The sequence below is a fragment of the Heteronotia binoei genome, chromosome 15, assembly GCF_032191835.1.
Source record: "Heteronotia binoei isolate CCM8104 ecotype False Entrance Well chromosome 15, APGP_CSIRO_Hbin_v1, whole genome shotgun sequence".
Lineage (NCBI taxonomy): Eukaryota > Metazoa > Chordata > Lepidosauria > Squamata > Gekkonidae > Heteronotia > Heteronotia binoei.
This window is the reverse complement of record NC_083237.1, coordinates 47,179,448-47,251,536: the sequence shown is the minus strand read 5'-3', so window position 1 is coordinate 47,251,536 and position 72,089 is coordinate 47,179,448. Positions and strand designations below refer to the sequence as shown.

Below are 72,089 nucleotides of genomic sequence, written 5' to 3'. Positions count from 1 at the left end.
AAAATACATAATTCAAATTACATTAAATATATCTGGCAGCAATAAAATTGTTTGGCGCTGGTTCTGCCAGTTTAGATAGTTCCGTGATCGTATTATAGATGGCGGTTCTTTATTCTTAGCAACTCAGCAGTCGATATCAGCATAGGCTTGTCTGAAAAGGGCGGTCTTGCAGGCCCTGCGGAACTGGTCAAGGTTCCGCAGGGCCCGCACTTCCTCCGGAAGTTGGTTCCACGTTTTTGCATTAGGAGCAAGAGCCAGAATGAGAAATTATTCTTAGTTAACTTCAGGTTACTAAATCCTATCAGGCAGGTTACTCACAATCCCAAAACCAAGATTTGCAGTGGCTGCTCCTGAAGACATGGAAACAGAAGGTCCAGTGGCTCCTCTCTCTGGGTTTGACATTTTTCACAGCAATCAGGCAGGACAGAGTTAAAGATTCTTCCTTCCTCACTGGAGAGAAAAGGCGCTGAATGTGCGCGCGTGGTTGCAGCACGGCTCTTCCAAGGTCTCTGACGTAATCCACAGAAATAGGGTTAAAAAGCTCCAAAAATTCTCTTTCTAGCACGTCTGTGACTGTTAGACAAAAGTAGCAGCATTTTCAGATCTAGACAATCTGAATTCAAAGCTCATTTAAGTCAGAATGCTCTCAGTAATGGCAAGAGAAGAAAAAAGCGTCGTTTTTAAAACTGAAGGTTGTCTGCACAGCATAGCAGCCTTTTGCCTATTGCTTTCTAAATGCTCTCAAAGGCGATCCAGATTTTAAAAATCATTTAGAGTTCAAAAAACAGTCCATGCTATAAGCTACCAGCTTGATGGCAAGAACCAAGAACCATCTGCTCTGCTATCAATTTTGTTAGCAAAAACCATGCCATCTGCTACCAATTTTGTTAGGGAATTCTGTTTGAAATTCTGTTTCTTTATCTCAAACAATGCGATGGATCACTGGATCAAATAATCATTGAGAGGCATTTAACATGAGGGCAAAAACATATTTATTACTACAGGAAAAGGGTACTGGGAGGTGAAAATAACAAACACTAAAAAACTACATCCTTCAGCTGGTTCAGAGGTCACAGTCATTTCTGGCAGTCCTGAAAATTTGAAACATGGACAATGCTGTGTGGCTGCACCAGAAAACTGGCCACAGTTTGGTAGCCAAGGCAGATGAAAACCTCTATGCCAACTTTGTCTGCTGCTAAAGGCTATTTGTGGGACCTCACCAGAAAAGGACACATTCAAAATGGTTTTACAAAAATCGAATAAAAAAGGGCTTCTGTCTGTATAGACTTAGCATAGGATTGCGCTGTCAGCTCATGTGCTGCGATCGGTTTTTCCCCCTGCACAAGTGCAGCAGCCGATTCATGGATTACGGAATATACAGGGTGGGACCCCCAGTCCCAACCAATAGCTCCTCTAAACTGTGGAGTCTTGTGAGCAAAAATTCTACTTTGTGAGCCACTGGCATTCAAGTTGTGAGCTACTGCAGAAATTAGTTTGCTCTGGGGCCATTTTTTTCCTGAGCTAAGATAAAAATATGTGTGCTGGAGGCTAAAAAACTGTGAGCTAGGTCATTTTAACTTAACTTTGAGGGAGCACTGGTCCCAACCTGCATATTCCATAAATGCTGCATGCATATGTACAGGTAAAACATACAAACATATGAAGCTGCCTTATACTGAATCAGACCCTGAGCCCATCAAAATCAGTATTGTCTGCTCAGACTGGCAGTGGCTCTCCAGGGTCTCAAGTAGAGGTATTTCACGCCTATTTGCCGGACCCATTTTTTTTAGTTGGAGATGCCAGGGATTGAAACTGGGACCTTCTGCTTACCAAACAGATGCTCTGCCACTGAGCCACCGTCCCTCCCCTAAAAACGTGTCTCAGCCCTCTGCAGCAGCTAAACGTAAATTGGGGCTCTCCTCAATGTTTGCATGCAAGGTTCTCTGATTAGAGTTGGCACCGTGGCTGCATGGAAAAGGGGCTTTCAACATTTCCCCTGCCTTGTTTTCTCCAACATGAAATAGTCCCATGGGGGAGCTATGCAGCCCGTGGGGAGATGCAATTATACCCTGCATTCCAATGAATAACAAAGCAGGGGGGATGGGGAATAAAAAGAAATGTTGAAATTATTTGTAGCACTCACTGACTGGAATCATTTCAAGCACGGTGTAAGGTGGAACCGCTCTGATGTTATCTCACCGTTTCAGGTTCCAATCCAGCAATCTTGGAGGGCTGCTGCGTGAACAGAAGCAACAGAGCCAAACATGCAAGCTGTTATCAGGGCACCCCCAAGGGATGAGGAAGCTGGGGGGGGGGGGTATACTTGGTGCTAAATGACATGAGAAAGTCCAAATTGCACATCAAAAGGAAACAAACTTTTGCAGAAGTGCGTGATTCGGGAACAGGAATGTCCTTGTTCCAAAGAAGCAAGTTAGCACGTATTTGCTGCATGGATTGAAGGCTCATGGTGCAGCAAACCTGCTGAAGCACATCTTTATTTGGATTTGGGGAATCCTCCAGAATTACAAACCTGAAGCAACTCTTTCTTTGGACCTGGGGATCCCCTGGAATTACAGCTCATACAGAAATCAGTTCCCCTGGAGACAGGGCCAGATTAACAATTAGGCTAAGTAGGCATGGGCATATGCCCCCCCCCCATGCCTTTAGGGGCCCCAGACCAGCTTTCCTCCCCAGTTTCCTCCCTTTTTGCAGCCCTTCCAGCCTGCATGCACAGCCAGCAACTGAGCTGCTCTTTGCCCGACTTGCCTGGTGTGACTGATGCTGGTGTCATCACCAAATCTGCCTCTCCCGCAGCTTTGTCAAAGGGGCTTTTGAGAAGGTGCCTGCAGGCTGCAGCAGGGGCCGCAAAAGGCAGGGCGTCCGCTCCAACTCTGAGATACTTTGGAGGGGGCCCCCGGGATTTTGACTGCCTAGGGGCCTCCACAGGGGTCAATCCGGCCCTGCCTGGAGAAAATGGATGCTTTGAGGGGACCCCACTCCACTGAGGTCCCTGGCTCCCCCAGACTCCACCCTCAAATCTCCAGAAGTGTCTCAACCCCCCTCTTTCCTTTGCTGGTGGCTGAGTGGAGGGAAATGGGCAACCCTACCCCCCAGCCCTTTATTCTTCCTGAATTTCTCCACCCTGAGATTGTAGCATCTTCACCCATAAACCATACCAGTTATTAGGACCCTCTGGAGCAGTGGTCCCCAGCCTTTTTGGCACCAGGGACTGGTTTTGTGGAGGACAATTTTTCCACGGACCTGGGGCGGGTGGGCAATGGTTTCAGGATGATACAATTGTGTACTTTATTTTGGTGTATTATGTATGGACTCTTATCTGGGAGAACCGGGTTTGATTCCCCACTCCTCCACTTACAGCTGCTGGAATGGCCTTGGGTCAGCCATAGCTCTGATAGGAGTTGTCCTTGAAAGGGAAGCATCTGGGGAGAGTTCTCTCAGCCCCACCCACCTCACAGGGTGTCTGTTGTGGGGGAGGAAGATGAAGGAGATTGTGAGCCACTCTGAGATTCGAAGTGGAGGGCAGGATATAAATCCAATGTCTTATTATTATTATTATTATTATTATTACATTGCAAAATATAATGAAATAATTATACAACTCACAGCCCGGTTGCTAACAGGCCATGGGCCAGTACCGCTCCATGGACCGAGGGTTGGGGACCCCTGCTCTGGAGGATTGGAGAAATGACAAACAAGAGGTGGGGGGACACAAAAGGCAAACTGAACATCTTTTGGATACAAAGCAGTTTGTTGAGACAGCTTGCTGGGAGGGAATGTTGAGATGAAAGGGCTGAGATAAACGGTGATGGACTGCAATTCATTATTAATCCCGTCATTATTAGTTGCAACTGTTTCAGCACCAGAACAATCACCCCCCCCACACACACACACACCTTATCGGGGAGATGCCAATTGTCCTATTCAAATGATCTCTTCCACAAGCCCAAATTGTGTTGCCTGTAATGCACAAACAGGGGTTGAAAAAAGGAACTCTTTGATTTTGGCAACAAGAAGAAATACATCTCTGATGGATTGTACCTTTGGACAGGTAGCAACGAAAGGTTGCCTCCGGCCAGCACGTTGATTGGTAGGGTTGCCAGCCCTACTATTACAGTTGATCTCCAGCTGGCAGAGATCAGCTCCCCTGGAGAAAATGGCTGCTTTGGAAAGTGGACTCTGTGCCATTATTCCCTGCTGAGGCCCCTCCCCTCCCCAAACTCTGCCCTCTCCAGGCTCCACCCCCCAAATCTTCAGGTATTTTCCAAGTCAGAGTTGGCAACCCAATCTATTAACAGAATAGTGGCGAGATTCTGTCCTGGGAGACTCAACCAGCAACAGTCACATTTCTGCACAATTCAGTAACGATTTCTAGAGATTCAACCTCAATGAGTCTTTTTGTTATCAGCTGATGGGGTAAAACCTGCTGTGCCAGGGTGGGGTCTGGAGGGTGAGGAACAGTCATGTGCCACTGTTGCGCACCCCTGGACATCAAGATCTGGCACTGTGAGCCACTTGGGTGTCTTCACTCAGCAAAACAGGATCTACACATTTAGATAAATCTCGCTCTGTCCTTGCCCCTTAAAAGCAGGGGTGTGTGGTTTGAGTGGGAATGCACAGGAGCACAGTTCTGGCTGGCTTGGTGCCAGGGGGTGTGGCCCAGGACTCTCTTTCTAGCAGAATCTCCTCTGCATATTAGGCCACGACCCCTGATGCAGCCAATTCTCTGAGAGCTTAAGGGCTCTTTGACCAACCAAGTTTTATTCAGAACATAAGCTTTCGTGTGCTCTCTAAGCACACTTCATCAGGCGAGGGGATCAGGGGACAATACCTGATCCCCTCGTCTGATGAAGTGTGCTTAGAGAGCACACGAAAGCGTACATTCTGAATAAAACTTGGTTGGTCTTAAAGGTGCAGCTTGACTCTTGCTTTGTTCAACTGCTTCAGACCAACACGGCTGCCCACTTGGATCTATCTACAGGGCTTACTGTTAGCTCCAGGAGGATTGGCTACAGCAGGGGGCATGGCCTAATATGCAGAGGAGCTCCTGATAGAAAAAGAGCCCTGATGTGGCCTAATATGCAAATGAATGGTGGGTTTGTATAAAAATCTCTGTGTGAAACTAACAGCCATTTCATCCATAGCCATATCATCCAGTGATAATGTCCATTTCCAAACCATGAGAAACTTCACCTGATGATTTCTCCATAGCAATTTTTTAATTAAAAGGCACTAAGCAAGCCAGGCCTCTCCATCTGTTAGTGACCCTCCTAAACCTAGGGCTGCCAATCTCCAGGTGAAGCCTGGAGACCTCCCAGAATTAAACTGATCTCCAGATGACAGAGGTTAGTCCCCCTGGAGAAAGCAGCTGCTTCAGAAGGGTGGACTTTATAAGAAGAAGATTATGATGATATTGAATTTATAACCCCTCAGAGTCTCAGAGCAGCTCACAATCTCCTTTACCTTCCGCCACCCACACCAGACACCCTGTGAAGTAGGTGGGGCTGAGAGAGCTCTCACAGAAGCTACACTTTCAAGGACAGCTCTGCGAGAGCTATGGCTGACCCAAGGCCATTCCAGCAGCTGCAAGTGGAGGAGTGGGGAATCAAACCTGACTCTCCCAGAAAAGAGTCCACGCACTTAACCACTACACCAAACTAGGATTATACCCCACTGAGGTCCCTACCTCCTCAAACGTCACCATTCCTAGGCTCCCCTCCCAACCCTACCCACAATGGCTGTTCCTTGATCCTGCAACTGTTTCATTCCTGCCCTTTCTCCATATCTTTTACATCTGCTCCTCTCTGCGCTCTTGTTCTTCCACCTCCCTGCCCTGTGCCCACATATAAAACCTAGAACCTTTGCAGGCCAAATACATTTGCTGCAGGTGCCAATGACTGAAACCGTAAGGTGCACAGAAAGGAATGGCTAGCCCTAGGTTCCATGTGCACAAAACATCTTGTTTTCCTTTTATACACCCATTCTTAACAAGTGAACCTGCTGGAGGGCTCCTCTGTGCCCGTAGCTTTCTTCCCATCCCCACCCACCTTCCCTTCTCAGCCATGTAGGCAGAAATCAGGAAATGAAGAATTCCAAAGACAATTGAATTCAAAGGAGGAATTCAAGCGAGCTGCCGAAGGACCTACTTTCCATCAACAGCAGTTGAAGAGGAGAACCGGCCTCTTCAGATAACAGCTGGGAGATTATATGATTGAGTATTCCTTCATCCAAATCCTGAATGCCCATTGTATAGAAAATGAGATGTTCAGGAAAAGCTTCAAGCCTGGCTTTTTTTTTCATGACCATGGTGGAAGAGAATACAAATATGCGTTGCTTCCTCATGCATTCTGACATAAGGCTGCCAATCTCTAGGTGGGATTTGGAGATCTTCTGGAATTACAACTAGGGTAATGTCTGTAGGGTTGCCAGCTCTAGGTGGGGCAACTGTACTGGGACAGGTAGCAACAAAAGGGTGCCTCTAGCCAGCACTTTGATTGGTAGGGTTGCCAACCTCCAGATGGAACCTGGAGATCTCCTGCTATTACAGTTGATCTCTAGCTGGCAAAGATCAACTCCCCTAGAGAAAATCGCTGCTTTGGAGGGAGGACTCTATTGCTTTGTACCATGCTGAAGCCCCTCCCCTCCCCAAACCCTGCCCACTCATGGATCCACCCCCAAAGTCCCCAGGGATTTTCAAACACAGACCCGGCAACCCTAAATCAGACAACCGAGATCCATTCCCTGGAGAAAATGGCTGCTTTGGAGGGTGGACTCTATGGCATTTGACCCCACTGAGTTGCCTCTCTTCTCCAAACCCTCCCCTCCCCAGGCTCCATCCCTAAATTTCCAGAAACTTCCCAAACTGGAGTTGGCAACTCAGTAATTCACTGACTACATGTACTGAAAGCCCTAAGTACTGAGTTTTCTGCCCCTCTGCCACCCTGGCTCTGAGAGAGCCACATGTGCCTGCTGATTCCCTGCTGGGAACTGAAATCTGGGGCTGAAATCGATTTAGGAGGACCATGGTGTTTGAGGAGAATGGGCTTCAGCTTCCTGTCATGCTGTTTCCCCGACCTGAAACGTCCCTGGAGGGGGGAACCTATTTGTTTCGTTGTAGTAGGGCTGTCAGCTCTTAAACTGCCCCTTCTTCTAGCTGTCTCTTTAATGTGACTTTTGCTCTGCAGAGAATTGTCTAGTAAAGAGACTTAATTTCACACCATGAAAAGCTTCAGCTGTCCCTTTTTGCTCACTTAACCTTTATTAACGAGATAGGATATTTTTTTTCGCCCTGTCCAGTTGGCAACTTTTCATTGGGAGCTCCTTATGTACTCGAAGAGGGTTGCCAGGTCAAGGTTGGGAAATATCTGGAGATTTTGAGGGCGGAACTTGAGAAGGGTGAGGTTTGGGCCAGAAGGGATTTCCCAACATGGAGCTGGCAACCCTAGAAGAAGAAGAAGAAGAAGAAGAAGAAGAAGAAGAAGAAGAAGAAGAAGAAGAAGAAGAAGACTGTAGATTTATACTCCACCCTTCTCTCTGAATCAGAGTCTCAGAGCGGCTTACAATCTCCTATATCTTCTCCTCCCACAACAGACACCCTATGAGTTGGGTGGGGCTGAGAAGGCTCTTACAGCAGCTGCCCTTTCAAGGACAACTCTGGCAAGAGCTATGGCTGACCCAAGGCCATTCCAGCAGGTGCAAGTGGAGGGATGAGGAATCAAACCTGGTTCTCCCAGATAAGAGTCTGCATACTTAACCACTACACCAGACTGGCTCTCTTGTGATGTGAGAGGCCTCAGGCTGAGACCCTGGAAAGCTACTACCAGTCAGAGCAGACAATAGTGGACTTGATGGACCAAGGCAGTATAAGACAGGTCCATGAGTTCTTCCTTATGTGTTTTTGTTTCCATAATGTCAGAGCTTTTTTTTTTTTTTAGCAGGAATGCACAGGAACACAGATCTGGCTGGCTTGGCATCAGGGGGTGTGATCTAATATGCAAATGATTCCTACTGGGCTTTTTCTACCAAAAAAGCCCTGTGCGAAACAATGGTGATGCAGGGGTGGTGACATCCTAATATGCAAATGTTCCTTTTTTTCTTCAAAAAAAAAGCCATGTGTGAAACAATGGTGATGTCAGGGATGTGGCCTAATATGCAGATAGTTCCTGTATAAGTTATACCTATAAAAGTCTCAAGTGTCCGATCAATCTAATAGTCTATTTTTACTTACTTTTTCCCTAAATTTTGTTGCGCTGTTTTAATTAGCACCAACCTTTGTCTTTTAACTAGCCATTCCTCGAATTGGAAAGATATTTTAACAAATTGTATTTATTTATGCTTGCATTTGCTGCTTTGCTGACTCTCTTTCTCCCCCCACCCTGCTGTACTCTGAGGAAACAACAGCATAACTAAATGGAACTTGGAAATCTGAACTTCTTTTTCCAACCTTGGGAAGGAAAAAAAAAAAGTATCTCATGAGGAGTCTAGAGAAAGTTGTTTGGAAAAATAATATTGTTTCAGTGGTTAGACCATGCGATTTTTGAGCAAAAGCTTCTTTGTCCATCTGAGGGAACAGTGTGGGGGTGTAATCACAAAGAAAGCAAGAAGATTGCAAGGGAATGTCTTTACACTTGGGAGCAAGGACAGAGTAGGCTGAGAGACAATGTACTGTATTTATCCAAAGGGAAGACAACCCTGAATGTAAGACAATCATCCTTTAAAAAACCCAAAAACTTATACAAAAAAAAGTTTTCAGTAGTGTGCTTTATTTTCCTACTCGACGGCGTATACATTTGTACTTTATTTCCCTCCCTACGTGCGCTTTATTTTCCTCCTTGACTGTCCGTACAGATAAGTGCTTTTTTCCCCTGCACCCATGTAGGAAAAGATGTTATGCGTGAAGCAGGGATGACGCAACATATATCCCTGTCTGCTCAGCACACTTGCTGTACAGCCTAAAGGGGAAACCACTTAGGTAGCGTGCTTCCAAAATGGGTATTAGAATTACAGCGGCAAAAGGGAGTCGGCATGAGAAGCAAGGCAGAGATTTCATTGATGAGTGGGCATGAAACACTGGCAGCCGCCAGCAAAACTGGCAGAGGGAGAAGGAAAAGGGGGTCTCCTTCCTGTGCTCTGTGCCTCTGTGATGCGTAAATACAAGTTACCAGGAAGAGGAGGACAGGAATGTCTTTCTGAGCAAGGCTAAAAGCAGAGCCAGGTTAACAATTAGGCCAAGTAGGCACTGGCCTATGGGCCCCCACACCTTTAGGGGCCTCGAGCCAGCTTCCCCCCGGTTTCCCCCCTGCTCGCAGCCCTCCCAGCCTGCACGTGCAGCCAGCAACGGAGCTGCTCTTTGCCCAATTTGCTTGGTGTGGCTGCTGCTGGCATTGTCGCTAGGTTTGTCTCTCTCTGCCTCTCCCCTGCAGCTTAGTAAAAGGGGCTTTTAAGAAGGTGCCTGAAGGCTGCAGTGGGGGCCCGTGGGTGGTGGGGCGGGTGCTCATACTCTGAGATAATGTGTGAGGGCCCCCCCAAGTAAGGTTACCAATCCCCAGGCGGGGGCAGTTTGGTGGCCCTCCCCCCACGTCAGGGTCATCAGAAAGTGGGGGGAGGGGAGGGAAATGTCTGCTGGGTACTCATTATTCCCTATGGAGATTAATTCCCATAGGAAATAATGAAGAATTGATCCGTGGGTAACTGGGGCTCTGGGGAGGGGGCTTTTTTTGAGGTCGAGGCACCACATTTGCAGCATAGCATCCAATGCCTCTCCTCAAAAGACCCTCCAAGTTTCAAAAAGATTGGACCTAGGGGTCCAATCCTATGAGGCCCAAAAAAAGGTGCCCCTATCCTTCATTATTTCTAGTGGAGGGAAGGCATTTTAAAGGTGTGCGGTCCCTTTAAATGTGATGGCCAGAACTCCCTTTGGGGTTCAATTATGCTCGTCACAACCTTTCTCCTGGTTCCACCCCCATGTCTCCTGGCTCCACCCCCAAATTCCCAGATGTTTCTTGAATTGGACTTGCCGTATCCCAATTGGGAAACTTCTGGAGAGTTGGGGATGGAGCCTTTAGAGGACAGGGACCTCAGTGGGGTACAATGCCAAAGAGACCACCCTTCAAAGTAACCATTTTCTCCAAGGGAAGTTCAGACTATCTCTGTAGTATGGCGATGATGAGCTGTAATTCTGGGGGATCCTCACATTCCACCTGGAGGCTGGCATCCCTTCCTCCACCTTCTTCCTTTCAGTTGACCCACACAACATTCAAGTGTCTCAAAATCTATTTTATTCCAGACTTACATTTGGTTTTTTGGTCATCATGTCACAGCTGACTTATGGCAACCCCATAGAGTTTTCAAGGCAAGAGCTAGTTTGCCTCTGCATAGCAACCCGAGACTTTCTTGGTGGCCTTCCACCCAGGTACTTAGCAGGGCTGGCCCAACTTAGCTTCTGAGATCTGAGGAGATCAGGGTAGCCCTAGGGTTGCCAATCCCCAGTTGGGGGCAGGGAATCCCCTGGTTGAGAGGCCCTCCTCCCGCTTTAGGGTCATTGGAATGTGTGTGTGGTGGGGGGAGGGAAATGTCTGCTGGACATGCCATTATACTCTATGGAGACTGATTCCCAAAGGGTATAATGGAAAATTAATCCGTGGGTATTTGGTGCTGGGGGGCTGGGTTGTTTAGGTAGAGGCACCAAATTTTCAGCATTGGATCCAGTGCCTCTCCTCAAAATACTCCCCAAGTTTTAAAAAGATTGGACCAGGAGATCCATTTCTATTAGCCCCAAAAGAAGGTGCCCCTATCGTTCATTATTTTTTTTCCAATTTCAATTTCATACCTTTATTGGCATTTAAAAAAACGCTGGCCCTTCATTGGAAGGAAGGCATTTCAATGGCATGTGGTCCTTTTACATGTTATTGCCAGAACTCCCTTCAGAATTCAGTCTTGCTTGTCACACTCTTGCTCCTGGTTCTACCCCCAAAATCTCCTAGCTCCACCCCCAAAGTCCCCAGATGTTTCTTGAGTCAGACCTGGCAACCCTAGATAGCCCAGGCCACCCAATTGGCCATGTTTAAATTTGAGCACCGCCTTCAAAACCAGAGGGGTTTTTTTTTTTTTAAAAAAGTTTCCTTTCCCTTCTGATCAGTCACAAAACAGAACTGCATGCATCCACTCTGTGCAGACAATAAAATGACCACAATTTGTGATAGGAAACACCACATTCTGTAAGTTTGTTTCACTGTATAAATCAACCCAGTCTTCTTATATGTGCTTATTTTGCTCAACGTCGGGAAAGAACCAGACTCATATCCCACCTTCTGACCAAAGGGCTACCAATAGCTCCCAACAGTCCCCAAATTACCTTTGCCTCCCCCAACACCAGCCAGATCTAATCCAATTTCCAACCTGAATTCTGCCTTTTGCCTGAGCCTAGCACTGTCCAAGGTGGCTGCTCTTATGTTTGAGCAGTAGCCTGAGAGGAGCTCACCTGTAATGTATATTATATCACAAATATTTGATTTTGTGTGGTTGTATGCACGTGCAGGAAAAGATGAGAAATTACTAGGGTAGCCAATTACCAGCTGAGAAATATCTGGAGATTTGGGGGGGGGGGGGGTGGAGCCTAGGGAAGGTGAGGTTTGGAGAAGGTTTGGTGGGATATAATGCCATACAGTCCACCCTCCAAAGCAGCCATTTTCTCCCGCAGAGCTGATTTCTGTTGCCTGGAGACCAGTTCTAATTCCAGAAGATATCTAGGTGCCACCTAGAGATCGACGAGCCTATAAATTACTGGGCTCTTTCCCACCTAGTCCCAGCTGAAAAATCCTTATAATTTACTACTGAATGTGAGAATGAAGGATGTTCTATGCTGGGGGAGAGGTACTAGGGCTGTAGTTTTTGAAGGCATTGTTAGGTCTTCACCTTTATGTACTTTGTGTCCTGAACTTTTGTCTATCAGGAAAACCATTGCTGGTCAGATGTAGGCTGAGAAAGGTGGTCTTTACCTGGAAAGAAGTCTTGGCCATGAAAGATTCCTAATGAGGCATTTGGTTTTTCAAACACATCCCATTTCACATTTGCTTTCTGGAAACCTCTATAATCTCCATGAGCAGAACAAGAAATGATGCAAAATATAGAGGGGGTGGCAGGATCTGTAGAGCAATCCTGTTGTGTGTTAATAATAGGCTAGAGGAAAGAACAGTTCCAAATGGCTTGCTTACGCATTGCTGTTCTCAGGGAAAACGAATAACCGGGATGGGAGGGGGCAGGAGAATGCCGGCACTCAGGAAATATATGGCTTGATAGATACATTCTATATGGGTAGATGATTCTCATACAGTAGCATTGCCAGCCTCCAAGTGATGGGTGGAGATCTCTCGCTATTAGAACTGATCTCCAGGCAACATAGATCAGTTCACCTGGAGAAAATGACTGCTTTGAGAGGTGGGGTCTATGGCATTATACCCAATTGAAGTCCCTCCCCTCCCCAAACCATGCCCTCCTCAGGCTCCAGCCCCCCCCCCCCCCCAAAGTGCACAATAAATTTCAGTTCTGCCCTTTAGAGCCTTGACTTAGATTTTATTGCAAGGTCTATTGCAGGGGTGGCCAAACTGGGGCTCAGGAGCCAGATGTGACTCTTTCACACATATTGTGTGGCTCTCAAAGCCCCTTTATCCCATCAACTGGCGAGGAGAAGGTATTTCTCTGTTTAAATCACTTCTCCAAGCCAAGCCAGCTGGTGACTTGGAGAATGCATTTAAAATTAAAGTTGCTTTCTTTCCACCTTCCCTTCCCCCCTTTTCTATTTGCCTGCCTGCAGGCCTTCTTTCCTGTCTTGTGGCTCTTAAGCATCTGATGTTCATGTCTTGTGGCTCCTGAGCAGCTGACGTTTATTATATGTGGCTCTTACGTTAAGCAAGTTTGGCCACCCCTGGTCTATTGTATAGTTCTTGATTTTTAGATTCCAGGTTCAAATTTTAAATATGGCTATCTATGATGTTATTTTATGTATTGAGTATTTTATTCTCTTTCTACTATGTAATTTTATCTAGATTTTTGTCAAATTTTCTATTTCTATTTTAATTGGAGGGTAACTTGAATGCCTGTGTACCTGATACTGTTCTTGTCAGTTGGATCTGGTCACTGAACATAATAAAACTGAACTGAACTGAATGCTGTCCCCAGGCTGACTATCCAGAATCTCCAGGTATTTCCCAATGCTGAGTTGCCAACTAAACCCGATGGGCATATTTACCAGCATCACAGCCATGCAGGGTAAGTTAGGCCAAGAAAGTGATGTGTCCAACTGTATAGGGCCAACTTCAGGAATTTGAACCCAGAATTCCTATAGCATGATTCCAGCCTTTGGGTGAAGCCTGAGAATCTCCCAGAATTCCATCTTACCTCCAGACTATGGAGATCATTTCCCCTGGAGAAAATGGATGCTTGGAGGGTGGACTCTATGGCACTTTACTTCACTGAGGTCCCTGTCATCCCCAGGCTCCACTCCTCGAGTCTCTAGGAGTTTGCCAACCTGGAGAAATTCTACCCCTCCATCTGCACCAGTGGCCAGTGGGGACCTGGTAACCCAATGTGGTACAGTTGTTAGTTTATCAGACTAGGTTCTGGGAGACCCAGATTCAGTTCCTGACTCTCCTGTGGAAGATGTCTAGGTGATCTTGGACTAGTCACACACACTTTCAGCTTAATCAACCTGAAAGGGCTGTTGTAGAGTTCCCAGATTCCCACCAGGGGCAGGGATTCCCCCAATGGGGCCTCCAACCCGCCGCCATTGAACTGGCCAGTAGGGGAGCGCCGCCTCCGAAGAGTATCAGCATGCTGTGACACACCTGGCACAATGTCACCCAGAAGTGACATTATTGTACTGGGCACGTTGTGGGAGGATGCTGTAGTATTTGGGAAAAAACTATGATAATAATAGAGTTTTTTCCCCAAAATGCTAAAGCATCCCTCCACGATGTGCCCAGCACAATAATGACACTTCTGAGTGATGTCATCACACCAGGTGTGCTTTGTGCATGCGACGAAAATCCCCCGCCAAGAGCAAGATAAGACCTGGCAACCCTAGGCTGTTGTGATTATAAAATGGAAGAAAATGAGGTTAGCTTAGCTGGATCCCCCACTAGGGAGAATGACAATGAAGTAAGTGAAACAAATTAATGGGATTTGGGGTTTATAGGATGACCAGATGTCTTTTTTCTTCAGAGGATGGAGCTCTTTCTCAAGGCTTCTTCCGTGAAATGTCAGGGTTCTGCTCCTGTTCAGAAAAATCAGGAGAAATGGTCTTTATTGTTCTCCCAGCCAAAGCTTTTTGTAAACATTTGAGTGACATACTGTCAGTCAAGGAACTGAACACTGCTGCTCCAGACAGACTGGGGTGAGCTGTATTTTGACTTAAATTATAGTAATTATGTGCGGATTTGCATCTTGGAAAGTAAATTAGCCACACACCAATGTTGTGCACATTTTATTCTTAATTTTTTTTAATTGCTCTTAGCCTCTGTTTTGGTCACCTGTTCTTCTGTTATGTTCTTATAACAGAAGAAAGTTGGCTTGACTTGGAGGGGGGGCCTTTGCTCAGTGGTACAAAGGAGCCATAGTGCAAATTCCTTTGCTGTCTTGGGTTATCAACTTCAAGTTGGAGTTGGCCTAGAGTACTCACAGAATTACATTTGGTCTCCAAACTATTGAGATCAGTTCCCCTACAGAAAATAGTTTTGGAGGGCAGGCTGTATGGTATATCATACCATCTAGAAGAAATGGAAGTCCTAGAGTGGCTACAAAGGATGGATGCTCTAGGTAGGATTGCCAGCATTTGGAGTGGAGGACTAGGAGTCGTGCAGCATGATGCATTGTCACTTCTGGTACTGATGCTTCACAGTGATATCCCACCAATCTTCCAAATCTTCATTGTCTGCATAGTTCAAGGTCTTCCCTTTGTCTTTGATATACCACAGATCAGCAGGGAGAGGTTTTGTGGAATACAATTTTTCCACAGACCAGGGGCAGGAGGTGGCAATGGTTTGGGGATGATACAATTGTGCACTTTATTTTGGTGTAGTGGTTAAATGTGCAAACTCTTATCTGGGAGAACCAGGTTTGATTCCCCACTCCTCCGCTTAGAGCTGCTGGAATGGCCTTGGGTCAGCCATAGCTCTTGCAGAGTTGTCCTTGAAAGCTCTCTCAGCCCCACCCACCTCACAGGGTGTTTGTTGTTGGGGAGGAAGATAAAGGAGATTGTAAGCCACTCTGAGATTCAGAGTGGAGGGCAGGATATACATCCAGTATCATCATCATCATCATCATCATCATCATCATCATCATCATCATCATCATCATCATCATCTTCTTCTTCTTCTTCTTCTTCTTCTTCTTCTTCTTCTTCTTCTTCTTCTTCTTCTTCTTCTTCTTCTTCTTGGGCTTTTTTTGTAGCAGGACTCTTTTGCCTATTAGGCTGCACCCCCCTGATGTAGCCAGTCCTCCAAGAGCTTACAGTCTCTTTGTGCAGGGCCTACTGTAAGTTCCAGGAGGATTGGCTACATCAGGGAGGTGTGGCCTAATATGCAAAGGAGTTCCTGCTACAAAAAAAGCCCTGATTGTAATATATAATGAAATAATTATACAATTTACGAACCGGTCGCTAACAGGCCACAGACCCCGTACTGGTCCATGGCCCGGGGGTTGGGGACCCCGCCTTAGATGACTAGAACCCTACTGGTTCTAGGTCTGTTGTTGTGCATGAATAGATATTTGTTAGATGCTGGGGTAGAAGCCATGCACCCGTATCTACAGGGTGAGGCTGTGGGGTGTGATGAGTACACATATTCCATTGTGCATGATCTACTTTACTCTTCCTTAGTCATTCATGTGGTTCAGAGCAAAGGGCGAGGGGGTGGAGGGTGAGAAACAGATTTTAGCATATACATTCCGATACGGGGCCCCTCTTGAAATGCATTTTCATATTAAGTCTTGCATGATAGTGATGTCTCCCCGTGCTATTTGGAGGGCAGATTACAAATACTATGACAGACCATTTAATTATTAATCCTTGCTATCGTGAATGTAATGTTCTTTTAATTTACAAAAGTGCTTTTGAGTGAGTTTTGCACCACCTGCTATATATGGGTTTCTCTTCCCCCCCCTCCACCAGTATTTCTATGCCACTGTGCTTCCTGTGTAATTTTAAACAACATTTGCATAATTTCCACATAAGAACCATGCTAAAATGATGCTATTTAAACAGGTTACATCCTAGCAGGAAGAAAATTAATTAGAAATCAGGAAGGCCCTGGTTTAGAACTCCCTTTTCCCATGAATTCCACCTGCAAAAACTCTAGGTATTTCCCAAGCTGAGCTAGCAGCCCTATCGTTTAGCGTGATTACTAGGGTTGCCAAGTCCAATTTCAGAAATATCTGGGGACTTTGGGGGTGAGCCTAGGAGACTTTGGGGGTGGAGCCAGGAGACACTGGGGTGGAGCTAGGGGGAGGGGGGGAAACGGCGCCAAGGAGCGTGGCGAGCCGCCCCATCTCGGAGCGGGCGGCCGCTGCGCTGCTGCCGCCTCTTCTCTGCTCACCGTAGCTGCTCCTCCAAGATGGGGTCAGGAGGAGCAGCTAAAAATGAAGCCGAGAAGAGGCGGCAGATTCGCGGCTCGCCACACTCCTGGCCTGCCTCCACCCTCCCCTTCTCTGATTTTATCTCAGAGGCGGAGAGGGCGATGGCGCTGCGCTGCTGCCGCCTCTTCTCGGCTTCATCTTAGCTGCTCCTCCGAGATGGGCTCAGCCTGAGCCCATCTCGGAGGAGCAGCTACGGTGAGTGGGAGAAGAGGCGGCGGCCGCACAGCGGCGTCGCCCGCTCAGAGATGGGCAGCTCGCCACGCTCCTTAGCGCCGTTTTCCCCCCCGCTTCTGTTTTTTGGGGGAGCGGGGGAAGAGCTGGAAATCCTGGGGTCCCCCGCCAGGGCGGGAGGGTTGGAAGCCTAGTGATTACAGTCATCAGTCTTGGAAGGAAATACCTGATGATTGGGCTGGGGGGAGGGTCAGCCTGAGTAGAGCAGGGTTTGGGGAGGAGAGGGACTTCAGTGGAGTGTCTAATGCCATACAGTTCACCTTCCAAAGCGGCCATTTTCTCCAGGTGAATTGATCTGTGTCACCTGGAGACAGGGACAGATTAACAAGTAGGCCAACTAGGCACTGGCCTATGGGCCCCCACACCTTTAGGGGCCCCGGGCCAGCTCCTCACAGTTTCCCCCTGCACGCAGCCCTCCTAGCTTGCGTGCGCAGCCAACAACTGAGCTGCTTTTTGCCGACTTGCCTGGTGCAGCAGCTGCTGGTGTCATTGCCAAGTTTGCCTCTCTCTGCCTTTCCTCCACAGCTTTGTCAAAGGGGCCTTTGAGAAGGTGCTTACAGGCTGCAGCAGGGCCATAGGCAGTGAGGTGGTGTGCTCCAACTCTGAGATAATTGGCAGAGAGGCCCCTGAGATTTTGACTGCCTAGGGGCTTCCACAGGGTTTAATCCGGCACTACCTGGAGATCAGTTTTGATAGCAGGAGATCTCCAGCCACCTGGAAGCTGGCAAACCTACTAGAAGAGATTGATGAGAAGACTGTGAGTTCATAGGAAAAGAGAGAGAGGAGAAACATGTCCTCCTTCTTTTGTGCGTTCATTGCTGAAGGTGCCCCCCTCCCATCTCTTCCCTTCTGGACTCCACTGGTTGCTAACTAGTGATTAGCAACCCCAGACAGCAAGTCACAGCACCACAGTGCTAGGAGACAACATCAATCTCGACCTCTTTGCCCTGTTTGTTGTCCCTCCGAGGCAGCAGTTGGCCTCTGTGAGAAACAGGGTGCTGAACTAGAGTTGCCAGCTCTGGGGTTGGGAGACCTGCGGGTGGAGTAGGGTTGCCAGATCGTACCTGGCTGCCAGCAGGGGGATTTCCCTCATGCATGCTTTGTGTGCACGGCACCGTAATGTCACCCAGAAGCGGAGATGGAATTCTAGCAAAAACCCTTTGCATATTAGGCCACACCCCTGATGTAGCCAATTCTCCAAGAGCTTACAGGGCTCTTTTTTTGTAAGCTCTTGGAAGATTGGCTACATCAGGGGCATGTGGCCTAATATGCAGAGGAGGTCCTGCTAGAATTCCACTCCTGCCCAGAAGTGACATAATCATGCCTGGCATGTCATATAGGGATGCTCTAGCATTTTAGTATAAAACTATGGTGCCATAGAGGGTGGGTTTTGTTAACTAAAATGTTAGAGCGTCCCCACGTGACATGCCAGGCACGATTACATCACTTCCGGGTGACGTCACCACCACAGGCATGTTGAGTGCTGACAGAGCTGTTTGGGGGTGGGGCTCCCCTGCCAGCCAATCCTGTGCCAGCAGTTTGGAGGCTCCAGAATCAGGGGGAAACCTCACCCCCAGTGGGAAGTTGGAAACCCTGGGGTGGAGCTTGGGGAGAGCAGAGTTCGGAGAGGGGAGAGACCTCAGCAGGGTATAATGCCATAGGGTCAGCCCCCCCAAAGCAGCCTTTTTCTCCAGTGGAACTGGTCTCTGGAGACTAATTGTAATTCCAGGAGATCTTCTGCCACCACCTGGGGGCTGGTGACCTTATGCTAGACAGAGTGGCTGTTGATCTGATCAGGCAGGACATGTCTTCAGTTCTCATGGAATTAGGTTTGCCAGCCTCTGGGTGGCAGAAATCAGCTTCCCCGGAGAAAAAGGCTGCTTTGAAGGGTGGACTCTATGGCATTGCACCATGCTGAGGTCTCTCCTCTCCCCAAACCCTGTCCTCTTTCAGATCCACCTCCAAAGTCGCAAGGTATTTTTCAACATAGACCTGGCAACCCTACATGGAATCTTCAGGTGTCACCGGGGTACTATTTATCATTGGGATCGTGCAGGGGTGGAATTCTGGCAGGAGCTCCTTTGCATATTAGGCCACACCCCCTGATGTAGCCAATCCTCCAAGAGCTTACAAGGCTCTTTTTTGTAAGCTCTTGGAGGATTGGCTGCATCAGGGGTGTGTGGCCTAATATGCAAAGGAGCTCCTGCTAGAATTCCACCCCCGGGATTATGTACATGAAGCAATCTAGATGCTGCAAAATTCTATAGCAATAACTGAAACCACTACAACTTGCAAAACTCAAGCGCAGCTCTTCTACTGTTGCTTTTACCCACTCCTAATATTTGTTTATTGATCCTTAAAATATTTATGAGCTCCCTGCTCGGGACACCTGCGGCAACTCATAATACAATCTTTAAAAACATGTAACAATAAAACAGATAAACACCCAGCACAAAACGATCATTTAATAGCAGCAGATAACACGGTTTCCTATTAAAACAGCCACAGATAATAAAATGGCATCTTGAGTCATATTGCTGAGTGGAAAAATGAACCATGTGAAAATTACTGGCCAAGGAATAAACACATAAATTGCGTTGAGGTCTTCTTAGAGTTACCATCTCCAGGTTGGAAAATGACTGGAGACTTGATGGTGGACCTCGGGAAGGGCATGGGATGGGGAGGGTGGGAGCTCAGCAAGGATTTAGTGCCATAGAATTAGAATTGCCAACTCTGGGTTGGGAAACACCTGGAGAGTTTGAGGTGGAGCCTGTGGAGGGACTTCAGCGGGTGTAATGCCATAGAGTCTGCCCTCCAAAGTAGCCGTTTTCTCCAGGGGAACTTACCTTCATAGAATCATAGATTTGGAAGGGATCTCCAGGGTCATCTAGTCCAACCCCCTGCACAATGCAGGAAATTCACAAATACCTTCCCCCTACAAAGGATTTTTTTTTTCTGGGGGAACATGGCAGAACAGAGTTTGTGGAAAAAAAATGTTTAAAAGTTCATGAGGGGCACCTGTATATTGTTCCTTCATTTCCTTCTTGAGGGTTCCAACACCTCTTTTTCCAGGGGTAGGGGGAAAGCCCTGCCCCTACACCCTCAATCGCACCAGCTTGGTGCTCAGCAGATGGCCAAACCCCGCCCCCCCCCAACAAATCTCCAGCGTCCCTGGCCAAACTGGCCTGGAGAAAAATTCCTTCCTGACCCCAAAGGGGCGATCAGTATTTTCTTAAATTCAGGGCTTTTTTTTTGTAGCAGGAGCTTTTTTGTGCATTAGACCATACCTCTCTGCTTCAGCCAACCCTCCAGGAGTTTACAGTAGGCCCTGTACTAAGAGCCCTGTAAGCTCTTGGAGGACTGGATACATCGGGGGGGGGGGGGGTGGCCTAATATGCAAAGGATTCCTGCTACAAAAAAAAGCCCTAGTTGTGTTTATCATTAATAATAATTTTTGCATGGAAGCCGGAGGGAAAAATGAAGAGCACATGTGGTCTGGAGTATCAGGTCCATAGGAATCCAGGCAGCTGTGATAAAAGGCTGTTCATGGCACCCCCAATGAGAGGAGGTGGTCTTCCAATGGCTGGGTCTGTTGGTTTCTTTTTGATGGGTTACATTTGTTTCCCATTCTAGATGTGAGTTTCTCTGACAGTCTGTGACCCAGGCATGAACCAGGCAGCGATCTGCTTCACTGAACAGCCTCTAGTACCCTGTGGGTTAATTTAGCAACATATCTATCTGCTAACACTGGTGTAGGGGGAGGGCCTGCTTTGTATTTTGGGCATTTGACTATAGCATGGTAGTGACTTCACACACTAAGCTCTGTGCAGGCCTGTAAAGCAGACGGCAAATTTGATTTTATTTGTTCAGTCCTCCAAATAAGACACCTTTGAGACCTCACTAAAAATACAGCTGGTGCCCTCTGGTGCCCAAAGGATAGAGGCACAAAGGTTGACATTTGCCATTGTGTTTGGAGGGGGGGGGGTGTTGGCAGATCTATTGGCTTGCTCACAGACAGCAGGAAGAATCCTGCATGCCCCCCTCCTTTGCTCTCTTCCTGTAAAGGTAGATTGGCATTTCTGGACTTGGCCTGGATACATTGAAGCATGTCTGATAGTGTCATGCCTCCTTAACAGATGGGAGGAAATTTGCTGACCTAAATATGGATGTCTTGCGGTAAAGGAAGGTGCAAAAGTGTGGGTGGATGAGGAGGGGGGGGGGGAGACTGCGGTTTCCACTGGGAGAGGTGTGAAGGGAAAGGAGATCAGCTATTTATACTGCAAATCTGGTCAATCCAGCTACAAATCTTTCTCACTACCTCAGTTAGAATTCCATCCCCTCCTAAGTGATAGCGTTGTATTTTATTGCTCTAGCATTGTTCCAGAACAAAGAGTTGCCAACTCCAGGTAGGGAAACACCTGGAGATTTGGGGGTAGAGTCTCAGAAGGGTGCAGTTTGGGAAGGGGAGAGATCTCGTTGGGTTACAATGCCAAAAAGTTCACCCTTACAAAGTGGCCATTTATTCAGGGAAATTGATCTTATTTTAACTTAACTTATGATGATCTGTCAAATTGTGTTGTTCATATTGATTTGGTTTTAACTGTTGTTTTATACCGTTTTTAGAATGTGGTTATTTGCCTGAGCCTGTTTTTGGGAAAGGGCGGAATACAAATTGCCTAAATAAATAAATAAATAAAATCTTTGTTGTCTGGAGAGCAATTGTAATTCCAGGAGAGCTCCAGGCCACTCCTGGAGGTTGGCAAGCATAAGTGAAAACATCCTTCCACTTTCCCACTTCCGATGTTGGGTGAGGGGGTGGGAATGCTGTGGTAGCTGAAGGAAAAACACTAGCATTTTGCATTTGTTAGTGCATGGTGAAGGATTAGACCAGGGGTGGCCAAACTGCAGCTCGGGAGCCACATGTGGCTCATTCACATATATTGTGTGGTTCTTGAAGTCCCCACTGCCCCATCAGCTGGCTTGGAGAAGGCCAAATTTGTCTCTTTAAATCACTTCTCCAAGCCAAGCCAGCTGGCATTTAAAGTTAAAGTTGCTTTCTTTCCTCTCCCTCCCCAATCTTCCTTCCTTCCTTCCTTCCTTCCTTCCTTCCTTCCTTCCTTCCTTCCTTCCTTCCTTCCTTCCTTCCTTCCTTCCTTCCTTCCTTCCTTCCTTCCTTCCTTCCTTCCTTCTCTCAAACATGTTTCTTCTATGTGGCTCCTGTATTAAGCAAGTTTGGCCACCCCTGAATTAGACTGTCCAGTTCTAGGTGGGGTTTAGAGATCTTCTGGAATTACAGAGATCAGTTTCCCTGGAGAAAATGGCAGCTTTGAAGGGAGGACTCTATGGCATTAGACCTTCTGAGGGCCTTCCCCTCCTCAAACCTGCCCTCCCAGGCTCCACCCCCAAATAGCCAGGAATTTCCCTACTCTGAGTTTGCAACCCTAGGAGGTAGCAGTGGCTTGATATGGGAAAGGAGGTTGAATCAGATCCCCCGACCATAAAAATGTCTACCTCAAAGCCTGAACTCATTAGATGTTAATCCCAGCATCTTTTCACTACTGCTACCCCAATCTGGAACACAGGACATTATGACAAGATTGCCTCTTGTCAGTTTGGTGTAGTGGTCAAGAGGGGTAGACTCTAATCTGGAGAAGTGGGTTTGATTCCCCACTTCTTAACATGCAGCTGCTGAGTGACCTTGGGTCAGCCACATTTCTCTCAGAGCTGTTCTTGAAACAGCAGTTCTCTCAGAGTTCTCTCAGCCCCACTTGCCTCACAGGGTGCCTGTTTTGAGGAGGGGAAGGGAAAGGAGATTAAGCCACTTTGAGCCTCTGAGGGCAGGGCAGGGTATAAATCCAATCTCATCCTCCCTCCTCCTCCTCTGAACACATGCAGAGTTCCTTTCCCTCACCCCCAAGGCACTGCAGTCCAAGAGGTAACGTGTACAAGATCCCCAGAGCCAAAATAGGGTTGCCAGGTCCCCCTTGACATGCAGTGGGGGATGGGGAGATAGGGTTGCCTGATCCAGGTTGAACTCCTGGAGATTTGGGGGTGGAGCCTGAGAAGAACGGCAGTGGGGTACAATGCCAGAGAATCCACCTCCAAAGCATCCATTTTCTCCATTGAGAACTGATCTCTGTAGTCTGGATATGAGCTGTAATTCCAGGGTATCCCCAGGTGCCATCTGGAGGCTGGCATCCCTAGAAAAGATATTAGCTAGGGGTTTTTTAATATTTAGGGCAGGCTCTAATGTTTTCGCAAGTAGCTGAAAGAGTATCTCTCATGGGTCGTGGGGGGTACACGGTTCTGAGCCATGATATGTGCATCAGGAGAAGTAACACAGAGCACGTCCCTCACAGGTTTATCTCTCAGATGTCCTTGCTTGCTGGGGATGTCCTAGATTTGAGCCAGATCTTTTCAACTTCCCCCTCCCCTGGCTCCCTGCATCGCTCATTATACTCGGAATGCCCTTGAAGCTTATCACGTTCTTTTTGTTCAGCTGGACCTACCTGCAACCTTGTCTAATTTTATCTTTCCTCCCCAAAAAACCTCCATCTTCTCAGTGTGAAAGCTCTTGAGCACAGCTTGGAATCTCTTGAGCTCTCGTCGTAATAAAATACAAGACTACAGTGCTCTAGGAAGACCCTGACAAAAGACAAGAGGCCATTGTAGTACTCCATTGTAGTACACAGCATAATTCCTTTCGCTGGGATATAGGCTTGATATTCTGGTAGTGGAAAGGCCGGTCAAGTGGCAGCTGACTTATGGTGATCTTGTATGGTTTTCAAGGCAAGAGATGTTCAGAGTAGAAGTCGTTTGATATCGCTCGCCTCTGTACAGGACCAGATCTACATGTTATTTGAGGAGGGGGGCAAAATTAAAAAAAAAAGATGCCCCCTTAAGGGCCCGTTCTATCTTATGGGCCCATAGAATAGAATGGACTCCATACCCAATTTGGCACCTGTAGTGTATCAGTAACAACATGCGCCCCGCGCGGAGGCAACTGGGCTGTCCCAGAAGCCTCCAGCGCAGGGCGCGGAATCACCCGCCAATCAACAGCTGCGGCGGGTAGTTCAACAGGTCAGGATTGGCCTGACCGACCCAGTAGGCTGTACCGGGAAGTGTATATAAGCGGGGCCCGGCCCGCGTGCTCTCTCTCTTGCAACGTGCTCCTAATAAACTATGTTGCCCTACTCTCGTCTCCGATCTGGCCCTGCCTCTGCGTTGCAGCCCTGGTTTTCCACAGTGGTGTCTAGGGTTACCAGGTCCCCCCCCCACAGCCACCAGTGGGGGATGTGTGGTAAGTATGCAAGATTCAGGTTGGGAAACTCCTGGGGATTTCAGGATAGAGCCTGGGCAGAACTGGAACCTCAGTGGGGTTCAATGCCGGGGAATCCACATTCCAAAGAAGGTTTTTTCTCCAAAGGAACTGATCTGTGTAATCTAGAGATAAGCTGTAATTCCAGGGGATCCTCAGGTCCCACCTGGAGCATGGCAACCTTAGTTGGTGTCCCATCCAAATAGTAACCCCAACTGACCCTGTTTATCTCCCAAGATCTTATGAGATCAGGCTAGCCTGGGATTTGGTCTATCAGGTAGACATCCATCCCCATAAAGGAAGGCTGTTTGATCTGTACAGGCGGGGCTTTTTTTTAGCAGGAACACAAAGGAATGCAGTTCCGGCTGGCTTAGTGTCAGGGGGTGTGGCCTAATATGCAAATGAGTTCCTGCTGGGCTTTTTCTACAAAAAAAGCCCTGTGTACTGTACAGGCAGTCTTAGAACAACTGTCGAGGGAATGTGTGAGCCCCCATCAGCCTCAAAGCCGTTTGTGCACAAGCACGGTCGCTTCGAGTATTTTCTAAGTGGCTGCCATGCTATGTATGATGAAGACAAGCACTGAAGAATATATCGCCGTCAAGATCATTTAACTTCAGCAATTAAGAATTTATAAAGTCATTTGCATCAATGAAATACATCCAAAAAATGTTAAATTGCCTAGAACGACTAAATCAATTTATATATTATTACAATGTATTCTATATATAATATTACAACAATATTGTGTAAATTGGTTTAGTTGTTCTAAGCAGTTTAACGTTTTCCAGATGAATTTCAATCGTGCAAATGACTTTATAAATCCTTAAGAAGTGTTGAAGTTAAATGGTCTTGATGGCTTATATATTCTTCAGTGTTTATGTTCACTACTGTATAGAATCCCTGTACTTTTCCCCATGCTGTGTGTGATAGCACAGACCCTTTCTTCAGTTGCCATCATAGGAATAGGAGATATGGTTGCCAACCTCCATGTGGTGGCTGGAGATCTCCTGGAATTACAGCTGGCATCCAAATGACAGACGTCAGTCCCCTTGAGAAAATGGTTGATTTGGAAGTTGGTCTCTATGGCATCATGTCCTGCTGAGGTCCCTCCCCAGGTGCTAACATTTTTTTTTAAATTGCCATGTATTTAAACCAGGAGTGTCAAACATGCAGTTCAGCGGCTGAATCAGGCCCACGGAGGGCACCTATCAGGCCCTCGAGCAACTGGCTGTCATCTGCTTCCTTTTCCCTCTCTCTTGCTTCTTTCTGCATAACAGCTTCCTTTGCAAGGCTTGCTCAATTGCACAGAAGCTACGGAACAAAACCTCTATTTTCTCCATTGGCTGAGGCTCCTCCCTTGGGGAGGAATAGCTTGCTTTGCCAGGCTCTCTTAATCGCACAGCATAGCTACTGACCCAAGCCTCTCTTCCTTCTATTGACTGAGGCTCCTTCCCCCAACCCAAAGTCCCTGGGGAAGGAAGGAAAGAGCCAGAGCTCCCTTTGCCTAGTTCCCTGGATCCCACAGGAGAAATACAAAGAAAGCAACTTTAAGACCAATGAGTGCTAACATTTTAAGTTTTTTTTTAAATATATGTCTGTGTTCTTTATAAAATTTATATCTCTGCTATCTAATCTTAAATAGGTACACATATGGCCCGGCTGAACAAGGTCTTTTTTATGTCAGATCCAGCCCTCATAACGAATGAGTTTGACACCCTTGATTTAAACTATCCCACAACCATCTTAAATGTACAGGGACTACATATGAGTCATCATGTAAGGGATTCAGAAGGAGCCAAAGTTGTCTCAGTACTCATATAACCCTGATAGTGCAGTGACCTTGAACGTCTAGGTGAGGGCATTTCCCAGTTTATTTGGAGTTATATACATTTGCCAGTTCTGCACTGGGAAGTTCCTGGAGATCTGGGGGAGGAGGGTTCTTTTCCTGTTCCAACAGTAAGGAATTCCTTTCTGTCTGAAACATCTAAAACCATCATCCTCAAAACCAGGGCTTTTTAAAAATAGCAGGAACTCCTTTGCATATTAGACCACACACCCCTGATGTAGCCAATGCTTGGGTTCAATGCAAACTTGGAGGGTGTTTTGAGAGGCATTGGATGCTATGCTGAAAATTTGGTGCCTCTACCTAAAAAAAACAGCTCCCCCCCAATGTCCCAGATACCCATGGATCAATTCTCCACTATACCCTATGGGAATCGGTCTCCATAGGGAATAATGGAATGCCCAGCAGCCATTTCCCTCTCCCTGCTTGCTGATGACCCTGAAGTGGAGGGAGGGCCTCCAAACCAGGGCACCCCCTGCCCCCACCTGCGAATCAGCAACCCTAGGAGAAAGTGGTTAAAGGGCAAAAAAAAAAAAAATGCCTTTCACCCAATTTCTCCACTTCATGCATAATTTTATGGAGACGTTGATTGTGCAAATGACTTAAAAGGAGGAGTAGATTGATTCATGGGAGAGATTTGATGGCTGTTAATAATGATGACTAAATGAAAACTCCAGCCAATTTCCCACTAGCCTTACGCCGCTCTCACGCTCCTCTTCTCTGTGGGGCTTCTGTTGGATTTATTATTTATTTAGAATTTATATCCCGCCCTTCCCACAAGTGGCTCAGGGCGGCTTCCAACAGTAAATAAAAATTAAACAATATTTAAATATGAAAGAATTAAACATTTAAAACAGATAAAACCTTAAAAATCAATATCCTCCCCAGAGCTGCAACTAGCTTCGTCTTTTTCGCCTGGCAAATAGAAACTGGTTTTTAGAGGAACTTATTCGCTGCACGGAAGAGGTGGAGCAAGTTGCAGCCTCGGGGCAGCTTGTGCGAAATCCGACGGAATCCCTGCAGAGAAGAGGAGAGTGGGAGCGAGGTAAGGCTAGTGGGGAATCGGCCTGAATGTTCAGAGGCAGTAGACCTCTAAATTAGGGTTGCTAACCTCCAGATTATAACTGATCTCCAGGCGGTAGAGCTCAGTTCACCTGGAGAAAATGGAAATAACAGAAAAAACCACCGGAAGCAATGAAATTTACACGGAAACGTGTATAAATATGTTTTAGTGTAAGCTTAAATGAAACTTAAACAAAACAAAACTAAGGAACCCTGAGCTTTCATCATATGAATTTTCCCACACAGTCTTTCAGTAGCCCTGCAAATCGGCTTCTTTCGGGTAGACTCAGTTGTGGGTGAACGCTTTTTTCCTCAGTGCCCAAGAAATATCCACTCTCAATAACATCTGTATAATAAATTCTGTGTCAAACACTGTGTCAAAAATAATAATATATGAGCACTGCAGTGTTTGACACAGAATTTATTATACAGATGTTATTAAGAATGGATACACTGAGCATTTAATACTACGCACGGTGATTTTTGCTGTAACAGTTATAACCTCCAGGTGGTGGCTGGAGAGCATCTGGAGAAAATGGCCACTTTGGAAGATTGTGGCATTATAACCCATTGAAATCCCTCCCTTCCCCAAACCCTACTCTCCTCAGGTCCCACCCTCAAAGCCTTCAGGTATTTCCCAACCTGGATCTAGCAATGCCGTTAAGGTGTCACAATACTCGGGATGTCTTTATGGCAAAGAACTTCCATTCTGGATTTTTACTTCCCATATGACAATGTCATACAGATGTCATACCGATAAGCTGGCATTTGTATTTGGCTTCTGTTACCTCATTGATATAGTCCTCAATGACATGTTCTATCCAAGCAGGCTTGTTCAGTGGTCCAGAGAGGCCTGCAGACGTCATAAAAATTAAGAAATGACAATGCATGACATTCCTTCTCCTAATTCTCAAATGCATAATCTGAATTTAGACAATTTGAGCCCCCACCCCCTCCTGAGTCTGAAGTTCAGACTAAATGGCCTCCTTCCTCTGCCCCCAAACTGTTTTGAGGGAACAAAGGTCTACATCCCAAAACTCTGCTCCCGGAGATTCTACAAGTCTTTTCACCAGAGCAACTCATCCTCTGTCCTTTCAGCATACCTACAGTGCCCCCTTGAGGATGTTGCAGTGCTCGTGAACTTTGATTCAGCTGCCATGTTCTAACTTTCACTTGGTACATGTATTTATATATGTGTGCATACGCACAGTCACACTCCACCCCCCCAACTGCCTTCCACAGTCTTTCTTGCCAGCCTGCTTCTGTCAATCAATTATTTCTGCTGGCAAGATGGCAGGGCAAGGTCTGGCGGGGAGCTGTTTCCTTGCAGGCAAGTTTGTTCCGCAGTTTTAAATGGCCATATGGGACTGTATGTTACAGAGGTGTGTGTATCATCTGTATGGGCCACTTGTAAGAACGTGTGTGTGTGTATGTGAGAGAGAGAGAGAATGCAAAGACGGGATTTCAAGACTCCAAGAAGCAAGGGGGAAGGGTGTCGACAGATGATGCGTGGAAAGTTATGTCTAACTTATTCTTTGGAATGCTGCTGCACTCAGGAGTGACCCACCACACTCCTGTTCATTCTCCTTATTCATGTTGGCACCATTTTTAGCAAGGCAAGGGTGAAATTCCTGGGAATCAATAAGGCAGCCTCCTCTCTCTCTCTCTCCCTCTCTCTCTATATATCTACCACCTTCTAATTTTAGTGCACGATTGCCCTCCCTTTTGTTTGTTGCTTGAAGTTGAGTCATCTGGTGCTGTGTTTGTTCTAGCAAACTGGAGATGACAGCAATAGGGAGGGTGATATCTTTTATGAGCCGCAATTCTATTGGGGGTGTGCAGGCTTTTGACTTATACAGAATTTCTCAATCAGGGCAGGAGGGGAAAGGCAGCCTGTAGCAGAGGGGACTGTAGGTCAGGTAATCAGCACTGTCACCTGGTTAATAGAATTTTGACTCTACTATAAAGATAGTTTCAGAGGGTAGCCATGTTTCTCTGCAGTAAAACCACTCGATTTGAGTCCAGTAACACCTTAGAGAGCCAGTTTGGTTTAGCGGTTAAGAGCGTGGATTCTAATCTGGGTTTGATTCCCAGCTCCCCCACATGCAGCTGCTGGTGTGATCTTGAGTCAGTGACAGTTCTTGAAAGAGCTACTCTCTCAAGAGCAGTTGTCCCAGAGCTCTCTCAGTCCCACCTACCTCACAGGCTGCTGTGGGGAGGGGAAGGGAAAGGAGATTGTAAGATGCTCTGAGACTCAGGGTGAAGAGTGGAGTATAAATCCAATCTCCTCCTTCTTCGAATCCAATAATAGTTTCAGGGTCTAAGCTTTTGAGAATCAAAGCGAATTACAATGTATATTTTAATCAGCTTGATTAAAGCAGAGGGAAAATGCTTGCTTGCAGAAAATTAGCATTTGTAGTCAGATAAAAATCCTATGTCCCTGTTCGGATGGGGAGGGTCCATTCTATTCTACTGAGTCTCCCCTCAACCAGGAACCAACCAGGAATCATTCCAAACCTGCCAAAAACTGCTGGACTTCACCTGCAAACTGTTGAAGGCAATGGCCTCCACTTTTGAATGCACCACAGAGTGCTGAGACATGCATATATGCCTGTATGTGTGTAAAGTGCTGTCAAGTCACTGCTGACTTATCGCAGCCCCATACAGTTTCCAAGGCAAGTGATTAAGGAAAGGTGGTTGCCATTGCCTGCATCTGCAAACTCCACAAGTTCAGAACTATCGACCCGACCAAGGCTGAATAGTAGGAATAGGCATGAACCACATTTTTGCAGTTTGGTTGGTTCACGTCTGAATCACGAATCAATATGCTAGTTTAGAAGTGAACTGGTTTGTATTGGTTCATGAGTCACTTAAAGTTTAAATCCCTGCTTTTTTACATTTTAAACTTTTTAAAGTTTAAATCCCTCGGCTTTTCATGGGGAGCAGAAATCAGGGGCTTCCAAACAACTGAGCGCTGGGAACTGCTGCTGAGCTGTCCGAACCATTCAAACTGCGCTTTTAGGTCCCCGTGACTGTTTTTTTTTAATGAACAGAAGAAAGACTCTCCTAGTCACGAAGTGCATCAGAATTCCTGGAGGTTTGTGATAGTTTTCCTTTTGCGAACCGTGAACCAGCCAAAATTCGTGATGAACTTTAGTTCGTCAGCTGGTTCATGCTTAATCCTACTGAATAGAGACACAGAATTCTTATCTTACTACAGACACTAATTGTCTGCCCCCAAGAATTTCCCTTCTGCTCTAACCAAGCTGAATGTAGTATGCATGGTACCTTTGCATCCATTTACAAGGATTCTTTACAACACCCTTTCCACCTGCTGGCCAGGATAAGAAGACTCAGATCTCCATTTCTATGTGTATGTCAAAGGGAGCATTGACTCTTGAAAGCTAACATCCTGAAATTGTTGTTGGTGTCTAAGGTGCTACTGGACCCAAAATCTAACTCTCAGTTTGGGGGAGTAGACTGAAAATGCCTACATTTTTACATGAATCAGAGAGCAGTGCTGAAGAAATAAAACATGTTTTCCTTGATTTTACAAGATGCACACATATTCATGGCAGGCACAATTCCAGAAGATGGATTTGCATGAAAGAAAGGGGAATGATTCTTCGAAGATGATCTAACCGTCTTTTAAAAATGCTTCCTGATCAATCAGGATCATCCTCGTAGTTAATCAAATCAACTCATCTGCCGTAAACATGTTTCTCCTGTATGTAAAGATCTTCACTAAAACCCACTTAGTATATTGGTACTATTCAAAGTGCTGGTTCGATCCTATAAAGCCCTAAATTAAATGGCATAGGGCCAGAGTGCCCTGACGTGGATGGGCCAGGCTCGACTGATCTCATCAGATCTCAGAAGTTAAGCAGGGTCTACCCTGGTTAGTACTTGGAATGGAGACCACTCAAGGAATAGAGAGCTTCAAGAGGGGATTGGTCCATCAGTGGCTATTAGCCACAGCTTATCATTGGAACTCTGGGGCAGTGATGCTCTGAATTCTTGGTGCTTGTGGGGGCACAGTGGGAGGGCTTCTAGTGTCCTGACCCCACTGGTGGACCTCCTGATGACACTTAGTTTTTTTGGCCACTGTGTGACACAGAGTGTTGGACTAGATAGGCCATTGGCCTGATCCAACATGGCTTCTCTTATATTCTTAAGGAAGTCCAGGGTGGCTATGCAGAGGCAGGCAATGGCAAACCTCCTATTAACGGGTGCTTTCACACGTGCTAAATAATGCAGTTTCAATCCACTTCAGCAACCATTTGCAAGTGGATTTTGCCATTTCACACAGTAAAACCCAGTTGCAAAATGAATTGAATGTAGATTGAAAGTGCGTTATTTAGTGTATGTGAAAGTGCCCCCAAGTTTTTTAAAGCCTTAAAAACCCTATGGGCTACAGTTTGATGGCATTTCTACCACTATAAAAAAAGATCTGCCATGTGAACTTTTCCATCAAGTGAGATTTCATTACAGCTTCTACTGGGAGTGCCCCCAGCTTTGGCGGTGAGAAGGGTGAGTATTGGCAACAAGGCCTGCTTTGTGGTAGCACTCCAGTTCTGGAATTCCCCCTCAAAGCATGGTAACCTGGCACCCTACCTTTATTGTCTTTCAGACATCAATCTGAGTTTTCCTTGCTCCCGATGCCCTTAACAGCAATCAATGCTCATTTTTTCGTAGCAACCCATTTTTAAGCCAATGGTCAACTTTATGCAATTACTGTAAACCTGCAGGGTTTTGGTGTTTTTTTTTTTTACTTCTCAGAATTACCTGCTATGTAGACCACAAGTATGGCACATGCTTTCTGCCTCTCTTGACATGCATGCTGAGAGAAGCATCAGGACAATAAGGTGAGATCACCTCATGGTAGAAAGGATTCCTCCATGCCGGGCTTTTTTTCCTGGAAGAATGCAGCAGAATGGAATTCTGGAACCTTTTTGTGGAAATAAAGTTCTCAAAAAATGTTTAAAGGTTCATGAGGGTCACCCATGTGTTTCTCCTTTATTTCCCTCTTGAGAGTTCCAGCACCTCTTTTTCCAGAAAATAAAGCCCTGCCTCCGTACAGTGCAAATTGCCTTGTATTTCCTATCTCCAGCTCTTGCTGCTCATAATCCTGACCTTGGCACCAGTGAGGTCACAACTCAGGCTCCTCCTTTTCCCGTCGCATGACTTTGATGTACCATGATTTCCTATCAGACCTTGCAGCTCCCTGACAACTTTTAAGTTGTCTTACTGAACTTGTTAGGGTGTCCATGTAATGATGATGATGATGATATTGGATTTATATCCTGCCCTCCACTCTAAATCTCAGAGTGGCTCACAATCTCCTTTATCTTCCTCCCCCACAACAGACATCCTGTGAGGTGGGTGGGATGAGAGGACTCTCACAGCAGCTGCCCTTTCAAGGACAACTCCTGCGATAGCTATGGCTGACCCAAGGCCATTCGAGCAGCTGCAAGTGGAGGAGTGGGGAATCAAACCCGGTTCTCCCAGATAAGAGTCCACACACTTCACCACTACACCAAACTGGCTCTCTGTAAGCAAGATTTTAAAGTAATGCAGGACTCTTCATATCTTCTTCCATCCTCATATTCACTGCATTTTTTGCAGCAAACATCAATGGGAAGGTTGACGTACCCAGGCAGTGTACAGTAGCTCTCCGGTCTTTATGGAGACAGATGTCTGTTTGATGAGCCAGGGTAGATGTGAGGAGGCTGCATTGTTTGGCTGGTAGGTGTTTAGCTTTGAGGACAGCCTTTTAAAAGACAAAGCAGCAGGCAGAGACGTTTCTTAATTACATTACAGACAGGCCTTGATGAGGCCAGGCAAGTGTGACAAATCCCCTCCAGAGAGAAGGCAGAAAAACTGGGGAGGGGGGGGGGGAGCTGCTACCTTTTGAAATGTAACAAGCAAGGGTGAGAAGATGGCTGTAACACTGGGGCTATTTGGGATCCTTTTGAAAGGAAAGACACAGATAAAGGAAAACAGAATAGCTGTTGGCTTAGCAAATCTGGAGCTTTAAAAGGAAGGGAAGGAAATAAATTGGGTTGAACTTCTGCTTCCTCCAATTCATTAATAGGTTACCTCAATTTATGGTCTTTCCACAGCCTACTATTATTTTGAGATTGTATTCATATTTATTTAGATATTTATACTCTGCCTTTCTTCCCAGTGGAACAAAGCAGGAGTCAAGTGGTACCTTTAAGACCAATGAAGTTTTATTCAGAATGTAAGCTTTTGTATGCATGGATAGTTCTTCAGACAAGGGGATAGAGTCTGAAGAAGTATGCATGCATTCTGAATAAAACTTTTTTGGTCTTAAAGGTACACTTGACTCCTGCTTTGTTCTACTGCTTCAGACCAACATGGCTGCTCACTTGGATCTTTCTCTCCAGTGGTGACTCAAAGTGGTGTAAAATATCCTATTCTCCTCCTGTTTCTGATAATAACCAAGTTGTTCTGCAGTGAAACAGTTACATTCAGTCCAGTAGACTTACAATAACAACAACTCACTGTGGAAGTCAGGGGGGTGGGGACATGCAAGAGTATCATGGCTGATGGTGTGATGTCACTTCCAGGGGAAAACCCAGAACTGATGTCATCCATCTCTAGGAATTGTCAGAAACTCTATGGCAAACTCATAGAGATTCTAGCAATTCCAAGAGAGGATTCACGTTACTGCTGAGTTTTCCCTGGACGTGACATCACACTGTTGTTGTTGGCTTTTTCATTTTACATTATTTTTCTCCCACCGGCCGCAGGAGTAGCAGCAGGAAACAGGAAATGGGGGGAGGGAATCCTCAACCCCACATGGGAAGGTGGCAGCCCTGTACTGATGGTAACCTAGCAAGCTTAAGAGCAACCTGGAAGGTAGTTGAAGCTGAGAGTAAGTAGAGTGAAGATTCAGACCTGAGTCTCACAGAACCTAGTTCAACACTCCGACCTTTACATGGTGCTGTATTGTGAACTACCAAACTCACTCCAGTTTCTGCTTGTAAATTCATGGATGAATGTGCAGCTGAGAAGGAGTTCTATTCCAGGACTAGGTCAAGACTGAGGGAATTTCATGAATGGGATTTTATCTAATTTTATTTTCATTCCATCCTTCCTCTAGAGAGCTCAGGACAGCATACATGGTTCTCTTGCTTCCCCATTTTATCCTCAGAACAACAACTCTGTGAAGTAGGTTAGGCTGAGAGGTGGTGACTGGGCCAAAGTCACCCAGTAATCTTCATGGCCCAGTGGGGATTTGAATCCGGGTCTTCATATCTTAATCCAACACTATCCTCCACTGGCTGACACATCTAGGCAAAGAGGTCTCTGTATGGAATATCTTTAACTGTCACCTTATTATTCTCTCTCTAATCGGTCTTGTGTCCTGACCTGATGCAATGAGCACTTCTGTTCTTAACCGATCTCAAGAATAAAGTTTTTTCCATTCGTCGTTCATTTGGCCTGGCCGCTTCTCTAGAACAGAGGTTGCCAACCTTTCCTTTAATGAGACCTACTTCTGAGGGATGAAAAATATCCCAAACTACTCCCCCCCCCCCATATTTCCCATTTTTGTTCTGCCCTCGAAATAAGACTATAGGAAGAGCACCAGAAATGAAGCTATTAGTTAAGCAGCACAGAGGAAAATCTTACAGAAATAAAAGGGTTTTTCTGTAATAAAAAGGCCTAGATAAACCTTTTTCTGAGTCTTCTAAAGGCTGAATGAACTACCTTTGCAGCACCTGGCCAGCTACCGGTAGCTCACAAGCAATCTAGAGTTGCCAACCTCCAGGTGGCACTTGCAGATGTCCTGTTTTACAGTTGATCTCCAGATGACCAAGATCAGTTCCCCTGGAAATAATGGCTGCTTTGGGAGGGTGGGGGGTGGACTCTGTGGCATTATATCTTACTGAGGTCCCTCTCCTCCCCAAACCCTGCTCTAACCAGGCTGCACCCCCAAAATCTCCAGTTATTTCCCAGTCCAAACCTGGCAACCCTAAAACTATCTGTTGGAGAACCTGACTCTGGTATAATCTGACAGTCTCCAGTGTGTCTCTCCCTCACCTCAGGAAACCGTGTGCTGTGCCAGTGTGGTGTGATAGTTGAGAGTGACATACTAGTACCTGGGAGATCCAGGTTTGAATCCCCACTCATGCCATAGAAAGTTGCCAGTCACACTCCCTCAGACTAACCCACCTCACAGGGTTGTTCTGAGGATAAAATGGAGGAGAGGAGAATCGTGTAAGCCACTTTCAATCCCCATTCAGGAAGAAAAGTGGGAGTATAAATGAATTAAATAAATAAATAAAACTCTTGGTCGGCTGAGTAGAAATGAAACTTGTGGGAAGCCAGAGACAATGGATAGCAGAGCATTTCTTCTCAGGGCCGTGGTTCAATCAGGATTCAGGTGTCTCATCCTAGGTCCTTTTTCTGTCCTGCCAGTGGTTTTTTTCAGTGGGATCCTGGATGCCAGTCTTCCAGTTCTGGAGCTGCGTGCAGTGGTGGGGGAAATCTTCATCCATGAACTGGAAAGAGAAGGATTTCAGGACTATTTCACTGACCATCCAGGTAAAGGCTTTGCAGTGTTCTTCTTTTAAATCTTATTTATTTATTTATTTATTTATTTAAATATTTCTATTACCTGTCTTTCCCCCAGGCACCCTGGGACCCAAGTCAGATAACAACAATGCAAAAGTAATCGCAACAATTTAATAGAGCAAAACATTAAATACAATATGTTAAAAACACAAACAAAAACAACTTAAGTCACAATGAGCAGGTCATTCCCCCTTTGTCTAGGAACAGACTATCCTCCCCCCAGATTCCCAGGAATAGCTTATCAACCATCCATTAAATTCCACACTCACCCACAGGGCTTTTTTTTCCCCTTGGAAAAAGAGGTGCCAGACCTCTCAAGAAGGAAATGAAGAAACAGGTGGGTGCCTTTTATGAACTTTTAAACATTTTTTGAGAATTCTGTTTCCACAGAGAGGTTCAGGAATTCCATTCCACTGCATTCCCCCAGAAAAAAGCCCTTCTCATCCATAAATTATAAAACAATAACCTGCTTTCTCTCCATAAACCTGCCATATTTCCATGCAGGCTTCACTGTGCACAATTAATTTCTTTGCTGTCTTCTCCTTGGAACTAATATATCCATTTCAGTTTGACTATCTCTCAGTTGCTCAGTCTAACCCTGTATGATCTGATCCTTGTATGGCCCCCCTCTGAAGTAGAGTTCCAAGGTCTAGGTTGGTAAATACCTGAAGATTTGAGCATGGCTCAGCATGGAGGGCATGGAGGACAGGGTTTGAGGAAGGGGAGGACTTCAGCAGAGTATAGTCTCATACAGTCCACCATCAAAAGTAGCCATTCTCTCCAGGTCCAGGGGAACTGATTTATATTGTCTGGAGAACTGGAGGTTGGAAACCCCATCTGCAGGACAGACAGCCATCTTGGAAGAGGGCAGGTTCAAATCAGGAAAGCAGCAAAAGGAAGAATAAGTTAACTACAGCAAAGAAGGAACAAGTTAACTACAGCAGATCCATCATCATAGATCAGACTCTTTTAAAAATATTATTTTTAACTTTTTATAGGAATACAAAATAAAGAAAGAGGGAAAGGGCGGAAAATGGGAAAAATCGTAAAAACACCATACAGAGGGCAATTATTGCAGATACTAAGGACAATCCTTGATTAAAAAGGGTGGGGAAGTATGACATAGTAGCTTAGGATGCCACAATAACAGCCTACTCAAAATATTCAACTATTTTCTCATTATATGTTTTCATTTTGTCCTATTTTATCAATTATATAATAAAACTAAACATAGCTTATCATTAATAACTTTGTATATAAATATAACAGTTTGTTGTAACAAAAATGATACAAAAATAATGCTCTCAATATTTCATATAAAATTGTCATAAAATAGGTCATTCAAATATGAAACTACAAAGATTAGTTATAGTAAGCATAGAAAGTTCACCAATTGCTCTCAAGTTCATCTTTTGATTTCTGATTAATATAATTTGTCAGTTTTGCCACAAGTGCATATTCTTGCATTTGTCATAGATCCGATTCTATGGTGTGGGTATTATGAAACTTGCTTATTATGCTGAAGGAGAATGACTGGCCAAACTTCAGTTTTATAGCAAGTGGGGATTTGAACCCAGGCTTCTTCGGTTCTTGTCCCACACTCTAACCACAGCACCACTCTGTCTTTTTTCTTTGTGTACAAAAGCCTGATTTTAGTTCTTGGTCTGAAATCTTACAGAACTGTCATTTGATCCCCCTATCACCTTCCATGCCAACCTGTTGGATCACCCGGACTTGCCCCAGTGGCTACGCTATATCCAACGTACTCCTTTCCAGACGGGCTATCTCTATGGGTCTGCCACAGAGAAAGAAGTTGGCGCACAAACAATTGAGGTGTGTGCATGTGTGTTTAAGCCAGAAAGAAAGACAGGCAAAGATGGTGCACGCTTCTGGATTTTTGAGAAAAGATAACAGCTGCCACCACAGAGATGGGACCAGTTACAAAATGACTGCCAGGAGGGCAGTTACAACAGGTTAGGCGGTCCAAAGGCCAGCATCCTCCTGTGATGGGGGCAACTATTTCTGAATGGGTATTTCCTGCAGAGTAATTAATATGTGGGATTCACTGCTGCAGAAAGTGGTGAGGTGGTGACAAACATAGAGAAGGGAATTGGACAAACATTTAGTTCAAGAGGGAATTGGACAAACATATGAGCACACACTGTGGCTAATAGCCACTGATGGACCTCCGCTCCATATGTTTTTGTTCTTGATGGATGGAAGTTTAACCTGTTGCAGTCTGACTTTCTGTGCTCCCATTGCTTTTCCTTGGCATGACTGACAGCCATTTTGTTGCTCCTTGTGACAGGGAAAGAGCAACCAGATTCTTGTCTCTTTCCTATGACAGGTAACGGCATATAACAGGTACACCTATGAGACTGTGAGACAAACCATGGAAATAAGCATTGTCCCATCTCCAGGTAAACTTTTTATTGGTTGCTTTGCTGGTTTTAATTCCAGAGGGATAACCATCTTGACACTCTGCAGCAAGAACAAACAGAAATGTATGGCTCCATAATAGGGGGGGCTATGTCTCCCATAGATTTCTGGGTGAATCACCCCAAAGCACTAATGTCACTTCTGGTTTTGTACCACATTAGCACAGTGCCAAAGATCTGTTCCCACACCCAAAATTCTCACAATGAAATGCCTACTATGGCTGGCAACCCTACTCCTTAAAAATTAGCATATATTAATCCAGCATAAATTTTCCTGTGTTAAAGCTCATTTCCTCAGATCCAATGACTGGGTTCTAATTCTGCAGACATTTTTTTTGTAGGAGGTAACACCTGGGACTGCACATCCATGACATGCCTTAGTTTAGCAGCTCTATTTTTACCTTCAACTACAAGGATTTCTCTAGTGAGCCCTTTTGAGGGAGGACTTGACAGACACTTCTCCTGAATGGATAAGATTGCCAGCTCTGGGTTAGGAAATACCTGGAAATTGGGGGGGGGGGGGTGGAGCTTGAGGAAAGAGGGGTTTGAGGAGGGGAGGGACTTCAGCAGGCTATAATGCCATAGAGTCTACCTTCCAAAGTGGCCATTTTCTCCAGGTGAAGTTGTAGGGTTGCCGAGCTCCCGTTGGGCTAGGGATTCCCCGGTCTGGAGGACTCCAACTTGCTGGCAGAGAACAGGCCGCCGGGGTGATCCCTGTCCATGAAGAGCCCTTCATTGCACGCAGTCCCCAGCACGATGACATCACCCAGAAATGATGTTATCATGCCAGGGATGCTCTAGGACTCGCAGTAAAACTCTATGGTACCATAGAGTTTTACTGAGAATCCTAGAGCATCCTCGGCACACTGACAGCACTTCTGGGTGATGTCATTGTGCTGTGCATGTTTTAAATGACCTAGACAACAGTCCCCCACTGCAGTGGCAGAGGGAATTAGCAACCCTACTCTGTAGCCTGGAGATCAGTTGTAACCACAAGAGATATCCAGCCACCACCTTGAAGGTTGGCAACCTTACAAACCCACCAATCAAGCTGCCTTGAGCAGATATCTGAAGAGGAAGTGTACCAAAATAAATAAGACAAAGGCATGGCCTGGTTATTATGAGCCAGCCTGCCTGAGGTGGAGATTGGCACATTGAAACTTGTTCATTGGCAGAGAAATTTGTGGACTTGAACGTTTCTGAAAGGTCCATTGTCAAGTTGCTAAGCAGTCTCACTTTCTTTTGTCTGAGGCTAACAGGCTTAGGAGTACAATGGTCTTGTTGAAGATACACAAATTCAACCAAATGCCACCAGCCTTGAGACCTAGCATGGTTTCCCCCATCTCTCTTTCCCGCCACCCCCTCTCTGCAGATGGAGAGATGCCCTATCAGGCTGACTTCTTTGTGAAGAACTGGAATGTAGAGGAAGTGCTACCAACCGAAGTCCATGAACTTTTCCAACAAGCCGTGGACAGCATGTGGGAGCAAGAAGGCTTGGTTATTGTCAATATCTCCTCAGCCTTGGACCGAGGAGGCCGTGTACCTTTGCCAATTGAGAACAGGAAGGAAGGGTAAGGAAACTGAGCTTCTTGTGAAGTGTGGAGATAGTCCTAAAACTGTCAAGGTTCCTGTTTCTGCTGTGGCTCTCTCACTCATTAGTGTCAGACAATGGAATATAACTGTAATGAAATGCTTAGCCTTACTGACTCCATTTTTAATATGTACTACTAACCCTGGGAACAGCCTTGCATATCAAAGTAGAGGCCAGAGTGTTACTAACAGTTAGGGTGAACATTCCTTTCCCTGAAACTAACAAAAGCTACCTTCCTTTGAAGATAAGCGCCTCCAGGTATGGCAGTTCAGCCATCCCTGTGAAACGGCAATAACAATGAGATAAGAAGGAATGACCGTGTGAAACCTTGCACCTCGAGCCAGTGATGTTTAGAAATGTGGGGTTTTGCATAGTAACCTCTGATGTAGAATTCCTTAAGACATGCTCTAGTATGCAACACTGTATCAGTTCCAATCTTCCTTTGTTCAGATGCTATGGACTCTCAAATAAAGCCTAAACCTTGTATCAACTCAGGGTCTGGTTGATTTGAAATTCCACTGTCTGACAATTAGCTCAGAATTCTGTTCCAGTTTTGTAGGTGTGACACCATTTTGAAGGTGGAAACAAAATGTCCAAGTTGACTTCATCTTATAGCATTTACATGGTAATCTGAAGGCTCAAAGACAATTTGAAAATAAGGTGCAGATTTCTTCTGAGTCAGACCCTTTGGTATGCTCCAGCAGATTCCAGGAGATTTGGGGGATGATGCTGGTTTAAGCCCTGGTAGGGAAAAGGGACAGGCACAAAGAGGCCAGGAGGGAGTCATTTCCATCTTGGAAACATGGGAGGGGGTAGGGTTGCAGGTTCTCCCTGCCATTGGCAGGCAATGGGAGGCTAGGGTGGCCAGCTCCAGGTTGGGAAACCCCTGGAGATTTGGGGATGGAGCCTGGGGAGGACAGGGGCCTCAGTGGGGTATAATGTCATACTGTCCACCCTTCAGATCATCCATTTCCTCCAGAGAAACTGATCTCTGTAGTCTGAAGATGAGCTGTAATTCTGGGGCGTCCCCAGGTCCCTCCAGAGGCTGGCGTCCTTAGGAGGGTTATCCCGACCCGATCCTTTTCCTAGTGCCTCAGCCCCAATGGGAGGAGGTAGGGTTGCAGGAATGCTATGTGTGAAGGTAATTTGTAACGCATTCAAGGGAAGAAATGAGAACATTAAGGAAGTGAGAAAATATGTTACATTGCAATATAAAATGAGAGAGCAGCAGATATTGAAAAGCATCACTTACCTACTGCATTAATAATCAGGAAGACGGTCCCAGGAAGAAGAGTCTGAGGACTTGAAACGATATAGGACCAGTTTTTCTATGTGCTGTCGGACTATCATTAAAGTTACAGGTTTGGACATTGTTCTACGAAACAGTGGGAACAGCGTATGCTTTGTTTATCGGAAGGATTTTTGGCTGTATTTATTATGCTTAATTTTGGACATTGTCTATCACTTTTAAAAAATTGTTTGTTAGTAAACCCTTGCATTTGTTTATATTGTTAATAGTTTGCATTTGTATCACAGGGAGAGGGGTTTTGTGTTGGTCGGTTTCTGCAGCTAATCTCTGTGATCCCAGTTGCTTGCTAAGACCCCCAGGTCCCAGCAGGGGTTCCCAGCCACCCCCATGATTTCCTCCTCCCCCAAACAGGGACATCGCAGGGCAATGTCCCCAACATGATGATGTCACTTCTGGGTGCCATCATTGTGTAGAGATGCTCTGGTTTTGGAGCAAACTCTATGGGTTTGAAGGGGGGGGGGACACAGAATTTTGCCCAAAAACCAGTCTGTCATATGTGACAGTGATGATGTCACTCTTGCCTACCCACAGAACACCCCCAAGTCCCCCTGCTGTGATGGCAAGGAGACCTGGCAACCCTATCCAGTACCCATCCTACGTGGCTATATAGATCCCATAATCTTCAGCATGGCCTTATTTACGTTTTAAAAGTTTTATTAGTTTTCCAGAAACATAGGGGAAAGGGGAAAGAAGGATAGAAAATTAAAAATACAAATAACAATACCAATATAATCTAGTCTGCATGAAACTACTTTCTTAAAGTCAAATATCGTTAAGATATTACTGTTCATTTTACATATTATCATCATAATCCAAATAAAATATTCTATTAATTGTAAATCATCCTTTGAATTGTCTATTTACGCTTATGTTTCTAATATATATGGTAATATAATATAGATTACAAAAGAAAAAAGATAAAAGTTCACACCAGAGAATCTTGAGTATCTAACCACACATATAATTTCACCCAATATTTTCTTGCTTCTTCCTTTGACTTCCCAGCAAGCAGCTGGGATAAGTAGTCCATCTCAGCTGTTTCCAATATTTTCCCAATCAAGTCCAATCTCGTGGGAATTTCTTGCAGTTTCCATTTCTGTGCCAGAAGAATTCTAGCAGCTGTATTAATATGAGTTAGTAAATGTCTCATCTCTTTTGTATGCTCACTGGGATATATATTCAATAAAAATAGTTCTGGTTTAAATTGAATCTGTGTCTTTTAAAAATTTTCTGTAATAGTTCATGCACCTTCTTCCAATAATCTTTCACCACCTCACAGGTCCATCATATATGATAAAATGACCCCACATGTTTAGTACACTTCCAACACTTATCGGACATATTCGAATACATTTTAGAAAGTTTTTGTGGAGTTACATACCATCTATAAAACATTTTGTACAAGTTTTCCTTAAAGGCTACAGACTTAGTTTAATATTAAATTTCCATAGCATCTCCCATTCTTCCAACATAATATTGCACACCACATTCTTAGCCCATTGGACCAGACAATCTTTTACAATCTCATCTTGCATCTTCATCTGTAGTAAATATGAGTATAGTTTAGACATTAATTTTTCTTGAGGGCCCAAAAAGATTTTATCAAATGGATATTGTTCCATATTGGTCTATTGTCTTATCTTTGGTGTATCTGGATTCTACTTGTGTTCTCACCCACAAACTCATTTTAATATCTATTTCTTCTTTGGTTTTCAGTTGATTATCTTTTTTCAGCAATTCTTCATATCTATAGCTCTGATTTGGCTTTAAAAGGTTTGGGGGTGTAAATGCTTCTACTGGAGATACCCATCTTGGAATTGTTTTGTAAATTCTCGATTTTAACCAAGTCCATGTATGATACAAGGATTTCTGAAACCAATGGTTTTTAAAATAAGAGTGTCCTAATCTTTGATACCATAGATATGCGTTCCAGCCTGAGATCATGGCCCTCTAACAATAATTTTCTCTTATCATTCAATAACACCCAATCTCTTACCCAGGAAAGTACTGAAGCTCTATAGTACAATTGCCACTCTGGTAGACCCAGACCTGCTCTTGCTTTAGAGTCCTGTCGTGTCTTTAATTTAATTCTTGGTTTTTTCTTCCATCAGATATATTCAGAGACCATTTTATTCAATTCTTGGAAAAATGCATTGGTTAAGAGGGCTGGAATAGTTTGAAATAGAAATAACAGTCTTGGCAAAATGTTTATTTTTATTGAAGCTATTCTTCCCATTAAAGAGATATTCAAGTCTTGCCATTTTTCCAAGTCCTTTTTTTATCTCTTTGAGCAATTTATCATAATTATCTGTCTTTAAATTGCTGCATTTGTTTGTGATATATAAATCCAAATATTTTACTCTTTTCTCATGAGAAAATCCTGATTTTTGCTGGAGAAGTTGAGTTTGTTCTACTCATCATATTCTTGGTCAAAAAATTTGTTTTATAGTAGTTTATCTTCAATCCTGTCCAATGACCAAAATTGATTAATCTTATTTATCATATAGTCGATTGAGTCTAGTGGTTGTTCTATATATAAAAAACCAAGTCATCTGCAAAAGCCCTCAGTTTATACTGTTCACAACCTTAATCAGTGCCCCTTTGATACTTGGATCTTCTCTTATTTGATTGTTCAATATCTCTAAACATAAGATGAAGAGAAGTGGTGACAATGGGCAACCTTGTCTTGTACCCTTTTGAATAGGCAATTGCTTCTGTTAGTTCCCCATTCACCATCACTTTTGCCTTTTGAAGAGAGTATATCAATTTGTATCGCTCTCAAAAAGTTCTCTCCACACTCTATGCCCTTCAGTTGCAGTAATATAAAATTGCCAACGCACGTTATCAAAGGCCTTCTTTGCGTCCAGACAGATTAGAGTCAGTTGCTTTTCTGGGGTGGTTCTCATAGTATTCTATTATATTACACACTGTTCTCACATTGTCTTTCAAGTATCTTCTGGGGAGAAATTCTGCCTGGTCTTGATGTATAATAACCGATAATACTTCCTTTAAACGTTGAGCCAATATTGAGGCAAAGATTTTATAATCTACATTTAACAAAGAAATTGGTCGAAATTTTTTTATATCTTTCAAATTTGTACCCTCTTTTGGGATTAGAGATATTGTAGCTTCTTGCCGTGAATTTGGTATTTGAGCTTCCTTTTGAATCTTTTCCATAAGTAGTTTGAATGGTGCCAGTAAGCAGTCTTCAAAGGCTTTATAGAATTCTGCAGGAAGGCCGTCTGGGCCTGGCGATTTGCCATTCTTCTGAGATGTCATTGCTTCTCCCACTTCTCTTATTGTTATTGGTTCATTTAGAATTTTCCTTTGTTCCTCTATAAATTTACTAAGATTATTCTGTCTAATATATTCTTCTAGATCTTCCTTTTTAACTTGTTTGGTTTTATATAGTTTTTAATAAAATTGTTCCATGATTTGACATATCTCCTGTCTGAAATTTCTCTTTATTATTTTCATCTTTCAGGACCGATATCGTTCTTTTTGCACTCTCTTTTCTCAATCTGCATGGCAACCATCTCCTGGATTTATTAGCATGTTCGAAATAATTCTGTCTGGCAAATCTTAATTTTTTCTCCGTTTCCTCTACAAGTAATAGGTTAAGTTGATGTTGTACTTTTTAAATTTGTTTTAAAACTCCAATTTTGTAGGCTGCATTTTTAAGTTCTTTCCCGCTTTTTCTGCCTGCAGCATTAGTTTTTGGAAGTTTTCAGTTCTTTCCTTTTTTTCTTCGCACCAAATCTAATTGCTAGACCCCTAAAGTATGCTTTGGCTGTATCCCATACCATTTGCATCTTCACATCTTGGGTTATGTTCTGCTTAAAAAAAGATTCCATTTCTATCTTGGTCCCTTGAAGCAAATCTTTATCTTTTAGTATTGAGGCATTCAACCTCCAAGTTCTTCTCTGTTGGGTTCCCTTGAATTTTATCCTCACAGGATTGTGATCTGATATAACTCTTGGCTGAATTTCTGTCTCCACTAAGTCTTTGACCAAACCTGTGGACAGCCAACGCATATCAATTCTTGACCACGACTGATGTCTAGCTGAGTAATATGTATAGTCTCTCGAATTTGGGTATCTTGTTCTCCAAGCATCAACTAAATCCAATTCTTCTGCAAGTTTCCAAAAGCTTATTGGCAGTTGAAATCCTTTAGCTTTAGTATGTTTTTTTTTAATCCAAATGTCCGTCACAAACTGTATTAAAGTCTCCTATTAAGCAATATGCTGCATATTCCAAATTTGTTAATTTACAGTGTAAATCTTTGAAAAAAATTTCTTGGTGATCATTTGGAGCATAAATATTTGCCAACAAAATTTTCCTACTATCTACAACAATCTCCACTAATAAAATTCTTCCATCATCTGAAGCATACTGTAGTTGTGGATTAAATTTGTCCTTTACATAAATTGTCAGACCCCTTTTCTTTTTATTTGAATCCGTTGCTGCAAATAAATTACCGAGTTTCTTATTTCTCAAGAGATGTTGATCTTTTGCCAAAATGTGCGTTTCTTGTAAACAAATTATACCCATCTCCAGTTTTGCTAAATATTTGGTCTTCCTCCTTTTTATGGGAGAATTAAGCCCATTTACATTAATTGAGACTACTGAAGCCATTATGGATTTTTCTTCTCACTATCTTTATTATCTTTTTTTGGTCTGCAGTCTTGTTGGGTATTTCCTTGTTCCACTTGAGTCTTCTTCATCCAAAGTTTCCTCTTCTTCCTCTCCATCTTCCTTCTTTTTCTTCCTCTTTTTCTTCTCAATCGTCTCCAAAAATGTTTGGCTTTAAAAGCAGAGTTTATTCTATATCTGTTCTCTTCATACGTAAAGAGTAGGCATTCCGGCATTAGCCACATATAAGGTATTTCTCTCAAAAAATTTTTTTTGTCAAAGTTTGGTATTCTCTTCTCTTTTGTCTAACTGGCCATGGCACCTCTCTCAAAATTTTCACTGTATTACCTGCTATGGTAACTGGTTTATCTCGCGTTTGTTTCAGAATGTTGTCTCTGGTCTTTTTCCTTGTCAGCTTCAAATGGATTTCACTGGGCAATTTATTTTGCCTTGTGAAGCTTGATGATATCCATTTAACTTGGTCAAACTCTTCTTCCATCTTATGAGGTGTCACCTGTAAAATTTCTGACAGAGATTCGCTTGGTATTTTCTGTAGATCTTCAGATTTTTCTTCTGGCACGTTTTGAAACCGCAGCATGCAGGCTGCTCTATCCATCTCTAACTGAAGAAATCTACTGTCATATACTCTTTGCTCTTTTTCCAGTTGCTCCACCTTTTGCATGTTCTCCGTCACCTGTGCATCTAAGGCCTTCAAAGCTTTATTAGTCTCTGCTGTTTGCTTTCTATTCTCTTGAAGCTCTTGTTTGATCTCTGCCATTTGCTCTCCTATATTATCTACCTTGTTAGTCAGATGTGCTATGGCAGTTGAGAGTGTATTTTGCATTTCTTTCATGTCCCCCTGCATGGCTGCAGGTGTGAATTTCCCTTGGCTGGATGAAGAGCTGGGTGAAGGAATCAGGGGTCTACTTTCTTGATTCTCTTTTTTCCTTTGAGCCTCTTTAAAGCCAATAGCAGCTTTATTGTCCATCCTCACTACTATATTGGCACTGATACCCAAGCACTGAGTGTTTCCACTTGACCAACCTGTTTTGGAACACAATGTTCCTATTTATATCAACAAACCTAATATCCAGCAACTAGTATCAATATTTTAGAAAGATAGTATTTTGTTTGGGAACAGAGCCTTCTTACTTACATTAACAATTTAACAAACTTTAAATAGTGATAAACAGTATATTAAACAAAACAACCAAAACAGCCTTAAGTCACAAACACCAAATAGTCCAACTCACAGAAACAGTCCAGTACAATGTATCTTCCAAACAGCTAGTTCAGTCAAGTCTAATTCTTCAAAAGAATGAACATCCAGATATTCCAAGATATGAAATTTATATAAATTATAATCCAAGGCTGGGTGACCAATTGTATAATCTCCCCCCCCCAAAAAAGGCAGTTTAAAAACAGGGGGGGGGGGAAGCCCCATATATCCTACAGAAAAAAAGAAAAAACTAAGCCCAAAAAGAGATGAGGTGGAGAAAAAAAGAAAAGGAAAAAAAACCTCCAACAGTATTAATATTTTGTACTCCACCCATATGTTTATAAATCCTCAGAAAGCAGAGCAAAGACAAAACCAAACCAAAAAAAGATATGCCAGCAAAAGAGAGATGCCAAAAATCACATCCAAACCAACCTTCTCTTTGTAGTCCATTAAAAATATGGAAAAGCAAGAATACTGGAAACCATATATTAAATCAAAAATTTGTAATCCACTTATGAACTTCACCATTGTTCTTCTTAAAGACAACCATAACAGCTTTTTATAATCCACTGCATGTGTCAAGTGAGTCTGTATATATATTTAAGACCAGCAGAGTTTTATTCAAGATACATGCCTTCCTCCAATCTTATCACAGAGTCCTGTTATATATTTAAGACCCACAAAGTTTCATTCAAAATATATATCCTCTGACCATTAAAAATAAGCTCCAGAAGTCTTTCTCCAGCCTCGCAGACTGGGCTCAAAAACCTTGCAACAGCTAGTCTTCTCAGCGCAATGTAACTATTGCTAGCTTATCAAAGATTTCAGGTTTTCATGGCTGGTAACATCATTAGGGTTTGTAGAATCTTTCGGGATCAAGTGCCGTGTTCTACTGGAGAAAGTTTTCTGGAAGGAAAACTTTCTCCAGTAGAACACGGCACTTGATCCCAAAAGATTCTACAAACCCTAATATTGCTAGCTTGCCACTTATCTGTAGTTCAACGATGAGATCTTTTACCCTTAGAGTTTAGTTTACATCAGTGCAGCACAGATTTCAATTCTTTGTCTTAACAATCTGGTGTGAGCTAAACAATTATCCCAGAGCAGCACCATGAAAGTCTCCAGTTTAGGCACAAGTCTTTTGGAAGCCTTTAAAAAGGGAAGGAGGGAGCCAGATATTTCCCTCCCCCTTCCTCTTCACGATTGCCTCCTCCACGCTTCGCTCACACTTTCACTTACAAACTCTCATCCTTTTCATAGTACTATTTTAGCAATTGGATCAAGTTGAGTAAAAAGGGAAAAGAGACTTACAGTTTGTCTGATGAGAGCAAAGCGACGATATTAATCATGCAGAGTTGCTACTTGAAGAAATAGAAGCTGGCAGTCAACCCCGATGCCATTTAAAATTGGTGATCGGGACAGCGAGGCTCGCAATGATGTTGGGCTCGGGAATTGGCCACCGCTGACAGTCCTGGCCCGCAACGTCAAGCCGCCTGCCTTCTCGGACCCTTCCTGGGTCCCAGAATTGAGTCCCCTGATGTGGTGAACCTCTCGGCTGCCGAATTAGAGATTGGCCCTGGGCGAACTGGCCAGAGTTGATCGCTAGCTTAGGTCGCCGAAACCGGAAGTCAGCATGGCCTTATTTACTTAAATATTTACACTCTGCCTTTCATTTTTGCCTTAAGGTGGCTTAGAAAGCCAAACTGAAAACATAAAAGGTACAATATCCCCACAGTTCACACTCCAATAAAATAGCCTTGCAACACCTTCTCAAAAAATTTCAGAGACTGCACTCTTCACCTGCTTCAGGGAGCCAGAATACATAGTGTGGGAACTATGCCAAAACTGCCCACAGTCAATGGCAGGTAGGCCGTGAGAAGCAGGAAAACAGCCAGCATGTCTTCCTGTATGAACTGTAGTTGGTCATGGCAGCACATAGGGAAAGTTGGTCCTATCTGGGTAGTCAAATGGACTCCTCTCCCCTTTTTCAGAGCCAGCATGGTGTAGTGGTTAAGAGCAGCAGACTAAAAAAAAAAATCAAAATAATTTATTTTGATATGTAACCAGGGCCAGCCCTAGGGTGCCCCGTGCCTCAGACAAAATTGCCCCACTGCACCTCCTCTGCCAGGCCTTCCCTCTGCCCACTTGCCTACACCATGCGAAGCCTCTTCACATCCTGTGCTCTCTTAAGAGAATGCTTTACGGAGATGCCCGCATTGAAGCGAGTAAGGGGAGGCTGGCATCGCTCCTCTCAGTGCCGGGGGGGGGTGGCAAATTAGGCATTTGTCTGGGGTACCAGGAGGGGGAGAGCCCAATTTGGCGCCCCCTCCCGACACCCTAGGCAAATGCCTAGTTTGCCTAGTGGGCAAGCCAACCCTGTATGTAACTAGCACAAAACAGTTAAAAGCATGACTATAAGCCATACAGTAACTACATAGGCATTGGTAGAGAAGTTAGATGGAAGCATTACAAAAAGAAATGTTTTGAGAAGAAGATCTTTATCTTTCTAAAACTGAAAGGTACAAAGACTCAAAAGTCATCTACATACTTCTTTGCAAAGTGTTTGCACATTCTATAAACTGCGGCCAAAAATTTGGCACATTCAAGTGTAACTTTAGAGTTAGAATCCAGTAAAAGCATATTGCTTAAATCTAAATCCAAAAGACCTGAACATCTCTCCAATATAGGGTGGATATACTCAGCACGTATACCTTGATAGTACCCACAATTGAACAAAGTATGTTCGATCATTTCCATTTTGCCAGAACCACAGGGGAAGACTTGCTTGGCTAAAGGGACCTTTTTATAATGGCCGTCTATGACCGCAGATGAAAAAAAAAATTACATAGGACTATAGAAAAGGACCTTTGGCATGACAGAATGTCCAAACTTGACAGATATGAAGCTCGCCCCAAACCATGTGGAACAAAATCCACCCCTGCGAATTAATGAGGTGATATCTGAGGGACTGTGGCTAAACTTGAGCCAAGTATTGATTGAAGTGAGACTTACCCTGGCCTCTATTCCGAACAACCCAGTTTCCAGCTGAGTGACCTTGGGCTAGTCACAGTGCTCTCAGTGCTCTCTCAGCCTTACCTACCTCACAAGGTGGCTTTTGAGGGGAGAGAAAGGAATGGCATTTGTAAGCCACTTTGAGACTCCTTAAAAGGTAGAGAAAAGTGGAGTAAACCCCTCAAGTTTTCGGGTTGCCAACCTCCAAGTAGCACCTGGATATCTCTGTTCTGCTGTTATAGTTCGTCTCCAGATAACCAGCCTCAGTTCCCCCGCAGAGAATGGTAGGTTGAGAAGGTGGATTCTATGCACATATATCATGTTGAGATCTCTCTCCTCCCCAAACTCATCCTTTCCCACGCTATACCTCCCCCCCACAAATCTCTATTTTCCAACCCAGAACTGGGAATCCTGCTTTTTCACCTGTGGAAAAGCCAATGGATCCCACCCTTTATTTTTCCAGTTAGTTTTTGAGGGACAGACAACATGTTTGGAGTACCAGTTATGGAATTCTGGAGGGTCTAGTATTTTGCCTCACTACTATAGTGTATTGGGCTGAAATACATTTGACTTTCTTTCTATCTCCCTTATTCTACAGGTTTCTTCATTCTTCCTCCCCCCCTTAGTTTCCTCACTTCCTTTTTCTCTTATTAGAATTTACATCAAGGTGGGTTCCAAGGATCCATTCACGGAGTGCTTGACAGAGGCCAAGTCCCCTGAAAACCGTTACCGGTGTAAGTTGGAGCAACAGCCGGTCATTACCTGTTATGACAGCTTCAGCCCCAGATTCAGAGTGGATTGGTGCAATCTTACCCTGGTGAGAGGCAGGAATAAGGGTTGCCAGTTCTGAGTCGGGAAGTAGCTGGAGATTTCAGGAGTGGAACCTGAGGAGGGAGGGGTGGGACCTCAGTGGGGTATAAGGCCATAAAGTCTACCTTCCAAAGCAGCCATTTTCTCCAGGTGAACTGTTGTCTGTTGCCTGGAGATCAGTTTTACTCCCAGGAGACTCCTAGCTACCACTTGGAGGTTGGCAACCCTTGAGGGGATGCAGGGGACATAAGGGAAATGGCATGTAGGAACATTTGGCTAGCCATTCCTGAGGTTAAGATATCCTGATTTCCTGTTTTTCTTATTGTTATGTTCCTTAGATAGACCTCACAGATGTAAACCCCACAGAAGTGGTGACATTCTACGGTGATGGGGTGCTTGATCCTGGCCCAGAATTCAATCCTCCAGAGGATGCCCCCGACAGGTTGTTCTTCTATGACTTCTTGCTTACTTTCCTTCTCCCTCTCATTTTGGGCCTCCTCCTGTGTCTCATCCTGGCCTACATCATGTGCTGCCGACGGGAAGGCGTGTAAGTTGGGCATATTCTTAGGGTTGGGGCAGAACAAATGTTACATAAGACATGTGACTTTTGGTGGGTGCAGGTGGACAATCCAAAGAGAATTTTTAGGTGTTCTCTGCATTTTAAAAAAATCCAAGCAAATTATGTGAGTCGAGTGGTGTTTACGCAAACAAAGATAATAAAGTCATTATGTAGGGCAGGAGTCCCCAACCTGCAGGCTTCTTTGGAATTTTGAAATAGCATAATGGGCACAAACACAAAATGTCTGCCACAGGAGGTGAAGCCAACCACAAAATGGCTGCCACAGGGTGCGGTCACACGTACCATTAGTGATGACACAGCTCCGTCTGGCTGATGGATTAAATGTGTTCGTTCAGACATTCACATCTGGCAATCGAGCGTCATCCAGGCTTGCTACACCTGAATGGCGCATTAATTTGACAGCACAGAAAGTCTGGCCCTTTTTCAAAACAGCGGCACAAGATCGGCTTTTTGTTGTTTGGACAGCTCACGCGTGATACTGCCTCCCACCTTAAAAAAACAAAAAGCCCCAGCAGACATGCGCATTGCTAGATCATCCGGGAATCTGAGGTGATGCTTCTGCTTCTCCAATCAACACAGGATCGGAGGGGGGGGGGGGAATGTTATCCCACTATTCAAAACAGGAAAAAATCTTTTTTTTCAATGTGGAGGATTTCAAGATATCATTGTCACTGCCAATTTCTAGGAAAGTAATTCCTGGCAGTTCCTTGGTTTGGATCGGCAACGTTAATTCCGGAAACTTTCGCCCTTCCCCCCTGCCTCTGAAGCAATGTTTGATTTCCCAGCTCCAAACAGTTGGGCGCATGTTCAATGGACCCCCCCCCTCCCAGAAATCACCATCTGATTACGCATGCTCCAAGAAAAGAGTGTGATAGTATTGGATGTCCGATCGCGCAACAACAGAATGAATCGCATTCTTGGATGCTCATCTGAACTGCCCTGCATCGAATCAATATTCAGCGGTTCAGATTTGAGCGCTACACACCCGCTTTTAATGGTACGTGTGACCGCACCCACAGTTTACCTTCAGTCACTCAGTGAAGCTACCCAGCTGCTGCCAAAGCAATCTATAGTGATCGATTAGAAGCTTTGCTGGGCAGAAGCTGTATCTGGCACTGCCCACTTTCTAAAAACTTAGCAGGCATCTGGAAAGCTGTGGGAAGGTTCCATAGAACCTAAAGGCACCATGTTAGGGTGTCCTAATGTAGAGTTTACTCAGGTCAGCTGGTAATCCGTTCACACGTTATTTTACAGGAATGTCTTCCCTTTTCTTTTCCCCACAAGTAAGGTCATGTTCAGTAATTTCACATGAAGATATCCCGGAGCTGTCTGCTTTGTTTTCTAGAGCAGAAATTGGCCTTCACTTCATAATGAAGAAGAAGAGTTATTTTTGTACCCTATCCTTCACTACCTGAGCAGCTTACAATCACTCTTTTTCTTCAGTAGAACAGTAGCACCTTAGTAGGGTTGCCAAGTACCACACAGTCTCTGGTGGGGAACTGTTATCGTGTGCGCGAAGCATGTGTGGCACAATGACATCAATCGGAAGTGACGTCATTGTGCCGGCAATGTTGTGCGCCGGTCACTCTAGGAGCATCCGGGAACACTCTATGGTTTCCCCGGATGTTCTAGCAATTTGGGAGGAAAACTATGGTACATCGCGTCGCCAGCGCGATGACGTTACTTCCAGCAGGTTGGGAACCTCCAGGGTGGGAGAACCCCCACCTGGCCCGGGAACTTGGCAGCCCTACACCTTAGAGACTAACAAGAGGTTCAGTGTGTAAACTTTCAAGAGTCTGACAATGGGAACTTTGACTCTCAAAACCTTATAACCTGAAGCTTTAGTTGGTCCCAAAGGTGCTTCTGTTCTATTGAAGAGGAGTTGGCTTTTATACCCTGCTTTTCTCAAGAAGCTTATGATCACCTTCCTTTCGTTTCCCCACAACAAGCATCTTGTGAGGTAGGTGGGGGTGGAGAGAGTTCTGGGAGAACTGTGACTGGCTCAAGGTCACCCAGCGGGCTTCCTGTGGAGAGGAGTGGGGAATCAAACCAGTCTCTTCAGATTAGAGTCTGCTGCTCTTAACTGCTGCATCACACTAACTCTGAAAAAGGGGAGAGGAGTCTGTTTGACTACCCAGGTAGGACTGTCTCTCCCTATATCTCTGGCTATTCCCTTTGTTCTGCCTGGAATTCTCTCCTTGGACATGTACATGTCCCCCCACCCTCCTCAAAACTGATGATGATGGTGATGGATTTTTAGGGTGGCCTTCCTACAAGCAGGGCTCAGTGTGGCTTATAACTCATAAAAGGCACAAAAATAGTTTAGATTAAAACCCATAATTAAAACCCTGAAAACATCAAAAGTAACAGTACAACATATACTTTCAGATGGCAGAACCCCCCCCCCCCCCAACTTCTATAAGCCTCCTTGTGGGAGGAGGGTGTTAAACAGGCCTCAGATTCAGTGGGAGCTCACAGGAGCACAACTCCTGAACCTTTCTGAGAGTTCCACCTCCTCCTGAGAGTTCCACCTCTTTGTCCATTGAATAGTATTGCAGCTGCATAACAATCCCTGGATGAGCTCCACCACCTATTTTTCTACAAAACAACCCCTGGTGTTAAAGCATATGAGAGTGCCAGTTTTGGTACTGTCCAGTAGCCTTTTATGTGCACCCTTTCCCAATCTTCATCCCAATCCTGTGACCCCAACTGCAGTCAATCCCAAATACTCAAAATGGCGAACTTCTCCCTCCCTTCCTTTGTTGTCTTCCACACTGCTCAAATGTACACAGCAAATCCCCATTTAGCCACAAAGTACACTGTGTGACCCCGGGCCAGTCATATACTCAGCCTAATTTGTGAAGAAAAGAGAGAGGGGGAGAAAGTATTTCCTTTCACAGATGAATGACATATTCACTCAAATTGTCTCAGTGAAGGAATTCATGACATCACAGAGTCCTCATTCTTTGACTGAGATTCAGACTATTATAAGTGACAAAATTACATGTTTAAAACCACTTGATTAATTGTTGATGGTGCATAGTTTTTGATAATACATTTCATATTTAAATGATTTAATGTAGATCAATAAGTGTGGGCTTCAACCAGCTTCAGCCCCACGATTGCCCCGTTCCCTGGGAAACTGAGAAGTCTACACCTCTGCTTTGGTGGTGTGGGGGACAAGGCTTTTGTTTTTGCTGTCATTTACAAATTCTGCAAAGCATCATGTCCAGCTCACGGATAGAACTTTGTCATTCATGTACATCATGCACAGCTCATTAATAGAACTGTGTGATTTGTCCAGCATCATGATACAAAATGCACAAAGATGCTATTATTTCAGAATGTTGCATATGTATGTGGATCACTGCTGTGCAAAAGGGCATGATGTTGTCAAAATGGCAAGACCAGAGCCCTCGTTGAAGATTATTGTCACAGCAAGAACTGCAATTTACGTGTGAATCTTTTGTACAAAGGCATAATTGCCAGTGCAAATTGGAACCTAAAGAGGATGTGACTGAGAATAGGAGTTAAAGGGCAATTTAGGTTGCCAGCAACCTGGAGGAAAAAAAATGTCTCCCCCCCCTTAATAGCAGCTTAATGGAACGTTGTTTACCCAGTGATGTTATTTACCCCTCTGCCATGAAAAGCTTCACCTGCTGATCTCCACATATTAAACCTCAGTTAAAGGGACAGGACAATTTTTCCTGTAGGTTATTGGCAACCCTAGGGATTATGGATCTGTTATGAACTGTTAATGTTCCAGGAAACCCAGATCACAGGGTGGGAATCAATTATGCAAATGTGTATATTTGCATTATTTATTCTAGTCCAAAAATCTAGATTTTTTTTTTAAAAAAAAAACATGTTAAAACATATATTCCACCTCATCAGTGTTTATTCCACCTCATCAATGTATGAAGTGGTGGCCTACACATTTTTGGAAGGCATCATAATTAAAATGCAATAAACTGTCCCCGATAGAGCCACAGGAAATGAGGCCAGCCGATTAAAAGATGTTTAAAATAATCATTTCCAGCCTGTGCCAGCCAAGAAGGGTCGATGAAACCACAGGGGAGCAATGAAATCATTGAGAGCAGTAAAGCAAAATAAAACATATCACATTCAGGAAAAAGGCAATAAAGCAGAAAACTAATAAAATCCATCAGTCTAGGAAGGGGGAAGGGGGAAAGCAGGATAAGACATAACTCTGTGGCACCCAAATGACTTTGAAAAAATCACACAGAGAATGAAAATAATAATAATAAAACATTCTGGCTTTATGAGAGTAATGCGTGCACGTGCATATGTGTGTGCATGCTCACACACCCATTGCATAGAAAGGATGTCTCCAATGATTGCTGTCTAGGGTTGCCAAGTCCAATTCAAGAAATATCTGGGGACTTTGGGGGCGGAGCCAGGAGCAAGGGTGTGACAAGCATAATTGAACTCCAAGGGAGTTCTGGCCATCACATTTAAAGGGACAGCACACCTTTTAAAATACCTTCCTTCCATAGAAAATAATGAAGGATAGGGGCACCTTCTTTTGGGGCTCATAGAATTGGACCCCCTGGTCCAATCCTTTTGAAACTTGGAAGGTATTTTGGGGAGAGGCACTAGATGCTATACTAAAAATTTGGCGACTCTACCTCAAAAAACAGCCCCCCTGAGCCCCCAATACCCGTGGCTCAATTCCCCATCATTCCCTATGGGAAATGTTCGTGGAGTAGGGTTGCCAAGTCCAATTCAAGAAATATCTGGGGACTTTGGGGGTGGAGCCAGGAGACTTTGGGGGTGGAGCCAGGAGACATTGGGGGCGGAGCCAGAAGCAAGGGTATGACAAGCATAATTGAACTCCAAGATGGACAATTATGCCACTGATGGACCTCTGCTCCATATTTTTATCCAATCCCCTCTTAAAGCTGGTGATAAGTCCTCAAGTGACATGTGGATCCACCCCCCAATGCAAATCTGCATTCTGCCATGGTCCTGCATCTGGCTGAAATCCCAAAGGCTTTGATGACCAACCCTTTCCTATTGGCAGCTCTTTACTCAAAGGCTGCCGGGGGGGGGGGGGGGGAGCCTGCAATTTGCGGACGCTAAAGCGGGGAAGCCAAAGCCCAGCGACTGGCGCCCTAGAAAAAGGCTGATGTTTCCCCAGGAGCAGGCATTGCTAAGCGGCAGGCGAGCGGGAAAGGCCGGCACGTTGAAGGGAGCCAGGCCTGGGAGTGGGAGGGAAGCTGAGGAGAAGCTGCCGGCGATTCCGGCCGGGCGAAAGCAGGCGGGCACGTGTGAGTGGCAGAAGCGAGGAGGGAGGCGCTAGCGGGAGAGCCGAGCGAAGAGCCCTCGAGCCAATCCGGCCTGTCTGGAGCACCAGCCAGCACGAGAGGGAACGGGGCAGGGAGAAAAGTTGGGCCCTCTTGGCCTCCCTTTGGGCGCCGCCGGGGGTTCCTTCTCCTCTTCCTCAGCCAGGCCTTCTCCCTTCGCTTCCTCCTTCCCCACCTCATCACGCGATCCCCCCTTCCCTGTCGCCGCTCAGCGCCCGCTCTGCCAGGGGTTTCCTGAAGTGGCTCTGCTGCAGCCCCTGGTAGGAAGCGAGGGCACAGGGGGTGGTAATGCGGCTGGAGCCGTCGATGCCTGCGGAGTGGCTGCGGGCGCCAAGCGCGGCCAGCAGCAACGGAGCAGGGGCTTCCCCCTCTGGTCAGCTGACGCGGCGGCGGCGCGGGAAGCAGTTCCCCCCACCCCCGCCTCCAAATGTTGGTGCGGCGCTGGTGTTGCTGCGGCGGCGGCGGCCCGGCGCTGTGAGGGGGAAGCATCGTCCCCCCTCCCGCTTCCGAATATTTGCAGACCGGGGGAGGAGGCTCAAAATCCAGTGTTCTCCCGCCAGGGCGGGAGATTTGGGACGCCTATCGTGGAGGTGCATAATGGTTGTGGGGGCGGGGCTTCCCCTGCTGGCCAGCCGGCTGGGGGAGGGGGGAAGCCTGTAAAACTGGGGGATCCCCCGCTGGGACCTGGGGATTGGGAAGCCTATTGCTGTGTGAGGTGTTCTCACTACCATTTTCAGAGGGTAGCCATTTTGATCTGCAGTACAGCCAGTGTGGTGTAATGGTTAAGAGCAGTGGACTCCAATCTGAAGAACCGGATTTGATTCCCCACTCCTCCTCCACATGAATCCTTCTGGGTGACCTTGAGGGCCAATCAGAGTTCTCTCAGAACTCTCTCAGCCCCATATACCTCACAAAGTAACTATTGTGGGAAGAAGAAGGGAAGGGAAGGAGAAAAAAGGAGCAGAAAAGCCAACTCTTCTGCTTCAGTAGAACAGTAGCACCTTTGAGACCAACCAGAGTTTCAGGTTATAAGGTTTTGAGAGTCAAAGCTGCCATTGTCAGGTTTTCAAAAGTTTACACCTTGAAACTTTTGCTGGCCTCTAAGATTCTACTGGACTTCAGTCATGCTAATCTTTATTTACCATACAGTGCTGTTGCATGGGTGCAGTGTTTCTGATCCAGCCTTTTCCCCAAATGTGCTCATTGTGGAGTAAAATTATGAACAAGGCATCAGAAAAACATGCCAAAAATGGAATTCTGTTGCTCAGCCAGTTCTGGGAAGGTTGATTTGAGGGTAGTACAATAGTGGTCTTTACTGGTCGCAAGCCATGCCTTGGACCATGAGCCCAGGGTAAAATAGACTCTTGAAGGGCACAAGGGTGATTGTTTTTCAAGAAGAGCCAATGGAGTTTTGGCATTGGAGCACTGGACTGAGATCTGGGAGACCCAAGTTCAAATCCCTCCACTATGCCATGAAACTTGCTTGATGACTTGAGAAGCCAGTCACTCTCTCTCAACCTAGCCTACCTCACAGGGTTGTTGTTGGCATAAAATGAAGGAGAGGAGAACAACAGGGTGGATTTTGCCAACTTTTCTGTGAATGAAAAAGAAAGGAAAGGGTTCTGCTGTGACCATCCAAAAAGACTATGCTGGGAATCATGGGGCCTGCATGGACAAAACTGAGTGAAAAAGTTGGCTGATCCAACCCAATATATCTAGAACTTGGAAGAACGGTGGGCTTAAAAAATGTAAAAAAATACATTTTTGCATCTGCGACATTTCAGTCACTTTTCGAAATGCTTGGAAATCATCACTCATGGGTTGCTTTTACACTATGGTTCCTCAGCATTGCTGAAGCAGGGGAGCCCTGTTGTACAAACACCTGTGTAATTTTCTTTTTTTGGTCTCCCCCATTTCTAGATTAGAGTTAAAATATGCAAATATGGACAGCTGTTGCCTAGATTGCACTGGGTGCATTAACACACACTAAATATCATGCTTTGCAACTGGATTTTTACTGTGTAAGAATAGATAAACCCACTTGTAAACAGTCGCTGAGTGAAAGCACCCACTGTGCTTTCACACATTTTTGTGGTGAGACGATTGCTTTAGTGCATTAAGGATACGTTATGCATTTTTGTGTGCAAGCAGCTAGGTACTGTGGCTGGTAGCTAAACCTGGTCTTTTTTCCTATTTAATTACAGACACCGAAGAGACGCAAAGACTTCAGAGTAAGTGACATGTTGATCTTTGTTGTTCTGTGAGCTGTATACACTTGGATGGAATGGTTTTGTGGAAATGTGTAACCATTTATTTATTATTTATTTATTTATTATTTATTACTTTATATTTATATCCCGCCCTCTCCGCAAGCGGACTCAGGGCGGCTTTTATTTAGGAAGCCTTATCTACCACTTCAGTCCTTTCCCTTCTTGGTCCCTCACTTCTTCATGTCATTGTTTGTAGCTTTTTAAGATGTAGCAACTGGAAGTCCACATACTCTTCATTGGCTGGTTCCACACTGGGGTTGTTTTCCGCAGCCTTCTCAAGGCTGTTCTGCCATTAGCCACATGTGAAAGGGCAACGGAAGATCCCAAACTACCCTGTGATGGCTATTGGTTATATTGAAATACAATTTGATGGACATTTTGCCATTAAAATCAGTCACATCCTGGATTTTCCGTACAGAGGGTAGAACTGTTCTGATCATGACTCTGCTCTCTTCCACTGTTGGCCAACATCAGTGGAGTTGCTCTTCTGCATTTTTTTTAATTTGATCCAATTTGTGCCACTAATACAGGACAGTAGCTACTGTAGTACAGGGGTCAGGGTAGTGGACTAGAAGCTGGGAGACCTGGATTCAAATTCCCAGTTGGCCATGAAGTTCACTGGATGATCTTAGGCCGATTATTCTCTCTGCATCTAATCTTCTTCATAGACCATAAGAGAAACCATATTTGATCGAACCAGTGGGCCATCCAATCCAACACTATCTGTCACACAGTGGCCAAAACCCAGGCACCATCAGGAGGTCCACCAGTAGGGCCAGAACTTCAAATGCCCTCCCACTATTGCCTCTCAAGCACCAAGAATACAGAGCATCACTGCCCTAGGCATAGTATTCCATCCAGGGCTTTTTAAATAGAAAAAGCACAGCAGGGATTCATTTGCATATTAGGCCACACACCCCGATGCCAAGCCAGCTGGAATTGCATTCTTATGTGTTCCTGCTCAAAAAAAGAGCCCTGATTCCATTTATACCTTGTGGCTAAGAGCCACTGATGGATATCTGCTCAGGTTGTTCTTAGAGTGAAATGGGGAAAGTAGAGTCACGTGTACCAGCAAGACTTCATAAGATAAGACATCATAAGCTAAGGCAAGATAAGATTAAAAAATGTACCCGCAAGACACAATACCACTCCCCCAACATGCTGCTCTGCTGCTCTGCAGCAAGTCTGCTAATCCTGTATCCAGGGGTGGAATTCTAGCAGGAGTTTCTTTGCATATTAGGCCATACCCCCTGATGTAGCCAGTCCTCCAAGAGCTTACAAGGCTCTTTTTTTAACTCTTGAAGGACTGGCTACATCAGGGGTGTGTGGCCTAATATGCAAAGGTGCTCCTGCTAGAATTCCACCCCGCCTGTATCAATTTATGCCACCCCATATATAAGAATGCACCCCTTTCAGCTAACACTAGCAAGTAACTCCAATTTCTCCATCTCAAATTGAATATTTCCACTTGAAAACCACCCACAGAGAGAAATGACACCAATTTTTAATAATGTTATGGTGCCAGTAGGTTTTCTTTTCTTTTTTTTAAAATTGCAATTGCGGCAGCTAATGTTGCACCTCTTGGAAGTTCAATATAGTACTATTTCTTATTGGCGTTACAGTGTCAGCAGATCTCTTTTTTTTAGGCTGATGTTGCTGCACTACAGGCCAGGAAAGTGCAAGGAGCAATAGGAGCATCTGGGAGATGGGGGACTTCCTTAATGGTTCCTCTCCCAACAGCTCACCCTGAGCTATGTCAAAGCACACATTTCTAAGGGTTTGGTGGAATGATAGTACAAAGATGCTCACACTGAACAAACTGCATTTCTGTCTCACAACAAGACCAAAAAGTCCTAACAAATCAGTTGATGTAAAAAGTGTGAGTGTAAACAACGGGAGTACTGTGGGCAGTTACTGGTGTCATCTGCAACCACAGTTATAACCACGCATAGAATTGATGTGCTCTGACCTGGATGGCTCAGGCTGGCCAGATCTCGTCAGAAACTAAGCAGTCTCAGCCATGGTTAGTATTTGGATGGAAGACCACCAAGGAATACCAAGGATGTGATGCGGAGGCAGGCAGTGGCAAACCACCTCTGAATGTCTCTTGCCTCAGAAAACCTGTGGGGTTGTCATAAATTGGCTCTGATGTGATGGAAAGACAAAGAAGAAGATTGATGGTTGGTGTGCAAAGCTACTGCCAAGATGGATGGAACATCAAAGGTGCAATGCTTTAAGTCCTTGTGTCTACCATGTGGACTTTTGATTAGACATATGCTGAGAGTTACATGCTTGGGCCCAATTCAGTTTGGGACCACAGAATGCAAGTAGAAGGGTTTTCTATCTTTTCTACTGCCCTGTTTTCCCAACTTGAAATGGCTCCAAGAGACTGTTGCCCACCCTGTTGCAGAAACCTATGTGTAGTCCAACAGGCAAATAAAAACTTCGATAGGCAAATAGAAACTTCCATTTCAGGTAAAGAAAATGAGCAAGAATGCCTCTTTCCCCATGCACCATATTCCTGAACTGATAAGAACATAAGAACATAAGAGAAGCCATGTTGGATCAGGCCAATGGCCCATCCAGTCCAACACTCTGTGTCACACAGTGGCCAAAAAAATTATATATATATATACATACACACACACTGTGGCTAATAGCCACTGATGGACCTCTGCTCCATATTTTTATCTAAACCCCTCTTGTAGGTGGCCATGCTTGTGGCTGCCACCACCTCCTGTGGCAGTGAATTCCACATGTTAATCACCCTTTGGGTGAAGAAGTACTTCCTTTTATCCGTTTTAACCTATCTGCTCAGCAATTTCATCAAATGCCCACGAGTTCTTGTATTGTGAGAAAGGGAGAAAAGTACCTCTTTCTCTTCTTTCTCCATCCCATGCATTATCTTGTAAACCTCTATCATGTCACCCCGCAGTCGATGTTTCTCCAAGCTAAAGAGTCCCAAGGGATAGGGATGCCAGCCTCCAGGTGTGGACCCCTGGAATTACAGTTCATCTCCAGACTACAGAGATCAGTTCTCCTGGAGAAAATGGATGCTTTGGAGGGTGAACTTTATGGCATTGTATCCCACTGAGGTTCCAGTCCTCCCCAAGCTCCATCCTCACAACTCCAGGTGTTTCCCAAACTACATCTGGCGAACCTACACCCCTATCCCCCATCAGTGGCCAGGAGGATCCTGGCAACCCTTGATTTGAGTCAGGCTCACACACACCTGGAAATTAAGTTCCCACTGAGAAACCCCCAAACATGGGGGAATATGTATACTCATGTGAATGAGTCCTCAACAGATCCGAAGTGTACGGATTCTGTCTTTTGATAAGATCAGTTCTGAAATGCCTATACCCCATGCTTTGACCCAGGCAATCAAACAAAGGAAACACACATACACCGAGACATCACAGGGTACTTTGTGATGCCACAATCCCCCAAGGCATTCCCATGGCAACCTTAGTTCAAGTCCCTCCCTCTGGACCCTCAAAGCCTGTGGCAAAGTGACAGGCCTGATCATAACTGCTTTTCAGAGGAGCCCCATCCAACATCTTCCTTGCTGTAAGTCAGGCAGTGTAGGGGCTGTCAGAAGAACCATCAGACCCAAACCTCTAAAGCTTAGGAAGGTACAGCAACTAAAAGACGAGTGGCCAAGACAAGCAAGGGCCATAAACAAGTGCTTAGGTTTAAAACTTGAACTCTCGCTGGAGCTCAGTGAGTATTCTTGAGAACTTCGGACCAGCTTCGGTTTGTACGAGTCAGGGAAAGATACCGTTCTCACATGGAGCTCGGTTTTCATCAAGAAGCCCACTCTTTGTTGCTATAACTAAGCACCCATCCAGCTTGATTTTGATTTCAAAGTTGACCCCAGCGTTTGAAACTTAGGAAAGGGGCGGGAAGTAGCAGCTCACAGCTGTGCTGTCAGAAAATGGCTATCATCAGCCTAACACCTAGAGCTCTTCCACTCAGAAACACAGAGTGCTCTGGTGAAGAGAATTTGGATTCAGTCTCCACGGATTCTTTTGTCCTGCAAGCGCAAGAGAAAGAGAAGGCTGATGGCCCTCATGCATACTCGCGATTGAGCCTGCGCCTCTCCTCCAAGGCCAAGCCTGCATCCAGCTTGAAGGCTAAAACAGCCGTAAATTCTTTCCTCCCCTGGAAACTGCTGCAACCCAAGCGTGGTATCTCCAAAATGATATTCATGGTGGTGGCTTCCACTGAAAAACGCACTGGCATCTCTCTACAAGGCATCAAGAAGATCATTGCAGCCACCGGCTACAACCTCGAGAAGCGGAAGAAAAACTTCAAGAGGGTCTTGCGGGCTTTGCTGGCCAAGGGTTTGCTGATGAAGCTTACCGGGCAGGGACTCACAGGCTCCTACGCAGTCAGCAGTATGATGCTGAAGGTACTGAGAAGAAGGAAGAAGAAGAGGAGGAGGAGGAGGAGGAATGTGGCCTTAAGAATCAAGAAAAAGAGTGTGTCCAGGAGCAGGGTGGGAAAGAAGAGGAGAAGAACAGGAAAGACCCAGCCTGACACAGCTTGCAGCCAGAAACCTCAGGAAATCTAAGCTATCCATCTGACATGTAGTCACAAGTTGACAACATGAGATTTCCAAAGCTCTGTGTCGGAAAATAATAATAAACTGGTTGTCTTATTTCAGATGCATCATTTTGGGTGCTAATTATTGGGATCTGTGATGGTCATCTCAAGTCAGCAAACATGTGAAAAGCCTATGGGATATCTATCACCCTTCTGCAACTTTTGAAGCCCTGAGTTTCAGGGTTGCTGGTTTGTGTGTGTGTGAGTGTGTGTGTTATCTATCTTATCTATCCAGGACAAAACTGGAGGAGAGAAGAGAAAAATAAGAGCTGGCCATTTCTGATGGCAGAGATCACTCATTGTTATATAAACATTGGCAGGGGGGGCGGGGAATGATCAAATAATCTTCCCTCCATAAATCCTGGAAACTAGCCCTTTTCAGATGATACGTCTACAACGTATCAGAAACCCTGTAACTGCAAATATCTACAACCCATTAGATGCATATAGTTGCCATGCTTTTGAACAGGGGGATGTGTGTAAGGGTTCCCAGTCTCCAGGCGGCAGCTGGAGATCTAGAATTACAAGTGGTCTCCAAGTTAAAGAGATCAGTTCTCCTGGAGAAAATGGCTAGTTTGGAAGGTGGCCTCTATGGCAGGGTTGTCGAACTCATTTGTTCTGAGGGCCAAATTTGACATAAATGAGATCTTGTTGGGCTGGGCCATGTTGGGCCAGGCTGTGTGTGTTCCTATTTAAGATTAGGTAGCAGAGATATAAACTTTATAAAGGACACAGACGAACACAAAGATTTTTTTTAACCTTAAAACATATTTAAAACATTAACACTTCATTGGTCATAAAGGTGCTTTCTTTGTATTTTTCTCATGGGATCCAGGGAACTGGGCAAAGGAAGCTCTGGCTATTTCCTTCCTTCCCCAGGGGATCAGGAGGGGGAGGAACTTCAGCCAACAGGAGGAAGAGAGGCTTGGCTAGTAGCTCTGCTGTGCGATTGAGAGAGCCTGGCAAAGCAAGCTATCCCTCCTCCCCTTCCTCCCCAAGGGAGGCGCCTCAGCCAATGGAGAAAATAGAGGCTTTGCTCTGTAGTTTTTGTGCGATTGAACAAGCCTTGCAAAGCAAGCTGTTATGCAGAAGGAAACAAGAGAGAGGGAGAAGGAAACAGATGACAGCCAGTTGCTCAGGGGCCTGATAGGAGCCCTCTGGGGGCCTGATTTGGTCCCTGAGCCACATGTTTGACACCCCTGCTCTGTGGCATTGTACCCCACTGAGGTCCCCATCCTCCCTAAACCCTTCCCTCCACAAGTTTCCCAAAAATCTCCAGGAATTTCCCCACCCAGAGCTGACAACCCTAGCATGCATCTTAATCCATGAGAACCAGAGCCCTGAAAAATCAAATGGCTGCTTCATGCACACCAAAGTTGTGTTCCAGTGCCCTCCATTTTCCTCAGGATAACCACATGGTTCCATCTTTGATCGATCTGAGGCCTCATTAAAACCATTTTCCTTTTTAAAAATCATGTCAGGCTTTTGAAAAAAGGAACACGCAATATCATTGAGCCATCTTTTATTCCACATTATGAAGCTGTTTTATCTCTGTTTTTAAATACTGCTATTTTATCCTGTATTTCTGAGAATAGCCTTAGATATCCTTGATGTAACCCACTTTTAAAGCCTCTTGCCCAAAAGGCATGATTTAAAAGAAGAAGAAGAAGAAGAAGAAAAAAGGTGATATTACAATGCCAAATAGTTTTGCTCTGTTTTTAAGCTGCCATTTATATCATGATGGAGCAAATTCTACTGAAAAGAACACAGGTTATGCATCCTAAAATTAATTTTGTAAAACAAGCTGGAATTATATCAGGCAACTTGGAAAGTGAGACATTTTCACATCCTCTTTAAGAAAAACCCTTGATGGGCAAGACCTTGAAGGATTCTTTAACTGCTTATTTGTACCAGCACCATCAGTTAGGGACATGAGACACCAGCCTGCAGGTCAACTAATTTATCAATGGCTGCTCTACATCAGTTAAATTAGTGCAAGTTGGTTTTAACAGTCAGCCTACTATCACTACCATTGCTCGGGGTAAATCCACTTTGGCTTCAAACTTAGTTTCATTTATCCTCAATTTACAGTAAAAATTGAATTTATAACAAACATTGTAGCCTATCTTTCTGTCGATGGGGTTCCAAAGCAGAATACATTGTTCTCTCCATTTTATCCTCATGCTACAACTCTCTAACAACCCATGCTGAGAATGTGTGACTGGCCAAAGGTCAACCAGCAACCTTCAGAAGTAGATGGGAGACTGCAGCTTGCATCTCCTCGATTGAGGTCCGATATTCTAAATCCTGGTCCATTCTGGCTACGATAGCTCAGGCAGTCCTTAAACTTCCTTTTTTTTTTTTTTTTAGGGAGGGGATATTTTCCCCTGTCCCTGCCTGTGCTGCCTAAGTAAAGTAAGTAAGGTTCCATTGCAAATAGCATGGGAGTGCAAGGCTTTCACAGGATAACATGGGCTTTGTTGTTCAGTTGCACAGTCAAGTCCAACTCTTTGTGACCCCATGGACACACCGTGGCCCTCCTGTTTTTCACCATCCTCTGAAGTCTGCTCAAATTCGTGTTTGTTACATTAGTAATGCTGTCCAGCCATCTCATCTTTTGCTGTCCCCTTCTTTTGCCTTCTGTCTTTCTTAGCATCAGGATCTTCTCCAGGGAGTGCTCCCTTCTCATTTGATGGCCAAAGTATTTGAGCTTCAGCTTCAGCATCTGACCTTCCAAGAAACAGTCTGGGTTGATTTCCCTTAGGACTGACTGATTTGATCTTCTTGCAGTCCAAGGGATTCTCAAGATTCTTCTCCAGCACCACAGCTCAAAAGCATCTATTCTTCTATGCTCAGCCTTCCTTATGGTCCAGCTCTCACAGCCATACATTACTACTGGGAATACCATCGCTTTGACTATACGGACTTTTGTTGGCAGGGTGATGTCTCTACTTTTTATTGTACTGCCCAGGTTCACCATAGCTGTTTTCCCAAGGAGCAAACGTCTTTTAATTTCATGGCTACAGTCACCATCTGCAGTGATCTTGGATCCCAGAAATGTGAAGTCTGTCACTACTTCCATGTCTTCCCCTTCTATTTGCCAAGGTGTGATGGGATCGGATGCCATGATAGTTTTTTTGATGTTGAGTTTCAAACCTACTTTTGTGCTCTCCTCTTTCACCCTCAACAAGAGGTTCTTTAGGTCCTCCTCATTTTCTGCCATTAGAGGGGTGTCATCTGCATATCTCAGGTTGTTGATGTTTTTCCTGGCAATCTTAATTCCGGTTTCTGCTTCATCCAGGCCAGCTTTCCGCTTGATGTACTCTGCATATAAATTAAATAAGCAGGGTGACAATATACATCTTTGTCAAACTCCTTTTTCTATTCTAAACCAATCAGTTGTTCCATATCCCGTTCTGACAGTTGCTTCTTGACCCTTATACAGGTTTCTCAGGAGACATGTGAGATGGTCTGGTATTCCCATCTCTTTAAGGACTTGCCACGGTTTGTTGTGATCCACACAATCAAAGGCTTTAGCGTAGTCAATGAAACAGAAATAGATGTTTTTCTGATACTTCCGTGCTTTCTCCATAATTGCCATCTCCATAATTGCCAATTGCCATTCTTCATAATTGCCAAATTGCCATCGAATGTTGGCAATTTGATCTCCAGTTCCTCTGCCTCTCCGAAACCCAGCTTGAACTTCTGGTAGTTCCCGATCGACATACTCCTGAAGCCTAGCTTGTAGGATCTTTAACATGACCTTGCTGGCATGTGAAATGAGTGCAATGGAGAGACAGTTTGAACGTTCTTTGGCATTACCCTTGTTTGGGATTGGAATATAAACTGACCTTTTCCAATCCTGTGGCCACTGTTGCATTTTCCAAATTTGTTGACATAATGTGTGCATTACTTTAACAGCATCATCTTTTAGGACTTTAAATAGCTCAACTGGGATACCGTCATCTCCGCTCGCTTTGTTGTTAGTAATGCTTTCTAAGGCCCATTTGACTTCACACTCCAGGATGTCTGGCTCATGGTCAGCGATTTCACTGTCATGGTTGTCAAGGACATTGAGATCCTTGTTGTATAATTCTTCTGTATATTCTTGCCACCTCTTCCTGATCTCTTCTGCTTCTGTTAGGTCCCTACAATTTTTGTCCTTTATCATGACCATCTTTGCACAAAACGTTCCCTTGATTTCTCCAATTTTCTTGAAGAGATCTCTTGTCTTTCCCATTCTATTATTTTCCTCTATATTGCTTTGCATTGTTCCTTCAGGAGGGCCTCTTTATATCTCCTTGCTGTTCTCTGAAAATCTGCATTCAGTTGGGTGAATTTTTCCTTTTCATCTTTGCCTTTCACTTTCCTTCTTTCCTCAGCTATTTGTAAAGCCTCATCAGACAGCCACTTTGCTTTCTTGCATTTTCTTTTCTTTGGGATGGTGCTGATTGCTGCCTTCTGTACAATGTCATGAACCTCCATTCATAGTTCTTCAGGCACTCTTTCTATCAACTCTAGTTCCTTAAACCTATTCTTCACTTCCACTGTATATTCATAAGGGATGTGATCAAGGTCAAACCTGAATGGCCTAATGGCTTCCCCAGTTTTCTTCAGTTTAAGCCTGAATTTTGCAGTGAGTAGCTCATGATCTGAGCCACAGTCAGTTCCAGGTCTTTTTTTTGCTGACTGTAAGGAGCTTCTCCATCTTTGACTGCAGAATATATAATCAATCTGATTTCTGTGTTGCCCATCAGGTGATGTCCATGTGTACAGTCACCTTTTAGGTTTTTGGAAGAGGGTATTCGCTATGACCAGCTTGTTCTCTTGACAAAACTCTATTAGCCTTTGCCCAGCTTCATTTTGTTCTCCAAGGCCAAACTTGTCAGTTGTTCTGGTTACCTTTTGACTCCCTACTTTGGCATTCCAGTCCCCTATGATGAGGATATCTTTTTTGGGTGTTAATTCTAGAAGGTGTTGTAGATCTTCATAGAACTGATCCACTTCAGCCTCTTCTGCATCAGTGGTTGGGGAATAGACTTGGATTACTGTGATATTGAATGGTTTGCCTTAGATACGGACCAAGATCATTCTGTCATTTTTGAGATCGTATCCCATTACTGCCTTCCTCACTCTCTTGTTAACTATAAAGGCCACACCATTTCTTCTATGGGACTCTTGTCCACAGTAATAGATGTAGTGATCCTCTGAGTTAAATTCACCCATTCCCATCCATTTTAGTTCACTGATTCCCAAGATGTCGATGTTCAGTCTTGCCATCTCTTGTTTGACTACATCCAGCTTACCTTGATTCATAGATCTTACATTCCACGTTCCAATGCAGTATAGTTCTTTGCAGCATCGGACTGTTCTTTCACCATCAGACACATCCACAGCTGAGCATCCTTTCAGCTTTGGCCCAGCAGCTTCACTCTTTCTGTGGTTACTTTGGACTTGCCCACCGCTCTTCCCCAGTAGCATATTGGGCACCTTCTGACATACTGTATCAAAAGCCAAGTATTTTTTTTCCTATTTGCAATTACAGTTACCTCAAGAGGACAGAAAAATAATGAGGAAAAATAATAATAAACAATATATATTTTAAATCTATTCTGATTTCCATTTATGTTATATTCCTTGTATATAATAAGCACTGCCATAAATTAAGATTAATAGGCTGATTACGCATCAGCCTTTGTCCCAGTCTCGTTCGTGGCTCTCACGTTTGCACGGGGCAGGGAGCAAGCAGGGAACACGCAGCCCCACTCCAGAGATGCCAGTGCAGAATCTGGGGAAAAGAGCCACCGTGAGGAGCCCCACACAGTAAGGAATTGGCTGCAGTTTACCAAACCTCAAACAATCTTAATCTGATGGTGGTTAAAGTATATACACCCCACCCGCACATGGGTTTTCAAGGCAAGTGAGAAACAGAGGTGGTTAGCCACTGTCTTCCTTTGTAAAGTCTTCCTTAGTGGCCTCGCTTCAAAGTACCAACCCTGTTCAGCTTCCAAGGTCTGACAAGATCAGGCTATACCATGCAGCCTTCTTTCACCTCACAAAAATACCTGTCATCCAGTATTTTTTTTTCTGGGTTTTTTTTCTGGCAATGAAAATTCTAGACTGTCTGGGTCAATACTGGACACCTGGCAACCTTCACTCTTTCTTTCTTTCTTTCTTTCTTTCTTTCTTTCTTTCTTTCTTTCTTTCTTTCTTTCTTTCTTTCTTTCTTTCTTTCTTTCTTTCTTTCTTTCTTTCTTTCTTTCTTTCTTTCTTTCTTTCTTTCTTTCTTTCTTTCTTTCTTTCTTTCTTTCTTTCTTTCCTTGACTTCATATTGCACTTCCTCCCTAAGTCAAAGTAATCAAAATGTAAAACCCACTGAAGGAAGGCAGGAGATAAAGAGATACAATGGAAAGTCATAAAGGTACAGCTGAGGTAATAAAGCAGCGGTAAGGACTGGGATGTGCAAGATATTAGCACCAACACTGAGGTATGAATCCCAAGTCTCTATTAAGCACAAGGGGAAGGTACAGTGCCTTAAATTTGTTAATTAAATTTGATGCTTGAAATCATTTATGACAGACATAGCCTGCTTCTTGCCCAAGAAGAGTAAAGCAGTGGGAGAAAGTCCATGGAAAAGGGTGGGAAAGGGAGACAGACTGAGGGTTTCTACAGCAGTCTCATTTTCTTCTGTTTTCTATTCCGTTTATATTGCTGAAAACCAGAAGCATTGATTGGGTAAAAGAATCTCAAAAACTTACTTATCTTAAGGGAAGACTAAATCCACCCCATTTGCCATCAAGAAAAAAGAGGCTGCTTATTAAAGTTTATGCAAATTATAGTTTTGCATAGTAATAATACAAAAACTGTTAACTTTTTGGGGGGAGAATTGTTCTATATTCAGGTTTGTCTTGATTTTGATGAAATGCAGGGCTTTTTTGTAGCAGGAACTCATTTGCATATTAGGCCACACCCCCTGATGTAGCCACTCCTCCTGGAGCTTACAGTAGGCCCTGTAAGAAGAGCCCTCTAAGCTCTTGGAGGATTGCCTACATCAGGGGTGTATGGCCTAATAAGCATTGCAAAGGAATTCCTGCTACAAATAAATTATTGCTTCCTACCTAGCTGCAGTACTGCAGTCCTAAGTTCTGCTCACGACCTGAGTTCGATCCTGTTGGAAGCTGGGTTCAAGGAGCTGGCTTGAGGTTGACTCAGCCTTCCATCCTTTCGAGGTCGGTAAAATGAGTACCCAGCTTGCTGGGGGGGGGAAGTGTAATGACCAGGGAAGGCAATGGCAAACCACCCCATAAAAAGTCTGCCGTGAAAACGTGAAAGCAATGTCACCCCTGAGTCGGAAATGACTGGTGCTTGCACAGGGGACTACCTTCACCTTTACCTAGCATAAAGAAGCTGTCATTTTCTCCCTTCTTTCTGAGCAGCTTTTTTCTTCTCTGCTTTCCTTTGTTGCGGGATTTAGCATCCAGATGGTGCATCACCACACGATCCACGACAACACAGAGGAGCTGCGGGAAATGGCCAGCATCCGGGATGTACCCCGGCCCCTCTCCACCTTGCCCATGTTCAACATCCGCACGGGTGAGCGGATCAACCCCATGCAGAGCAGCCGCTACGATAGTGCCCAGGTGCCTCTCATCTTGGCTCAACAGTGAACCTTTGCTCAGGTTTGTATGGCAGCCACTGCACCGCCATGTCGACTTACTGCTTATGATATGCAAAGCTCTGTACAAAACCATGCTTACACAGGGTAATGGATGAACAAGATGGGAATGGGAAGGATGGTGTACCTCAGTAATAAACTATGGATGGGGGTCCAGTGGAAATCGGGAAGAGAAGGTTTCTAAAAAGAAAGGTGTCGCATTCAAAACTGCCTAGGAATAACTCCTTCTGACCTTCCATTGCCCTAATTATAGATATCTGTTGATAATACTGCTGTTAGCTTCCAGTTCCCTGTCTACAGTCCCTGGCTCTTTGGTTTTCCATTCCAGCTATAAATACTGATGGTTTGAATAACTCTTCATCCTAAAATAAACTTCGGTCTACCCTCAGTCATTCTGAGGTACAATCCCCTGCAATGATAAACTAGTGCCAGATCCAAAACTGTTTTTTTGTGCAAAACAGAGGGGCCCCCTCAACTGCCATTGGATTGTCTGGCTCAGGGCTTTTTTTGTAGCAGGAACTCATTTGCATATTGAGCCACACCCCCTTGATGTAGCCAATCCTCCTGGAGCTTACAGTAAACTCTTGGAGGATTGGCTACCTCAGGGGTGTGTGGCCTAATATGCAAAAGAGTTCCTGCTACAAAAAAACCCTGTTTTGTTGTTCAGTTGCACAGTCGAGTCTGACTTTTTGTGACCCCATGGACAAAGTCACGCCAGGCCCTCCTGTCTTCCGCCATCTTCCGAAGTCTGCTCAAATTTGTGTTTGTTACATCAGTAATGCTGTCCAGCCATCTCATCTTTTGCCGTCCCCTTCTTCTTTTGCCTTCTGTCTTTCCCAGCATCAAGATCTTCTCCAGTGAGTGCTCCCTTCTCATTTGGTGGCCAAAGTATTTGAGCCCTGAACTCTGGCTAAAT

General features: G+C 44.7%; 1 protein-coding gene across 1 annotated transcript; it reads left to right on the top strand.

Annotated features, from left to right (window-relative positions):
* The first annotated feature begins 28,401 nt into the window (after positions 1 to 28,401).
* On the top strand, positions 28,402 to 71,182 carry SGCA (sarcoglycan alpha). Its single transcript, XM_060256386.1, has 9 exons — positions 28,402 to 28,432; positions 35,547 to 35,672; positions 37,381 to 37,535; positions 38,050 to 38,122; positions 39,513 to 39,711; positions 50,558 to 50,720; positions 51,052 to 51,260; positions 58,825 to 58,851; positions 70,973 to 71,182. Coding segments are annotated over exons 1-9 (1,146 nt in total). The 5' UTR covers positions 28,402 to 28,431; the 3' UTR covers positions 71,166 to 71,182.
* The last annotated feature ends 907 nt before the right edge of the window (positions 71,183 to 72,089 follow it).

Bases quoted from the DNA above. Each gene is read 5' to 3' on its own strand.
- SGCA (XM_060256386.1), top strand. The intron at 50,721-51,051 runs GTGAGAGGCAGG...TATGTTCCTTAG, and splicing joins ATTGGTGCAATCTTACCCTG to ATAGACCTCACAGATGTAAA. The intron at 58,852-70,972 runs GTAAGTGACATG...TGCGGGATTTAG, and splicing joins AGAGACGCAAAGACTTCAGA to CATCCAGATGGTGCATCACC.